The sequence below is a fragment of the Lagenorhynchus albirostris genome, chromosome 19 (assembly GCF_949774975.1).
Source record: "Lagenorhynchus albirostris chromosome 19, mLagAlb1.1, whole genome shotgun sequence".
NCBI lineage: Eukaryota > Metazoa > Chordata > Mammalia > Artiodactyla > Delphinidae > Lagenorhynchus > Lagenorhynchus albirostris.
The window spans coordinates 40,783,770-40,854,601 of record NC_083113.1 but is presented as its reverse complement, the minus strand read 5'-3'; the positions used below and the strand labels follow the sequence as shown (position 1 = coordinate 40,854,601).

General features: G+C 50.5%; 1 protein-coding gene across 1 annotated transcript; it reads right to left on the bottom strand.

The window, feature by feature from the left end:
* Positions 1 to 10,850: 10,850 nt before the first annotated feature.
* CDH5 (cadherin 5) lies at positions 10,851 to 47,574 on the bottom strand. The gene is made up of 12 exons (XM_060130304.1): positions 47,447 to 47,574; positions 35,834 to 36,047; positions 28,673 to 28,961; positions 27,507 to 27,623; positions 26,449 to 26,613; positions 25,422 to 25,609; positions 23,498 to 23,748; positions 20,267 to 20,409; positions 18,637 to 18,761; positions 18,171 to 18,279; positions 15,877 to 16,122; positions 10,851 to 12,972 (listed from the first exon to the last, which is right to left on the bottom strand). Exons 2-12 carry the CDS (start codon positions 36,026 to 36,028, stop codon positions 12,458 to 12,460), a joined length of 2,343 nt encoding a protein of 780 aa, XP_059986287.1. The 5' UTR covers positions 36,029 to 36,047; positions 47,447 to 47,574; the 3' UTR covers positions 10,851 to 12,457.
* Positions 47,575 to 70,832: the final 23,258 nt, after the last annotated feature.

Here is a 70,832-nt window from a genome sequence, read left to right as displayed (position 1 = left end):
ATAATGATAGAAATTGCATAAGATTTTTCTGTGTGTTTGTGCATACATGCCTCCCTATTTGTGAGCCTTTGGAGGGGAAGAACAGAATCTTATTCATCACTGTGGCCCCAGCTCAGGGTCTGGCACAGGGCTCCATAAACATTTGTTGCACCAGTGGAGTTAGATCATAAAGACACCAGCGACTGTGCTGGAACAGGGGGCTGCCTCTGGAGGGCCCCATCTGCCCTTGTGGTGTTCTAGTTCTTTCTCCCTCCCTGCCCCTTCTCAGTGTGTTACTTCTAGCTGTCCTCCTCCTTCCATTTGATACTTACAAGCTTCACAGAAGAACTGTAGGTTTCTTGAGAGAACAGTATCCATGGTTGCTAAATAAATAAGCTACATTCACTGACAATTCAGCAAAACCACGTTTGGTGAGAATGACTGACTGCATTCTTACCAGGACACTGCTGGCTGCATAGCAGTCCTTGAGAAGACAAAACACTCTTTTTATTTTAAAAGAATTTTAGAAGAATTGCAAAAATGGAGCTCACGTATATCCTTCACCCAGCTTCCCCTAATGATAGCGACTTATATAACTGTAGTACAATGATCAAAACCAGGAAATTAACAATTGGTACAATATTGTTATTGTATCCTATGTGAAGTTCACTAGTTTTTACCTAATGTTCCTTTTCTGTTTCAAGATCTGCTTTAGGATCCCACCTTGCTTATGGTTGTGTCTCCTCAGATTCTTCCAGTCTGTAACAGTTCCTGATTCTTTCCTTGCTTCCGTGAACTTGACATCTCTGATGAGTATTGCTCAGTTACACAGAAGTTTTTTATTTGCTTCTGGTTCCTGGTTGGTTTCCAGGTGATTGAGGTTCCTGGAGGTGTGTCTTTAGGGTTAGTTCTGGATAAGTGCTTCTTCTTCCTTTCCCTTCTCCTTCTGCTTGATTCCCTTGGGATTCTCTGGAGCAGGAGTCAGAGGAGGGCGGCATTCTGTGGAGGTGATTAGCGTCACAGTCAGCGCTCCCGATCACATCTGCAGTCAGTTATACAATTAGCCGAGCACAGTGACCTTGCGATGGTCCAGATTCCTTCTTGCTTCTCCTCCTTTTCTGCATATCTTACTTTGCTCCTCCCCTCTCCCAGTTGTCCCTTGTTGGTAATAGATTAGAGGATGCTTCAGGGCTGGCACCCCAGTGCACACACTTTCCTGGAGTTACACTCTCTGGGGCATCTCTGCCAGGTCTGCTGGGGGAACTGGGTGGTGTATTTGGGAAGTGGGACTGTGTGCTGGGTCTTATGGCCCCCCTGCACTCACCAGTGATGGGGTCACGTGGCCCTTGAGGTTAGGGACAGGAGCAGAGGCCTGGGAGAGGAGTCAGCTGTGGTAACAAAGTGTCAGTCAGCTCAGCCCCATTACATTCAGTCACTCATCCTCTGATGGGAAGCCTGGGCTTTCTGAGGGATGATGTAAGAACATGCTAGAACCCAGTTCCTTAATTCATTCACTCAGCTATTCATTCACCCATTTATTTGACCGGAGTAAGGCCTGGTTGGTTATTATTATTGTTTTTGTTGTTGCTGTCATTATTATTAAGTCCTAGGAATGAGACTTCCCTGGTGGTCCAGTGCTTAAGACTCTGCACTTCCACTACAGGGGGCACGGGTTCAATCCCTGGTTGGAGAACTAAGATCCTGTATGCTGCATGGCGCGGCCAAAAAGAAAAAAAAAGTCCTAGGTACGAGGACATAGGGATGAATGTGACTCAAGCCCAGCCCTCAGAGTGCTCAGAGAGAGAGAGAGAGTGAGAGAGAGAGCGAGCGAGCGAGCTTGGAAGACCTCAGCACCATGTGACAAGGGCTCTGTTGAAGGGATGTGTTAAGTCTGTGGGAGCAAGGGAGAGGGAGTGACTTAATTGTGACAGGGATGTGCAGGGGATGGGGCAGCTGATGCTGAAGGATTTGGAACAGTTAGGCCGGCAAACTGGGAAGGGGCTGATGTTCCAGGTAGGGAACTGTTTGCCAAAGGCCTGGAGTGCGGAAAGTCTGTGACTAGCTAAAGGGATAGAAAACTCTCCACACCTTTACTCCTTCATTTATTCGTCCACTCATTTGTTCTGGGCCAGGCTCTGCTGGGAACAGGGCCACCAAGGTGAGGCAGACCTGGCCCTGCCTAAGGGTCTCATGGTGGGGGGGAGTCATACAATTATTATGAGAGCAGAAATATACGTAGATGCCTTAGGGAGGATAGAGAGATGGGCAGGCAAGCTTTCTTTGAGGAGGATATCTCTGAGGTTTGATTTGAGGAGTAGCTGGGCAAGTGAAGAAGCAGAGGTGGTCATTTTTTACAGAGAGAGAGTAGCATGTGCAAAGGCCCAGGGGTCATCTGTTTTTTCATTCACTTATTTGTTCATTCTACAGATATGTATTGAGTGCCAGCCCTGTGTCTGTACTATGCATAGAGGTTACAAAGTGAACAATTATGAGGCTTACATGGAGAGTTTTAGTCACCTTAGGCTAAATTATGCTTTGGTGACAACCTGAAAATCTCAGTGGCTTACAACAGTGAAGGTTTATTTTTCACTCAAGTTATGTGTTCATCGCTGGTGGCAGGGAGAAGAGAGGTAGTGGAACCATGAGCTGGCTCTTAAGGTTTCGGCTCCAAAGTGGCAAGTGTCTCTTGCATTCGTATTTTATTTGAGAAAGTGCATCACCTGGCCAAGTTTGACATCAGTGGGTGAGGGAATGTGTAATCCTCCCACAGAGAAGGGCAGTGCATATTTTGACCAGTAAGACAACCTACCAAATGTCTGAGGAAAGGTAGCTTAATATGACTGGAGGCTGGAGACAGGAAGAGCAATTGGGAAATTTTGGAAATACCATAGTAGAGAGAATGAAGAGGGCCCCAACTAAGGTTGGAACAGTAAGAGGAGAGGAGGAGAGGGCTTCAAGAAATGGCAGGAGTAGAATGAAGGGAATTTGGCACATTGTTCAACAGATAACTTAGAGAGAAAGAAGGAACGAGTAAGTGTGTGTGCCTGGACCTTGCACACCAGTGAAGTAACCAATAAATCGATCACTTATAAAGTGAGACAGACCTTGATCAAATATCTCTCCATTAAAAAAATTGTTGATAATTAAAAAAATTTGGGGGGGGCTTCCCTGGTGGTGCAGTGGTTGGGAGTCTGCCTGCTGATGCAGGGGACACGGGTTCGTGCCCCGGTCTGGGAAGATCCCACATGCCACGGAGCAGCTGGGCCCGTGAGCCATGGCCGCTGAGCCTGCGCGTCCGGAGCCTGTGCTCCGCAACAGGAGAGGCCACAACAGTGAGAGGCCCGTGTACCGCAAAAAAAAAAAAAAAAAAAAAAAATAAAATAAAATAAAATATTTGCATACAGTAACATTCACTTTTTTGGAGTATAGTTCTATGATTTTGACAAATGCACATTGTGTAGCCGCTACCACAATTAAGATACTGAAAAGTCTCTCTCATGCAGCTTCTCTTTGTTAATCAAACCATCCCTCCTCCCCAACTCCTGGAAACCCTGATCTATTTTCTGCTGCTGTAGTTTTGCCTTTTTCAGAATGTTGTATAAATGGAATCATACAGTATGTAGTCTTTTAAATCTATTCTCTTCCACTTAGTGTAATGCATTTGAGATTCACTCAAGTTGTTGCATGTATCAGTGTTTCTATTACTCAGTAGTATTTAATTGTATGGCTGTACCATGTGCATGGTTTAAAAAAAAAGCCCCTGGTCACATTTTGTTATTCTCTACACTCTGCAAAATGGTGGCTGCTTTATGTGATGCCCCAGGCAGGGTTTTTTCTGTTTCTTGCCGAGCACCCTATGCCTGTAGGTCTCCCTCTGCTCAGTCAGGAAAAGCCTTCTCTGGTTCCCTGGGCTCAAAGGTAGAATTTCATTTTCTTCCTTTGATGTAAAGACTCACTTCCTGCTCAGAGTCCCATATGAAAACAAAACCCCTTTGCGCAGCTTCCTGTGTAACATCATCAAACATCCCACCAGCAGCCGTTACTCAGGAGCATCAGAGGTTAACAGCACTTCCTACACCTTATGCTACAAAAGCACATTGCAAAGTTCTGTGAAGTCCCTGAGAGTTGGTGGACACTCAGCTTTCCGAGACATCCCCAGATGGTCTCTGGATGGACTATGGGAAATTGGTCTCCACTTTTTCTCTTATATGTTTGAGTAATGTAGTATAAGAGTAATGTAGGATATTTCTCTTTTTAAAATTAATTAATTAATTTTGGCTGCATTAGGTCTTTGTTGCTGAGCACGGGCTTTTCTCTAGTCGTGGTGAGTGGGGGCTACTCTTCGTTGCGGTGCATGGGCCTCTCATTGCAGTGACTTCTCTTGTTGCAGAGCACAGGCTCTAGGCGTGTGGGCTTCAGTAGTTGTGGCACGTGGCCTCAGTAGTTGTGGCTCGTGGGCTCTAGAGCACAGGTTCAGTAGTTGTGATGTATGGGCGGGCTTAGTTGTTCCATGGCATGTGGGATCTTCCCTGACCAGGGCTCGAACTCGTGTCTGCTGCATTGGCAGGTGGATTCTTAACTACTGCGCCACCAGGGAAGTCCCTAGGATATTTCTGTGCATTGCAGAATCCTGTGGGGTCACTTGGCTGGAAAACCAGGTTTTCCTCATCCCATGGACTATAATAGTTCTGATCCAGAAAGTTGCTGGAAATCTGGGGTTAAAAAACTCCAAAGGCTAAGAGATGAAGATCCCACAGGACCAAGTTCAAAGGAATGATTTAAAAAAAAAATCAACAACTTGTTTTGCTGGGTTCAAAAGCAATTAGTTAATTTAAAAAAAGTATCTGTTGCATTAATAGATAGTAAACCAAAAACCTTTTTTTTTAAAAAACAAAAACTTTAAATGATATGTGGGGACAAATTTGGCTTATCAAATTTACTGTTTTTCAATGAGAAGGAAGTGTTTACAAGTTAACATTAAAATAACATTCTTTTCTGATTATAAACATAATGCATGCTGATTATTGAAAATTTGGGAAACACAGAATTAAAAAGAAAAATTATTCATAATTCCCAAGCCTGGAGATGGATATCTGCTAGAAAAAGTTGAGATCTGACTGTAAATAATGCATTGAGTTCAGCTTTTTTGTTTGACCTTGAGATCAACTCAAGGTCACCATGTCACAACTTAATGGCTGCCAGTGTTGTTTTATGGATCCTGCCGTATTTTACCTACGAGTCTTTTATTATTGGGCATTTCTGTTGTTTCCTATTTTTTGATTTGTATATACCTGAAATTAACACTGTGGCAGATACGTGCTGTACTTGTCTCTTAGGCTATGTCCTTAGAAGGGGAATTGCTGGGTGGTCTGGAGTTTTGGTTGTGAAGATCAGAGATTCAACCTGTCATTTCGAGGACAGTAGAATTTATGGTAAGGATTCTTGACCTGGGCGATGCCTGGAACCAGGGTGCTCAAGGATGGCTGCTCTTTCTGGCCCAGAGCCGATGCTCCAGGATTGGCTTGGCGAAAGCAGGCTGTAGCAGAGCAGGAGGGCTGAGTGTGGACACTGAGGCAGGGGACCCTGGTGCAGGAAAGGATAATGGGGTGCACATGCCCAGGTATCCCACAGCCAGGGCCAGCTGCTCCCTCTAGTTGAGATTCTGTTGTCATCAGTGCTGCTGGAGACCACAGGTACCTATGGGGAACTAGGTACCTGCCTTTCTTTTCCCCATCAGAGACTGGCAGGAGGGGAGGTGCAGAGTGAGTTGTGGGGCCAGACCCCATGGTTGCCTCTCTGATCTGGGTTCTGCCAAGGTCCAGGCCCCTTGGAACCTGAGGTCTGTGTCAGGATACTGTGGTGTTCCATCCCCGGGACGCTATCGAGTCCTGAGCACGTGTTGAGGCCGCGCACCCCCTAGTGGTCATTTTCTCCATGACTAGCACAATGGGCGTGGAAGATGTTTCTTGGTCCAGCCTCCAAGCCCCCAGGTCTGAGGAGGTCTCCCGCAGATCCACATTTTCCTGGGAGCCAGGAGGCGGGTGCTACTCCCAGCTCTCTCTTTAACTCGCTGTGTGGCTCTGGCCACTTTTTATTGTACAGAGCCTCAAGGTCAGCCAGAGAAGAGAGCTTAGGGCCTTCCCAGAAAGGCAGAGTTCCAGAAAGATCCCTTTCTGGGTCTCACTTTAGTCATCTGTGAAATGAGGAAGGTCATGCTGGCTTCATAGGTTTGAACTGGGGAAGGGCTCAGAGCCTTTGCGGCTCCTGCCCACTTTGGCCAGGTGGGGGGCCCATGGACCGAGCAGGTATGTGCAGTGTGGTAAGCAGATTCCAGGGAGCACTGGGTTTGTGCCCTTTCCTGGTGTCCACTAAAGGTTCCAAACTGAGAGGTGAGCCCTTAGCTGTCATGAGGATCACTCTTCCCACCTCAGGGTAAAAAGGAGTCAGAGAAGATGTGGCCAGGGTGGCAAAGTGCTCAGAGCTGGGCCCCTCTGGGAGGGTTGGAGGGAGAGGGACTGCCTGATTTGGGACTGCCTGGGAGGCTTCTTGGAGGAGGAAGTAGTGAAGAGATCCCATGGGCTCCAGGGATTGGAAAACTGTGAGTTCAGAGGGCAGGCACTTCAGACAAGTAGGAAAATAGAACACAAAAACCATCCTGAGGGGGTGACATCAGCAGAAATGGCAGAATAAGGAAATCCTCTCTTCCCTAAAAGCAATGAGAACACTGGAAAAAAATTATCAAAATCAACTTTTTCAGAACTCCGGAAATTAAGCAAAGGCTTGAAACAATCCAAGGAGTATTCATTAAAAACAATCAGCTAAATCTTGGTAAGAATAGTGAACTTTGTAGTGTTTTAACTTTCCATAGTCCCATTCCCCTCTCTCCAGTCCTGTAGTAGCCTTGAAACCCAGTAGCTCCACAATTAACAGTGAAAATCAGCAGCCTGGAAGCCATTGGAAGGGGCAGAACAGAATTGCAACTCCTCCAAAGCTCAGTTTCCCAGGTAACTGTCCTCATTTGACCCATCTGGTGGTTCCCTAGATGACCTCCCTTGAAAGGTTGTGTTTATTTGACCTGGCTTGAAGCTTGCTTAATGCAAGCAAGCCTTTTTTCCTGGGGGCATTTGTTGAAAATAATCAATGGCAATCATTTAACATCACAGTTGCCTGAGGCAATGATAACAACTAGGGCAAACAAGGAGCTAACCAAAAGTCTTAAAGGAAGAGTTAGGGCATGAGCTGTCCACAGAGGGCTTTGAAAAACTTTGGCATATTCCTGGGAATCTAAAAGGCCACTCACATGTGCAGGGATGTGCACATTCTCAGAGAAGACCTGGGAAGGCCCTAAGCTCTCACCTCTGACTGACCTGGAGGCTCTGTGCAACAAAAAGTTAAGGCTAAGGCAGATTTGTAGACTGCCTGCCTGAGTATCAGAGGAGTTCCCCAAAATACAGAACTCCTTGGCAAATGCTGAGAGACTTATTCATTCCAGGCATTTAAGGGACTCTGTCCAATTGCTAACTGACCACTACCAAACAGAGACTTCAATGACCGCACACAACAAAGAGTACAAACTTTACAGCATTAGTTTAGGAAAGTCACTAAACAAACTGCAGAAGCAACAAAACCCAGCCACAACAGACTCTGGGGGTCAGGGATCTGGTTTCTGCAGTTGCCATATTGTATTATTTAAATATCCAATTTTCTATAGAAATTACGAGACATGCCAAGAAATAAGAAAGAATGGCCCATTCACAAGAAAACAAGCATTCAATAGAAATTATCCCTAAAGAAACCCAAAGGTTGGACTTACTAGACAAATACTTTAAGCCAGTTATTCAAAATCTTTTCAAAGAACTAAAGGAAACCATGTCTAAAGAATGAAAGAGAAGTATGAGAGTGGTGTGTCAACAAATAGAGAATATCAATAAAGAGGTATAAAAAAGAACCAAATAGAAATTCTGGAGTTGAAAGTACAATAAGTGAAAGGAAAATACACTAGAAGACCTCAACAGCAAATGTGAGTTAGCTGAAGAAAGGGCCAGCAAACTTGAAGATAGGTTAATTGAGATAATCTAGTCTGAGGAGCAGAAAAAAGAAAATTAATAGAGCCTTAGATACCCATTGGACATTAGCAAGCATCCTAATACATGCATAATGAGAGTCCCAGAGGAAAGGAGAGAGAGAAAGAGACAGACTATTTGAAGAAATAATGGTCCCAAACTTCCCAAATTTGATAAAAATATTAATCTACACATCTAAAAAGTTCAATGAACTCCTAAGATCAACTCTAGACTCATCATAATGAGACTGTTGAAAATCACAGACAGAGGGAATATTGAAAGCAGCAAGAGAGAAACAGCTTATCACATAAAACGTTTCCTCAATAAGATTAACACTGAGTTTCTCATCAGAAGCCAGGGAGGCTAGAAGGCAGTGGGATGACATGCAAAGGGCTGAAAGAAAAAGCCTATCAACCAGTAATTCCATACCTAGCAAAACTATCCTGCAAAAAATAAAGGTGAAATCAAGACTTCCCAGATAAAATAGATTCCTCACTAGCAGACCTTCCCTACAAAATATACTAAAGGGATCATTCAGGCTGAAATGAAAGAAAATAGACAGTAACTTGAATCCACATGAAGAAATAAAGATCAGCGATAAAGGTAACTGTATAAGTAAATATAAAAGACAGTATAGGGCTCCCCTGGTGGTGCAGTGGTTAAGAATCTGCCTGCCAATGCAGGGGACATGGGTTTGTTTGAGCCCTGGTCCAGGAAGATCCCACATGCCGTGGAGCAACTAAGCCCGTGCACCACAACTACTGAGCCCGTGCTCTAGAGCCCGCGAGCCACAACTACTGAAGCTCGCGCGCCTAGAGCCCGTGCTCCGCAACAAGAGAAGCCACTGCAGTGAGAAGCCCGCGCGCTGCAATGAAGAAGAGCCCCTACTTGCCGCAACTAGAGAAAGCACACACGCAGCAACGAAGACCCAATGCAGCCAAAAATAAATAAAATAAATACATTTATAGAAAAAAAGGCAGTATATATATAGTTTGTAACTCTTTTTTCCCTCCTATATGATTTAAAAGACAACTGCATAAAGCAATAATTATAAATCTATGTTGATGGGCATACGATGTATAAAAATGTAGTATGTACAACAGCGATAGCACAAAGGAGCGGGGAGGGAGTGGATCTATTAGGGGCAAAGTTTTGTACACTACTTAAATTAAGTTGGTACAAATTCTAACTGGATTGTTATAAGTTAAGATTTTAAGTATAATCCTTAGGAGAACCACTAAGAAAAAAACATAAAATATAGTCAAAGAAACGTCAAGAGAAGTAAAATGGTACACTATAAAATATCTATTTAACATAAACACGGCAATAATGGGGTAATAGAGGAACAAAAAAGACATAAGCCAAAGAATACAAATAGGAAAATGACAGGCATAAACCCTACCTTGTTGGTAATTACATTAAATGTAAAAGGATTAAACATTGCAATCAAAGAGAGATTGGTAGAATGGATAAACTGCCCTGATCCAACTATATTTTGTTCACAGAAGACACACTTTCTATTAAAAGACACAAATAGGTTGAAAAGAAAAGGATAGAAAAAGATATACCATGTAAACAGTAACCAAAAGAGAGCTGGAGTGACTATACTAATATCAGACAAAATAGACTTTAAGATAAAAATTGTGACTAGATGTAAAGAGGTACATGTGATAATGCTCAGAGGGTCAATCCATCAGGAAGATACAACAATTATAAGATTATATGCCCGTAACAACAGAGACTCAAACTATATGAAGCAAAATCTGATGAGAGTTGAAGGGAGGAACATACAATTCAACAGTAATAGCTGGAGATTTTAGCATTAGACTTTCAATAATTGATAGACTAACTAGACAGAAAATCAGTGTGGAAATAAAAGTCTTGAACAACACTAACATACCACTATAGAACACTCCATCACAACAGTAGGATACATATTCCTCTCTAGTGCACATGGAACATTCTTCAGGATAAAACATATGTTAGGGTATAAAGCTAGTATCAGTAAAGTTACAAGGATTTAAATCATAAAACTTATGTTCTCTGACCACAGTGGAATGAAATTAGAAATCAATAATGGAAGGAAATTGGGAAAGTTCACAGATGTTTGGAAATTAAACAATACATTTCAAAAACAAATAACCAATGGATCAAAAAAGAAATCCCAATGAAATTAGAGCAAAATTGGAATTAAGACAAATTGCCCCCTGAGAGCTCCAGGAAAGTGCATCCAGAGCACAGTTTGCAAAATCTCATCCCTGGGAGACACACAGCCCAGGAAATCCTGCAGGACATGAAGGCGCGGGGGCCTTGCTGCAGTGAGCTTCATCTCCCACCTACCCAATTCAAGTCCCAAGTCTGGCAAAGAGACTTCCTGTTCTCATTTTCGATTGTGAGGTTTTCCAGGCAGGACCCCAATGTTGGGGTCCACACACCCCACTAAATGCCAGCCGCTCCATCACTGTTGTCAACCAGCTAATTAGATTTCCTCCCTCACTGCTGATGTATATCACTCGTCTGGTTCATTTCTCAGTTGGAAAAGGTGTGGCAGCTCCAGCTTCCAGAGGCCCTGCCTGCTGTGTAGAGTCGGGGTGGGATTGGGGGCCACGTACAGAGGCTGAGGGAAGGCATGGGGCTCTGAGAGGAGACCGGGATGGACTAGGTGTCCCTCTGCTGCAATCACTTTCCTGCAGTGTGTTTCTGAAATCCTGACTGCAAATGTCGCCTTGCACCCTGGGTTCCTCTGATGGTGGTGGTGGTGTATGTGCTTGTGTTTCACATGAGCTCGCTCAGCTCTGGAAAGAGAAGTATTTCAAGATTTTTCTTTATTTAGTTATAAAAAAATACAGTATGTCCCATGCACCAGTGTAGCCAATATATATATAGTCATTATCACTAGAGCAATTACTACAATGATAGGAAATAGAAGGTTACAGGAATTTGTTTATCCAACTAAAAAACCTGAATTAAAATTGTTAACCTAAATAGCAACCTGCTTATTATGCATAAACCCTTATTCTATATGTTTGTGAGAGCTAGAAATGTATAAGTATTATTAGTAAAAAAAAAAAAATATGAAAAACTCGTTATTGGTTAAAAATAAAAAGTCAGTGTTATCTACAGTCCCCTGAATTGAGGGGCCTTGCCCAGAGCAGGAACCTTGGTCCATGACAAATGGTGAGTCAGAGAGTTTGCCTCCTTCTCCGCACCCCCGTTGAGTGATGCCACTTCCCTAAGGTGTGTTTGCAGTGGAAAGTTCCGTATGTGGCTGAAAGTGGAAGAGGAACAGGTGGCCACTGGGCCTGAGCAGGGGCCTTGCCTTCTGTAGGGATGGGGCCCTGCTGGGGTTCCCTGAGATGTGGCAACAACGAGGTGTAAAGGCAAATGGCACAGCTGTGTTGCGCAGTCATGTTTGGGTTTGGACTTTGGCCCGAGTTGATGTGGGTCACACCTTAAGTGCCTCTAAGTCAAGAGATCAAGAGCAGATGGAGAGAAAGAAAAAAGAAAGGGCATGAATGAGTGACCGGGCGAGGCAGGGAGAGGTCTTCTGCTCCGGGAACATCTGCCCTGCTTCCCAGGCAAAACTGGAGGGGTGTCGTGAGTGTCAAATTGGGGTCACAGCGACTCCTGGCCCTCTCTGGAGAGAGTGGGTGTGGAGGTGGCCCTCACCCTATGATCTGTGGTCTCGTTTGGTCTGCACTGTCCCTCCAGGATGAATTCACAGTTGCTTTAAAGTTCAACGAGCCATTTCCCTGACCTTGGATGAATTTTCAGTACCCAGTACAGCATAGTTACAGGCATGGCAGGCCAGCGAGGTCACCTCAAGACCCAAGGTCAGGAGATGTCAAGAGGCCCTTCCTTCCTTTTGACAGGCCTGGAGAGAGGCTGCAGAATGCTGGGGGTCTTGGGAGGGTGTGAGGAAGCTAAAGCAGGGCAGGCCTGGGGGGCGGGCCCAGTCTCCTGGGGGACCGGGCTACAGAGAGTCTCGCCCCACAGTCATGCCATCCAGCCCCTTGCCTCCAGGTGACAGGCACCAGGACCCCCACCCCCAGCCGCCCCCCCCTAGGGGTTCAGGGACCTCAGGGGAAGACCTCCCCCTGGCAGTTGAGCATAATCTGCTTTGAGAAGACTGAGAAAGTCTTTGAGTTGAACCCGTAGTCGCAGGTGACAGGGTTATGTGGATGTCTCAGCCCAGACAGAACACCAGCCTGGTGTTTTCCAGCGTTTTGGGAGTACCCATCACTGAAATACGTTCCTGGACATTTCAGGGACTTGGATTTTGCCATCCAAGGTGGTGAGGTCTCTGGGACCCATGAGGAAGGGCTGTTAGGCTGGGACATGAGTGCTGTGATTGGAGGGCTCAGTGCCCGTGTCCGACTAGCCTGAGCTACCCAGGCCCAGAGGCCCACGGTCCCCTAATACACCAGCTCCTCCCGGGGGTCCGAGCCATACAGCTCGGCCAGCATCTTGAACCTGGGCCCCCAGTCATTGAGAAAGTCATAATCGATGTCTGAGTCAGATGAATCGGTGCCGAGGGAGCTGAGGGACTCGGCGATGGACTCGGCGCCCTCGTAGCCGTAGATGTGCAGCGTGTCGTAGGGGGGGCCGCCGCCGTCGTGGTCCGCCTCGTCCTTCTTCACCTCGATCATTGCGGCCATCTCCCCGGGCCCGTGCGCCCCGGGCGCGTGCCGCGGCGGCTTCTGCACCTGTGCGTAGAGGGACGGCCGCGTGTCCAGCGCCGGCCGCGGGGGCTTGGTCCCCCCGTGGCGCACCGAGTTGAGCACCGACACGTCGTAGCTGGTGGTGTCCATCTCGCCGCCGCCCTCCTCGTCGTAGGTGACCAGCTGCTCGTGGATCTCCGGCACGCTCTTGCCGTGGGCGCGGGCCTGCTTCCGGAGCCGCCGCCGCAGGATGATGAGGAGGGTGATCACTGCGAACAAGCGAGCCAGAGCTGGTCAGCCATGGCCCAGCGGACTGGGGGACTCCACTCCAACCCCCACCCCCCACCCCCCCACCCCCACACACACCCCCGCCTTGAGGTTTACCTGCACCTTCCCCTCCTCCCTGGGAATCCCTGGGCCAGCCCAGCTCCCAGTGACAGCTGGGCCAACGCAGAAGTTTTGGTTTGGTCCAGATACCTGGTGGGTCCACCCTCACTCCCACTCCAGAGTCATCTCCACCCCACCCCCACCCAGGATCCATCCTTGCTGGTGTCCTGGCCACAGTAGGGTGGGGGGGAGAGCAACAGAGCGGGCCTCCCTCAAGTTCATTCTCTCCTGCCACTCTCCTCCCCATCTACCCGCATCCTCAATTCCTCCCTCCTCTTAACCACTGTGGCAAATCCTTCTGTGTCTTGTCGAAAGGCCAGGAGGCCAGAGGTTGGGGCAGAGATGGGGAAAGGGATGGAGTTGGAATTTGGAGTGCAAAGATTCTAAGCCATGATGATGATGATGATGACGATGATGATGATGATGACGATGATGATGATGGTGATGATGATGGTGATGATGATGACAATGATGATGATGATGACAATGATGATGATGATGGTGAAGATGATGATGGTGATGGTGATGATGATGATGGTGATGATGGTGATGGTGATGATGGTGATGATGATGATGACGATGATGATGACGGTGAAGATGATGATGACGGTGAAGATGATGATGATGGTGATGATGGTGATGATGGTGATGATGATGATGGTGATGATGATGATGGTGATGATGATGATGATGGTGATGGTGATGATGATGATGATGGTGATGATGATGGTGATGATGGTGATGATGATGATGGTGATGATGGTGATGATGATGATGGTGATGGTGATGATGGTGATGATGACGATGATGATGACGGTGAAGATGATGATGATGATGATGATGATGGTGATGATGATGATGATGGTGATGATGATGATGGTGGTGATGGTGATGATGGTGATGATGATGGTGATGATGATGACGATGATGACGATGACGACGATGACGATGGTGAAGATGATGATGATGGTGATGATGATGATTATGATGATGATGATGATGGTGATGATGATAATGGTGATGATGGTGATGATGGTGATGGTGATGATGGTGATGATGATGATGGTGATGATGGTGATGATGATGATGGTGATGGTGATGATGATGACGATGATGACAATGATGATGATGATGATGATGGTGAAGATGATGGTGATGATGGTGATGATGATGATGATGATGGGTCATGGTGGTGCTGGTAGACATGGCACCCGTTGCAGTAGCAGCAGCTACTCTTGAGCACCTACTGTGTACATGCTGGCATGGTATTGGCACATTTTCATGTTCTTTTACTCAAAGTAGGTATTAATATCCCATTTTACATGAGCAAACCGAGCTCAGAGCAGCTGAGTGACATGCCCAGAGTCCCATGATCAGGCAGCGGTCTGGTGTTGGCCCTGCCCAAAGCTCTGAGGTGTGTGACTGCATGACGGTTGCCAACCCCTAGGAGGGGTGGACCACGTGGGGCAGAGAGCTCCTAGAAGTAGGCTCAGAGCATCCCTAGACTGTCGTTCTAGCCTCGAGTGACTTAACGAACTGTTCCGTACATAAGAAAAGCCAGGATGCCCTCTCTGAGCCTCTGTTTCCTTGCCTATAAAATGGAAGTGATGACTCCTCTGCTCTGTTTATATTTGATAAGGTGGCTATGAGGTTAAGTGCAATTCTGTGTGTGGTGGTGATGCCAGTATATCATTATTACTAATTTTTATTGAGAGGAAAATCTGGGTCTGGACTCTTTGCCACGGAAGCCCCAGAAGTGGGGGCACTGCCAGGGGGCCTCTCAGGGAAGCCACTGGCAGGAAAGGCCTGGAGCAGATGATGTGGGTCCCTCACTGCGTCCCCCGGTCAGTCCTGTCATTGTAGTGCACAGGGTGACCTCTAACCACCCAAGGGCTTCCTCTGGAGGGCCAGCCCCTGCCCCAGGTGAAACGCAGAACTTACACCTCTGGGAGGAGCCCCACCATCAGCTGGTGGGCATCGTTGGAAAAACATGGGCTGTGAGTGCCGCCACCCAGTCTCCAGTGAGAAGAAGCTCCAGTGTCCCATGGTGGCAGCTTGTGTGACAACTTGCCCTTGATTGGCTGCCTACCTTTCCAGTCTCACTCCCCCTCTTCCTTCTGGGGCTTCTTGGGAGTGCCTCTCAAATAAACCATGTGCACCCCAATCCTGGTCCCAGGGTCTGCTAACTGGGGAGCCCAAAGTAAGGCAAGGCCTAAAATGCTCCTAAAATTTCTGAGGCCCAAACAAGAGGAAAAGAGATGTCAAGTCTGGAGAAATCCTAAAAATAGAAAGAAAACCACTGGCGATAATCTAAACTAGAAATTTTAAACTTTCCGTTTCTCTCCAAAAGAAGAACTGGATCCTCTTTTTTCAAAGCAGGTGCGACTTGTGGGATCTTAGTTCCCTGACCAGGGATTGAACCCGGCCCCTTTGCAGTGAGAGCGAAGAGTCCTAACCATTGGACCGCCAGCGAATTCCCTCGGAAGAGGTTTTATATAAATAAATGCCTAGAACAGTGCCTGGCACACAATAAGTGCTCAAAATATGTCAGTTGAATGAGCGAATGTTATATATAAAGTATTTTAAACTGGGGAAGGAGACTTGAGTCCCCCCTTTCTTCCCCCCCTCCCCCGCCATCCCCACAGTTAGGCACTCAAGGAGGTGAAGCTTACACCTAGCACAGGCCTGCACTAGGGCCTGGAGGCAGGGCTGGGCCTGGATCCCTGGCCTCTTCCTTCTCCTGTGTAGCCCCCTCAATGTCCCCTCCCATCCTCCTGGGCACTGACCTGTGATGGTGAGGATGCAGAGGAAGATAGCTACCAGCGCCTGGATGCTGACGCCCACCTGGGCGGCCACCTCCTCACACAAGGTGAACTCGCCGCGTTCGTTGCACTTGCACACGGTCACATCCAGCATGCTGGTGCCTGTGAGGCTTGGCCTCCCGTTGTCTGAGATGAGCACGGGCAGGTGGTGGACCTTGGCGCGCTCTCGGTCAAAATACCCGTACTTGACTGTGATGTTGGCCGTGTTATCTGGAAACACCAAGTCCTCGGAGTCAGGCTCTGCTGCCTGGAGTGCCCATCCTCTCATCCACACTGCCTGCCACCTCCAGGAAGCCCTTGGTAACTGCACCAGCCCACGTGCTGCCTGGGCTGTGTCTCTGCCCTTGGCACCCCCTGCCTCAGGTTTTAGCCATTTGAGCGCAGGTCTGTTCCTCCAGAGAGGGGATGTTTTGGGCAGCTGCTTCGACCTAGCCTCTAAGAAGGACTTGGCCAGAATGTAAAACCCTTGCTTTCTGTTTCTGTGGGCGAATGATATGCCTGACCCCTAACTCTACTTCAATAAAAGGTGACTGTCAGCTAATTAACGCATTGTTTCAAGCTTTGATGAGCAATCAGGGGGAAATAAAGTCTTAAAAAGTCTTTTAGCATCGGGCTAACTTCTAAGGCTGTTTTTGCTATCCCTGAAAATCCATTAGAAAGTAAAAACAATGCACAGTTCCCTGGGGCACTGAGGGAATGATTGCATATGTAATTGAGGATTCCCCTGTCAGGCTGGAATTGAGAATGCGCTTTGGCCCAAACATAGGCTCTCCCTCTCAGCTCCAATCAATCCTTGTACAGAATTCCCCAGGGAGATTTTTTAACATGCTGGTTTTTCAGAACCACCCCCCTCCACTCCTCCTTCCTTTTCCCCCTCCCCTCTCCCGCCTTTCTGATTCAGTGGCTGGATAATCCGCCCTTTGTTGGCTCCTAGGAGATGATGATGGTTAGAGGGTCCAGGGACTCCCTGTTCCAGGGTTTACCTAGCCGTGCGGGGTTGGCACACTCAGAAAGCCAAAGGCAAAGGAGGCCATCTTTTAGATTTCAAATGGAAGCCAATTACATTTCATTATTAAGTAGCCATGTCTATTATAATTGAAAATAATAACAATATGGCCACTGACACTGTATGAGGGAAATTAGAGATTTCTCACTATACTCATTTAATATTGTAGCAGGACATTCATGTTCTAAGTGAACCTGAGATCAACAAGCTAGTCTCCTGGTCACATATGGGGTGTCTTTGGGTTGGTGTTTAAGCTTTCTTCTCCATTGCAGCCCTCCTCTGAGGCAGGATTGAGGTGGGCACTGGGGATGGGGTGACACGTATTTTTTCCATATTATTTACTACTAAAGACAGCGGAATGTTGAATGGTCTGTCATTGACTGTCCGCGCATCGTAGCCACCATCCCCATCCCATAGGAGGCTCCTTAAGGACGAGTCTGTGGCTGATCCCCTGGGTCTGCCTCTCACTCTCAGGGACCCCACTCCCTGACCTTCCTCAAAGGTGGCAATGGCTGTTTCTATACAGGAGTCCTCACCAACCACAGTGTTGCCAGTTAGGGATGGGCAGGGATTCCACCCCATTCTGGGTGAAGGATTGTTCTGTTTAGACCCAAGGGGGATCTTTTTGTGTTTTTCTCAGGAAGGTGCAGAAGCCATGGAAGCCTGTCTGCTTTTGGCTGGAATTCAGTCAACTCAGCACTGACACTCTGGGAAGCACATACTCATGAGAAACTCTGATTGGCCGCTACTGACATCACAGGGCTCTCTAGGCTGTGATTGGTGGACCGGATCCTGTCCCGAGGACACCCGCTGGTAAGTAGTCATTGTAGCCAAATTAAAACACTGTATCCTTGGCATTTTGGGTTTCAAATGTCCAGTTTTGCCTCTTTGGAAGCAACCTCAAAGTTCTATGTCATAGAGCAATTTGCAGTTGTGCTGAGCGCAGGAAGGAGTCTTTGGCTAGTTTGTGAACCAAGCTGTCTGCGCCGCATATCTGTTCTGTGCTCCTCAGTAACTGAGCGTCGTATGGGGAAGGGCAGGCCATGTGGGCTTAGCAGTGTGCCACGGTGGCTCTGACCATTGCACACACCAGTTAGGTATGTGGTGGGAATTGTACGAAACCTCCTGTAACTTGAAAGCCCCACTGAGGGCCTGCCCCCAGTTCACTGGCTTGGTCCTTGACCCTGGCTTTTCAAGACTCAACCCCGTCCCTGAGCCCCCCAAGAGCCAGCCTGACTGCCTTGAGGCGCACCGTGATTATCCGTGAGGGTGAAGTTGCTGTCCTCAGCGCTCAGGGAAAACTTGAACTTCACATCTCGTGGTGTTATATCCTTGTCTATTGCCGAGATTTGCACGACCAGCTAGAGGGTGGAAGATGGGGGCCGGTCATTAGCGGTGTTGGGTTGGCCGGGGTTTCAGTGATGGGGAGGGACTTTGGGTTTAGACCTGACCGTGGCTGCCTCTCACCTGTAACACTAACCTAAATGGTCTCCACAGAGCCACTCTTTCTACCACCACCTCCCCGCCAATCTACTCACTACACGTTCTCTCTGAGCCTCAGTTTCACCCTCTGTGGGGATAATGTCACCTTTCCTCAAGGCTGTTGTACAAGTTACATTAAGCTTGGTGAAATGCCGGCTGACCGTGGCTGGGAGGTGCTGCCCCTCGGCCTGCCCCAGGCGGACGCTGCCTTGCCCTCCCACCTGAGTTAGACTCACCTTGCCCTGGGCAGCGTTCTCACACACTTTGGGCTCGTAGGGCTTGGCAAACTCTGGGGCATTGTCGTTCTCATCCAAAACTTCGATGTGGACCTGCACAATGGATTCTTTGCCCGTGGGGGTCCCTGCAGGGGAAAGGACTCATCACTACAGTGGGTTCAGCAGGTACCAGCCCTGGGATTAGAATGTATATGGATGGGAGTCCTGGAGGGGTGCTCTTTTTGCAGGAAGAGGGGGTTATGGACATCTGGAAGGGAGGCCAGGGATGGCCTTCTGGTCAAAGGGAGTGGAAGAGGAAGGGGGTAAAGCTTCAAGCACAGGGATATTTGCTAAAGAATTAGTTGTAAGAATTGAAAAGGTGAACAACAGAAGTGTATTTTTAAAGGTTTTAATTAAATCAATTAAGTAATTATTAAATCAATTCAGCAATTTAAGCAATCAAACTAATTTAAATAAATTAATTATGAAATAATTGAAAAGGTAAACCATCTAAGTGAGATTGCATTAATAAATGACGTCAGTTTAAAAGAATGGACTATGTGGCTGTTTGCAATGCCCAGGTAAATTACATTTTAAAAATTACAGTCTTTTTAAAAAAGATATTTTAGTACCATGAGAAAATGATTCTGGAATAAGGTTAAGTAAAAATGCAGGATATGATATTTATACAAGTATTATGATCTCACTTGTATAAAAATACATATCGTAAAAAGACCAGAGGAAATACACTACAGTGCTAACAGTAATTATCTGTGTACGGTGGGAATATGAGGGTATAATTTTCTTCTCCTTTTTTGTATTTTCCGTATTTTAAAATGGGCAGCAAACTATTACTATAAGATTTAAAAATTGTATGAGTGAGATTAGATGGGGAAGAAAGGGGCAAAGACTGATCTGGACAGTACGCAGGAGTCCATTGAAGCTGACCTGGCTGCCAGGTGGGGGACGTGCTGCCAGCAGGAAGCAGGGGCCCTTCAGGGTAGCACCGGTGGGGCCCTGGCCAAGTCACCCCCTTTCTGGGCCCTTGTGGCCTCTGTGTGAGGTGGGAATATTGATCCTTCTCCCAGAGGACAGTTGTGATTTTCTCATAGAGGCTAAGGGTAAATTCTGGAGAATCTCACAGTCTTGGAGTTGGAAACTGCTTCAGATTTTGAATTCAGCCCACTGACTGGCCCATAAACACCCTCCAAAGCAGCCTTTTCCAAACGACCACTATAATAAGAATCACACGGCACTCGTTCAGTGCACGTTCCTTGGCCCCATTTCTGACGCACTGGACCAAAACCTCCAGGGAGGCATCTGAGAAGCTCTGTGGTTAAGAGGTGCCTCAGGTGATTCTCATCACAGGGACATCTGGCAGCCTGTTTTGGAACAGTGCTGCTTAAACTGTAGTGTGCATGAGATTCCGATTCAGTCTGGGGTTGGGGCCTGATGTTTTGCTCGTCTAACAAAGTCTCAGATGACGTGGATGCAGCTGGTCCATCCATGCTTGGGGATGGAGGCGCTATAGCATCCCAACCAAGTGGTGCATCAGCAGGTGCTTATAGGACCTCTGGAGACCCTAAATGATAGATTTTGACGATTGGAAAAGGAGAGGAGCCCAGGTCCCCTGGCAAATGGGGCCACTCACCACTAGAATCCAACTCTTTGGCCTCCACTGTCAGGTTACACCAGGGGTAGACTTCTCTGTCCAGCTCCTTCTCATTGTAAATATTCCCCTGCTTGGTTATTCCGAAGAACTGGCCCTTGTCACTTGTCCTGCGGATGGAGTATCTGCCCACGGGAGAGAGTTTCAAGGTTTTCCGTTGTTCTTTGCTGAGTCCAAACTCCCCAGCGGGACAGAGGAGACCCTTCAGGATCTGTCCCTTGCATCCATCCCCCATCTTCCTCTCACTGCTCATTGCACTTGACCACCCAGAGGGAGTCAGAGTAGTGAGATAATCCCTTTGAGGTTGGCAGTGTTGCCATCACTGGGCTGAGGGTGGTACCTGAGACTCCATCAACAGCACTTACACAGTTGAGGCAGGTGGCACTGTAATCAACTGTACCACAGCTTGGATCGGATTTTGTGATTAATGAAAAGATAGTTGGGCAAGAGCCAGGAAGAAATAAAAAAAGGGGCTGGAAGAGGTACGAAGTGATTGAAAGGAAATTAAATTTGTGAAGTAAAAATTGGAAAAGTTCTTAAGGAAAAAGGCATGAAGAGAAGAAAAGAGAGATGAAAATATATAACGTTCCAAATATATATTTTTCTAATACTGAGGAAAATTCCAGAACAAAGAGAACAGAAGAAATAACAAAAGATATAATAGAAGAAAACTTCCTGATCTGAAGCAAGGCCCAAGTTTATAGAAGAGTCATTGATATCAGGCGTAATTTTAAAAAGAGATCAATATTTAGCTATATCCTGATGACACTTTTGAATTTCAGAGCTATATAAAGAAACCAAAAAGAGTCCAGACAGAAAAGATACGTCCTTATAAAGAAAGAGAAATCAGACTCACCCCAGACATTCTCACAAAGTTAAATGCTAGGACACATTGATAATATTTTTGATTTGTAAATATGCAAGGATTCAGGAAGTTTATCATCCACAAGATGGGTCCTGAAAAAATTTTTTTTGAAAACTCACTTCATCTAACAAGTGTCTCAAAATAAAGTAAAAAAAAAATCTGGTTTGGGAGGAATTAAAATTAAACTATTGATATCTTTATCATATATAGGAAGGCAGTGGTGTGCGTGTGTGTGTGTGTGTGTGTGTGTGTGTGTGTGAGAGAGAGAGAGAGAGAGACAGAGACAGAGACAGAGACAGAGAGACAGAGATTTTTAACTAGAAAATATTGGTCCAGGAAAACATTTAAAATTTTACAGATAGAAGTAAATCTCACTGGTAGAAGTAAAAATGCATGTACTCCATCCAAATATCTACGAGAAAATAACATGAAAAAATAGACTCTACAACAAAGATGGAGGAAGAGAAAAAAGTAATTAAGTTTGAGAAATAGCAAATGTAAAACAAGATAAAAGAAGTAAGATCAAACATATCATTTACAATGAAAAATGTAAATAGGTTAAACACAAAGCATCTCAGTTTGGATTAAAAAGCAAAGCCATGAGGACACGGGGGAGAAGGGGAAGCTGGGATGAAGAGAGAGTAGCATGGACATGTATACACTACCAAATGTAAAATGGATGGCTAGTGGGAAGCTGCTGCATAGCACAGGGAGATCAGCTCGATGCTTTGTGACCACCTAGAGGCGTGGGATAGGCGGGAGGCTCAAGAGGGAGGGGATATAAGGATATATGTATACGTATAGCTGATTCACTTTGTTGTACAGCAGAAACTAACACAACATTGTAAAGCAATTATACTCCAGTAAAGATGGACCAAAAAAAAGCAAAGCCAATTACATTCCAGTTTCAAAGACAACTTACTGCCCATGACCTAGAAAAAATTAAAAGTAAAGGTTGGAAAATTTATTTCAGGCAAACATGAGTAACATGAAAACAGGACAAACTTTACATCAGGCAACATGGAATTGAGGACAAAATGTCATAAGGATGAAAGTGACAAGTCATAATGAAGGTAAAATAGTTATAAACCTTTGTTAACTGAATAGAAAAATTAAAATACATAAAGCAAAAGCTTAGATATTCCAGAAAAAAATGGACAGAAAGACACACAAAGACAATTACATTACATCACAGAACAAGTTAAAGCAAAGCCAAAAAATGCCCTACCAATTGTAAATGAAAAAAAAGTCTCTTAAATAAACCATTGGATCAATGAAGAAATAAAAATTATCATTATAGACCATTTAGAATAGAATGGCCATGAAAACAGTTGTCCTAAAACTTATGAGATGTGATCAAAATGGAGGTACACATTTGTCTTTAACAGGAAGACCTGATAACAGAGAAACATTAACTCTCCCCAAATTGATATATAAACACAATTCTCATTAGAATTCTGATGCTTTTTTAAAAACGGAAGAATTTTATGGTTCACATGGAAGAATGAATGTTTGAGAATGCATTAAAGATATATAAAGTGGAAAAACACTTGAGGGAGGGACTTGCCGTATACATACCAAGTTTTAGTATCAAGCTGCTACAGTAAAACAGAATGGCTTTGCCACAGAACATAGGATTCAGAAGTAGATTCAGGGATATACGGGAGCTTGGAACTACATCTTTTGTCACAGAGGGTAGAGGAGAGGAGTCTAGTTCAGATAGAAGAACAAGTAGTGATGAAATGGGTATAGTATGATCCAGAAAAATTTTAAAACAATCAAATCCCCCAAACAAACAAAGGACAAATCCACCATAAATGTATGTAGATGTTTTGTGTGGTCACGAAGAAAGGCATGATAGGACCACAGCACACCATGAACGTGAGTTGTCTGGAAATCAGGGTTATGATGTTTTCTTTATAGATCCTTGTGTTGTTTGATTGTGTGAAATAAACACTTTTTCCTTTTGTGGTTTTGGGAAGACAAATGTAATAAATCGTGTTTAGCGAAGGGGTTTCATGGATGTCAAGTTGGCTGCTCTCTTGACTGTCACATCTCCCCAGACGGGACCTGTGGGAGCCCGCACCTCCCCTTCAAGGTAGAGCAGACAACGGGAAGCTCTGATGGCCAGGACCATGCTGGCCTGGGCAGAGCAAGATTCCACCTGGCCACATGGGTTAGTGGAAGAGCTTGGGCTTCTTGTCGTGCCTCTGTGCATGTCCCATGTACCTTCCGGGAGAAGCCAGTTTCCCCCTCTGAGTCCTGGGCTCAGTCCAGCAGGCCTAAGAGCCTCAGTGCCTGGGTGGTGTCGTGATCACCACCATCGTCATGCCTTCCACCCGCCTTACCTGATGCTCCGCTTAGCGGCATCGGGGTCCACGGCCAGCACTGAGCCGATCAGAGGTTTCTTCTGGTTCTCCCGCAGTTGGAAGTGGTAAAAGGGCTGCTGGAAGGTGGGGGGCTCGTCCACATCTGTGACGTTGATGATGACACGGGCGATGTTCTTGGTGGAGGTGCTGCTCAGGTAGCGGAGGTCGATGGTGGGGTCCGTGGCCTCGATGGTGAAGCTGTATTGCCGGATACGTTCATAGTCCAGGGGCTGCGAAGGGAAAACTATGGTGAGCACTTGCTCTGAGCCAAGCACGGGGTTGTGATTTTCACAGCAACCCTGCGAGGTCATACTGGGATGACCCCTTTTTACAGATGAGGGGCCTGTGGCCTGGCTGTCTTCAGCTGTCTCCCGTGTATCCTGACCGTGGCTCAATTCCAGGTATTGAGGACAACCAGTGGGTCAGCCACAGTCTCGCTCTCAAGGGGACGACAGACTAGTGGTTCTACCCCCAGCTCCTTAAAGACATTGCTTTTCTTTGTGCCTTTGCTCAAGTCTCTTCTCCTGCCCTTGCCCGCTTGGCATACTCCTATCCACCCCTCAGGAAGCCAACCTGAAGGTAATCAGATGCCCTCTCAGAACCCATTCCTGCCCCTCCCAACACAGGTAATTGCTCCCTGCCTGGGTACCCTTTATGTCTGTGTGTCTGTCCTCCCTACTGGCTGAGAGCTTTGGTACCGTGGAGGCCGTCCCCAGCACAGGGCTGGACCAGAGAAGGACTCGGGAGAGGTCTGCTGGAGGAATGGCCTGGCTCAGGCAGAGGGGTTCTGGAGTGCCCCCTTTGAGGCAGGTCATCACTGGCCTTGCCTCCCAGTCCTCTGCATGGCCGTTCTGAAGCAGTTTGTGCCCCTGGCAGACCTTCCCTCCTCTTCTAAATTCAGCCAGTCCAACTGCTTTCCCAGCAGCAGCCATGGCCAGTGGCCACCCCGTCCCCACGGCATTCACTATTTCCTTACATGCTGATGGCTTTCAGCTGCAAGCACTTGTAATCTTCCAGGGCTTTCCTGGCCCGTGCCCAGGGCAGATCAGAAAGTGCCAGGGAGGGGACTTCCCTGCTGGTCCAGTGGTTACGAATCCGCCTTCCAATGCAGGGGACGCAGGTTCGATCCCCGGTCAGGGAACTAAGCTCCCACATGCCACGGGGCAACTAAGCCCACGTGCCACAACTACTGATCTCCCGCTCTTCAACTAGGGAGCCTGTGTGCCGCAAACTACAGAGCCCACGCACTTAGGAACCCTTGTGCCACAGCTACAGAGCCCACGCGCCCTGGAGCCTGCACGCCACAACTAGAGAAGAGAAAACCCACACACCACAACTAGAGAGAAGCCCGCGGGCCACAATGAAGAGTCTGCATGCTGCAACTAAGACCTGATGTGGCCAAAAATAAATAAATAAATAAATCTTTTAAAAAAAAAAAAGAAAGTGCTGGGGAGTGGGCCCCCAGGAGCCCTCAGTCAGCCCACAGCGGCTGTGACTCTGAGGCATGTTCCATACTGTCCCCCAGATGTCCCCAGCGGGACTGCACCCCACTCGCCCATGGTGGTCACCTGCTCATTGAGGAGCCTGTATTAGCTTTCCTCCTTTTCACATCTCACTGCTCCTGGGGCTTCCTGAGATCACTTCCCATTTAAACTATTTACACCCAAATCCTTGCCTCAAGGTCTGCTTCCGGGGTAGCCCAGCCTAAGGCACTGACCCTTCTGTCCTGGCTCCCCTTCCCAGCGCCAGGGTCACAGTGTCCACGAGCACACGGCCAGCTCCAAACCGACCCAGAACGTGCACCTTTGGTGGCCTCTGATCCGGGAGCAACCCCTGGCTGAGTCCTGAGGAAGCCAGGAGCCCCCAACCCCGCATCTGATGTCACTGCCACGGGTCTGCGAACCTTCATGGGCTTGATGATGCCCTCGTTGCGGCTGGGGTCAGGCTCGATGGTGAAGGTGTCCCTGTACTCGCCCTGCACGATGCTGTACTTTGTCTTCCGGTTCTGGGGCTCGTCTGGGTCCTCCACAAACAGAGAGCCCAGGGGGCTGCCCACACGGATGTCTTCGGGCACAGAAAATATGTACCTGGCTGATGCAAAGAGGCGCCCCAAAGGGCACTGGGTTAATGAGGTAGATGAGGCGATCGTCCCCATACTATCCCAATACATTTTGTTACAGGAAACGGGCACAATAAAATAGTAGTAGTAGTAGTAGTAGTAGTAATTCCTCTGGAACTTTGTGTCCCAAGGCAGAGAGGTTGTGCTCTGTCCTTCCATCCACCTGACAGGTAGTTATTAAGCATCTGCTGTATGTCAGGCACCTTGCTAGGGGACCTGTTCATTGACAGTTGAGAGGGTCTCTGCCTTCAGGGGGCTTGTGCCGTACCAAGGAGGCCACCAGGAAAACCCCCTGTCCTTGGGGTGGCTGAGCCTCTGCGTGAGCCGTCAGCATTGGAGTTGCAAGTGATGAGTCAGCTGACTTTCCTCCCCAGCCCACCCAGGGCGTGTCAAAAGGGGAGAATCGGTCTGTGGATGGGTCAGAGCCCAGCCCTGGCTCTGGCTCTGGAGCTTTGCCGAACCCCTGTTCCCCAGCTCATGGGGATTTTCTAGCTGGGGTCTGGGTTTTCCTGAGCCCATGGGATCTGGGTGAAAGTGGTCCTATCTGGTAGTGGGACTCTGGGCACACGGTGGCACACAGCAGGGAGTGTGACTCCCTGCTGGCCTGTGAGGGCTCTGGCAGGGGCAGTTGGACAGCCTTGGGAACGTGTTCATAGATGGGGAACACCGGAAAGACGCCCCTGACGTAGGCCCGCCCTGGGTTGGAGAGAGAGGTAGACAGATGCCAGGATCCTCTCTGAGAGCTCCCGGGTCACCGAGCCTGGAGTATCCCAACCCTCGCCCTGCCCAGGGCCCTAGGGGAGGGGCTCACACTGTGTGAAGATGGGGAAGTTGTCGTTGACGTCCTGCAGAGAGATCAGCACGGTGGCCGTGCCCGATTCCCCCCGGAGGCCCTGGGCATCTCGTGCTTCCACCACGATCTCGTACTTGGCCTGCTTCTCTCGGTCCAGGTTTTTGTTCGCTGTGACAATTAGTCCTGCAAAAAGTGTCACATCAGGAGCCGTGTTACTTGGGGAGCTTTTAAAAAATAGTGATGCCCGGCCGCTACCCATACGGCACCTGGCTTCAGAGCTCCCCAGGTGATTTCACTGTGCAGCCAGGACTGAGAGCCAGGGGTGAACCACCTTCCACCTCCATGCCCTGCACTGCTAGGCCAAACGCTTTGGTCCAGTATCGGTCCCGGCCACCTGGAGCACTGGGTTGAGCAAGAACCTGAGGCCACATCTAGGCTCAGAGTGGGAAGAGTGCTATGATGGGCTAGCGATGGCTACCTTGGGGCAGCGTAGGTTGTGCTGTGTGTTTGCCATCACTCTGAAAGATGGCTTGCCTCAGGCCTGACCACCTGGACTTCTGTCTTGCTCGCAAGACTCAGTCCTTACAGTTTTTTTGGGTCACCTGGAGTGGATAATGACGATGGGCCACGTGCTCATTAGACGTTACCTAATTCAGACTTCACACCTACCGTACAAGGTGAATATAAGCTTCCTCAGTTTTGAGATTAGGGCCCTAGCTCTCACAGAGGTCAGTTGACTTGCCCAAGGTCTTTAGAAGCAGTGAGGAGCAGAAATGGGTTCTGAAACCAGATCCATTTGATTCCATAGCTGGAGCTGCTAACCGGCATTCTCTTCCACCTCTCGTGTCAGTGCTTGGGTCCTGACTTTGTCCCCTGGACTTGAGTTCACGTCTCGGGCACCTGTCTGCCTTCTTCTGCCCTCACCAGCCACCTTGTCTTGACGTAGGGTACCGACTGCCTCCAAAGGGTGGTGTAGGTCAGTGGTCAGTGACACCTGGCAGACTGGGCTTCCCTCCGTGCCTGCACCTCCACCCCCTCCAAGCCAGTGCCGCCCCCGGGGGGTTAGTCACACAGACCGGAACCACGGATGCTGAAATGTTCTTCTCCCTTCAGGAGTTGGTACACGACAGAGGCGTGGTCTGCCACGGTGGGGTCATCTGCATCCATTGCTGTCAGCTGGATGACCGAGGTCCCTGTGGGGAGAGAACCCAGGGTTGCTGCTTTGCGATGGCCAGCCCCTCGCCCCATTCCCAGATGAGGGCCGATGGGGCTCAGGCTGTTCCCTGAACCCCCCTCCCCCAGGTCCTGAGGGAGAAAAGGCTGCTTTGTTTTCTGAGGAGCCTGCCTGGGGGCAAAGTGCTGGCAGTGGTGGAGGCCCAGCTCGGTCAAACATGAAGGGCAAAGAGAACAGGTGGTTTTCATTTATGGGGGAAATGAGGGAAGAGGTGAGTGGCTGAGGTCATGGGGAGAAGCAGTAAGGGCTGCTTCTTCCTTCTGGAAGCATGAGAACAAGAGAATAGGAAGGGCCCCCGAAGGGCTGGGTTCACATCTCTTTCCCCTTGAACTCCAGGCTCCCCATATTTGACAGGAAGGTCTGGTCCTGAGACCTGGCGAGAGAGCCTGGACTAAGGGCTGGGGAAGGGAGCCCTTTTCTGGCACCCCCTGGAGGCTGGGGGTAGAATTGAGGAAGGAATAGTCTCCTCTGGAGGCCTGGGGTCCAGGCTGCTGACACACCTTGGGATGAGGTGTGTCCCTCTCCCGCCCCCCTCCACTCCTGTATGGACCCCAAAGGTGACTCCTTGTCTTGGTGGAAGAGTTGGCCTCCTTCATGTGCAAAGGCTACGCTCTTGGCATGCCAGCCCTGAGAGTCAGAGCAGTGGGTGGCGTCGGCTCCAAAGAGTAACAAGACGTGTGTGTGTGTGTGTGTGTGTGTGTGTGTGTGTGTGTGTGTGTGTGTGTGTGTGTGTGTGTGTGTGTGTGTGTGTGTGTGTGTGTGTGTGTGTGTGTGTGTGTGTGTGTGTGTGTGTGTGTGACGGTCAGGACTCCGTCTGGGGCCAGGTCAGAGCTTAGTCTTTAGGGACCAGATTTCCTTTCGAGTCATATACAGTGGCAATATGGGCATCCCCATAGCTGCCCGGAACTCGCTGAATCCTGCCCCAGGCAGTGAAGCTGCCGATGGGAGAGGGGCCTCCATGCCAGGGATGAGCGAGGGGAGAGGGAGACAGACAGACTGGGTGCGCACCTATCCCTGACATCTCGGGCACGGAGGCATTGAACACCCGGTGCGTGAACACAGGCCAGTTGTCATTGATATCGTGAACTTTGATGGTGAAGCTGGAAGGAGACTCCAGGTTCTTCTCAGTGTTCTTGTCCACCACGAGGGCGATGAGGTGGTACTCAGAGATCTTCTCCCTGTCCAGCCTCTCAAAGGCATACACGTCCCCTGTGCTCTCATCAACCTGGAAGACCTTGCCGGCAGACTCTCCTTTGAGCTGGTACTTGGTGTTCTTGCGGTTCACGCTTGATTTAATCTAGGAAAGGAGAGGCACCGTGAACTGGAAATAGCAGTGGTGGCTGTGTGCATGTGAGTGTGTGCCCGTGTGAGTGTGCCGGGGCATGGCATTATTTAAAAAAATCAATTATATAAACTTACAATTAAATGAATCATATTAAAAACAGAGGTAGGGGCTTCCCTGGTGGCGCAGTGGTTGAGAGTCCGCCTGCCGATGCAGGGGACACGGGTTCGTGCCCCGGTCTGGGAAGATCCCACATGCCGCAGAGCGGCTGGGCCCGTGAGCCATGGCCGCTGAGCCTGCGCGTCCGGAGCCTGTGCTCCGCAACGGGAGAGGCCACAACAAGTGAGAGGCCCGTGTATCGCAAAAACAAACAAACAGACAAAGGTAACGTACTATAAATCTATTGCTTCCTAATACTGTAATTTTACTACATTTTACTATGTTCTCTTGAGTTTTTTAAAAAACTTTTTTATTTTTTACATCTTTATTGGAGTACAATTGCTTTACAGTGATGTGTTAGTTTCTGCTTTATATCGAACTGAATCAGCTATACATATACATATATCCCCATATCTCCTCCCTCTTGTGTCTCCCTCCCACCCTCCGTATCCCACCCCTGTTCTTGAGTTTTTATGTTGATCGTATTGAATGATGGAAATATTGGATAATGCTGTGTTAATGCAATCTGTTCCCAACTCTGCCTTCAGTGGCATCGAGTTGGTAGCTTGCAACAGACATGGTGAAAGTGTTTATACCAAGGAAATTGGCAAATGCTACAAACAGGATCTTTTCCCCTCAAAAGCCAGTTGTCAACTATTTATCAGCACATCACTGGTCTCAGTCATTTAGTTTTGGAATGGTGCATAAAATGTTCTCTTTTTGGAGATTTACAACATATAGTTCTGCAGGAAAGAACTCTACTGAGCTTTGTTTAACTCAGGATTTCCTATACTTGTTAGACCACTGAATCCTTTTCCTTTGTTACACATACTATTAGTGTCCTTAGGAATAAGACTTGGAAAATAATGTGTGTAAAGCAATTTGCACAGGCTCTCAATAAATGCTAGTTGTTATTCACACTAGATGCCTACATTAAAGGATATTAGAAGTTTAGAATTGCTGAACATCTCATTTATGGAATCTTGGAAACAGAGGCTGTTAGGAACATAAGCTAATCATATTTCATACATGTCTAATGGTCCTCCCATAGGTGGTTAGGATGTTCAAAAAATAGAGTTCAATAAAGTAAAAGAAAAAAATCAGATGCCTACAAGGTGCCAGCCTGGGAGCATAAAGATAGTCCAGACCCCGTTCTTTCTCTCAGGGCCTGGTTTGAAGCAGCAGAGGCTGAGATTTTGAGGAGGGGCAGCATTTAAGGGTCAGTTGGAACAAGAGCCTTGAGTGAAGGTGTTGCATCAGAAAGGCTGGAGGAGAACCCGAGAGAGAGTGGGGTCTCAGGACAGAAGAGGGAGCATCAAGATGGGTGTGGTCAGATCCCACGAGGTCTGGAAGGCATCCCTAGGCCTAGCAGCGGTGCAGTCATCGGAGCCCTTGGTGAGAGCAGCGTTAGGGGTGGTGGATCGAGAAGCCGGATGATAGGGCTTTATTATTATTATTATTATTTTCTTTTTTTGCGGTACGCGGGCCTCTCACCGCTGTGGCCTCTCCCGTTGCGGAGCACAGGCTCCGGACGCGCAGGCTCAGCGGCCATGGCTCACGGGCCCAGCCGCTCCGCGGCATGTGGGATCTTGCCGGACCGGGGCACGAACCCGCGTCCCCTGCATCGGCAGGCGGACTCTCAACCACTGCGCCACCAGGGAAGCTCCCGGGTGACAGGGCTTTAGAGAAGAGTCTGGGAGGTGAGGAAGTGGGGACAGGGAGTGAGGCTCCTCCCCCTTGGTGGGCGGGGCGGGAGAGAGGTGAGGCTGTAGCTGGAGGTAGTGAAGAAGCATCCTGGAGCAGGGCTGCGGGTGTGCAGGGGCAGATGGTTCGTGGGGAGGTCCCGAAGCCCAGTGGCCGGGACATACGATGAACAGATGGGCCGGAGGCAAGAAGTGATGCGCCAGCGCCGGAACCTGTGACTTGGGCGGGAGGACAGTGGGGGTCAAGAAGGAGGGACAGTCTGGGGCCCTGTATGAGTTACTCAGGGTTAGGGTAGGATGGTCATTCCAAACCTGGTTCTGGTGGGTGCATTAGGATTCATGTGGGCAGGGGTAGCAAGGGGGCGTGAGTCAGCTTTGATCTGTTACTGGAATTCTGTCTGAGATTGCATTTGACTCACACCTAAACATCTTTGATAATTTCTCAGTATCATCAAATAAATAGTGTTAAGAAGACTTCATTTGGATATGAGTTTCTGTTTTCCTTCCCTCCAACTTTTCTCAAATAGACTTTATATTTTAGAACTGTTCCAGATTTATAGAAAAATTGAGGTGATAGTACAGAGAGTTCCCATACATCCTGTGCCCAATTTCCCTGTTATTAACATCTTACATTAGTATGGTACATTTGTTGTAATTAATGCACCAATACTGATATATTATTATTAACTAAAGTTCATATTTTGTGCAGATTTCCGTAGTTTTTACCTAATGTCCTTTTTCTGTTTGAGGATCCCACCCAGGATACCACATTACCTCTAGTTGTCATGTTCCTTTAAGTTACTCTTGGCTGGGACAGTTTCTCAGATTCTCCATGGTTTTTTTTTTTTTTTTTTAATTGAAATATACTTTATTTACAATGTTGTGTTAGTTTCAAGTGTACAGCAAAGTGATTCAGTTATATATATATATATATATATGTATATATATATACAAATATACATATATATTCTTTTTCAGATTCTTTTCCATTATAAATTATTACAAGATACTGAGTATGGTTCTCTGTGATGTATGGTAGGTCCTTGTTGTTTGCCTAGTTTATATACAGTAGTGTGTAGATGTTAATCCCACTCCCCCCACTATCCTCTTTGGTAACCATAAGTTTGTTTTCTTTGTCCATGAGGCTCTGCTTGTTTTCTACGACCGGGAGAGTTTTGAGGAGTGCTGGTTGGGTGTTTTGTAGGATGCCCCCTATTGGAATTTGTCCGATGTTTTCCTCACGATCAGACAGACTGAGGTTATAGGTTTGGGGGGGCCTCCCCTTTTTTAACTTATCTCTATATTTGGATATAACATCTTAATGCCAGAAGCTCTGCTGACCCCTGTCTGTGGATTCAGAAGGCCACTCAGCTCCCATTGTCCAGCAAACAGCTCTGTAAACAAAGGCTCCTGGCTCTGATCTTGGTAAACAGGGACTTCCTTCCCTCCGATGACGTCTTTGGAGCCAGGAGTGATCCTTGGAGCCCTGTCCTGGCCTCTCCCAGACACCGTGCTTCTTCCCAGGGTGGGGACTGCACGGGACCCTCTGTCCCCACGCCAGGTGCCAAGTGCACACTGTTGGCAGGGGACGGCAGGCCCGAGGCTCTTCCTGCTGCGCAGAGGCCTTCGGGCGAGCCGTCCGAGGCCTGCCGTGTCCGGGCTGGGCGGCACGCCGGCGGCCCTGCTTGCCGACTGTCCCTGACTCAGCCCGTGGGTATTCGTTGGGGGGCAGCCATTCTCTCTGGAGGCTGATTCACGGCACACTCACCCCCTTGGGAAGGAGCAGATGGGCCGATGGCATTTTCCTCTAGGGCACAGAGTTCACATTGGTGTTGGGAGTCAGGAACCCTGTGCTTTCCTAGGGCTCTATCCTGGTTTCACTGTGTGACCCTGGGCAAGCGCCTTCCCCTCTGAGTGGCCAGACTGAAGGATCTGAATTTCCCAGCCGTTCTTGGTGGCCAGAGGAGGCCTGGGCACAGTGAGCAGTGGAGAGGGCCGTGGGCAGGGCTGTGAGTGTAGATTCCCCAGCTGGCTCCACCGCCAGCTGCCATGGCATTTCTGGTGCTGAGGCCAGACTTGACCCTTCCCCATCTAGGGGTCCTTTCTGGCCTGATTCTCTGTAACCATAGGGCTCCCCCATCTCCAGCATGTGTGGGGTTCTTTGTCTGATACATGCTGCCCTTCTAGACCAGGGTGGGCAAACTGTTTCTGTAAAGGGCCAGATAGTAAAAATTTTTGACTTTGTGGATCATGTGGTCTTTGGGACAATTACTCAAATCTGCTATTGTAGCATGAAAGCAACCACGACCATTTGTTAAGTGCACGGCGTGGCTCTGTTCCAATAAAACTTTATTTACGAAACCGCATGGCGGGGCAGTTCTACCAGCCCCTATTTATGTATTTATTTATTTAATTGAAGTATAGTTGATTTACAGTGTTGTGTTAGTTTCTTGTGTACAGCAAAGTGATGTGTATGTGTGTGTGTGTATATACATCTTTTCCATTATAGGTTATTACAACCTACGGAATATAGATCCCTGTGCTATGCAGTAGGTCCTTGTTGATTATCTGTTTTATATATAATAGTATGTATATGTTAATCCCAAACTCCTAATTTATCCCTCCCCTGCTTTCCCCTTTGATAATCGTAAGTTTGTTTTCTATGTCTGTGAGTCTGTTTCTGTTTTGTAAATAAGTTCATTTGTATCATGTTTTTAGATTTGACATATAAGAGGTATCATATGATATTTGTCTTTCTCTTTCTGACTTACTTCACTTAGTATGATAACCTCTGGGTCCATCCATGTTGCTCTAAATGGCAAGATTTCATTCTTTTTTATGGCTGAGTAATATTCCATTATTTATAGGTACCACACCTTCTTTATGCATTCATCTGTTGGTGGACACTTAGGTTGCTTCCACGTCTTGGCTATTGTAAATAGTGCTGCTATGAACATTGGGGTTCGTGTATCTTTTTGAATTAGAATTTTCATATTTTCTGGATATATGCCCAGGAGTGGGATTGCTGGCTCATATTGTAACTCTATTTTTAGTTTTTTTAAGGAACCTTCATACTGTTTTCCATAGTGGCTGCACAAATTTACATTCCCACCAACAGTGTAGGAGGGTTCCCTTTTTTCCACTCCCTCTCCAGCATTTATTATTTGTAGACTTTTTGATGACAGCCATTCTGACTGCTGTGAGGTGATACCTCATTGTGGTTTTGATCTGCATTTCTCTAATAGCGGTGTGGAGCATCTTTTCATGTGCTTGTTGGCCATCTGTATGGCTTCTTCGGAGAAATGTTTGTTTAGGTCTTCTGCCCATTTTTGATTGGGTTGTTTGTTTTCTTGATACTGAGCTATATGAGCTGTTCATATATTTTGGAAATTAAGCCCTTGTCAGTCACATCATCTGCAGATATTTTCTCCCAGTCTATAGGTTGTCTTTTTATTTGGTTTATGGTTTCCTTTGCTGTGCAAAAGCTTATAAGTTTGATTAGGTCCCGTTTGTTTATTTTTGCTTTTATTTCTTTTGCCTTGGGAGACTGACCTAAGAAAACATTGCTGTGATTAATGTCAGAGAATGTTTTGCCTATGTTCTCTTCTAGGAGTTTTATGGTATCATGTCTTATATTTAAGTCTTTAAACCATTTTGAGTTTGTTTTTGTGTATGGTGTGAGGGAGTGTTCTAACTTCACTGATTTACATGTGGCCAGCCCCTGTTTTAGACCACAAGCTCCGTGAGGGTGTGGACCATGTCTGTCTTTGCCCCCTGACCATGTCCCAGAGCCCAGCCTTGTGCTTGGGACCATAATTCCTCTCACCGGTACACTGATCTTTCTTTAGCTGACCCTGCTTAGCTTCCAAGAAACTGACGTGGTGAGATTTTAAAGCACTGGAAAGGAATTTTTCTCCTCACTGAAAACTCTTGAAATACCTAATCCCCTAATCCGTCTCCCTGTCGTTGTGTGTGAAATTCCACCACTAGAGCCATTCCTTTCTTTCTTTTTTTTTTTTTGTGGTACGCAGGCCTCTCACTCTTGTGGCCTCTCCCGTTGCAGAGCACAGGCTCCGGACGCGCAGGCTCAGCGGCCATGGCTCACGGGCCCAGCAGCTCCGCGGCATGTGGGATCTTCCCGGACCGGGGCACGAACCTGTGTCCCCTGCCTGCATTGGCAGGCGGACTCTCAACCACTGCGTCACCAGGGAAGCCCCTAGAGCCATTTCTTTCAATTAGGGTGTACGGTTTTGACCTCAGCGACCTTCTGACACAGGAAGATAGTTCATTAGTCCCTCAGATTAGCTCCAAGCTCTAGGAAGGTGACTGAGGATGGACACGTTTTAAATGGGATGAAATGAGGGTTTAGAGTCGTAGGCACCGCCCTGGAGGGCAGGCTTGGGTCAAGTGCCTTGTTATGGGTGTCCTAGGATCTGGAGCTCATAACGCCCTAGATGCTAGGGCAAAACACCCTGAGAGACAGGGCTTTCTGAGGAGGTTCAAAGGTCTCGACTAGAGACGGCAAACCGTGGCCTGGATGATGAGCCGTGTCGCCAGCACAGTTCTATAGAAGTCTGCTCAGGTCTTCCAGACCTCTCAGGTGCGCAAAGTTAATGGCAGCCTTGGCTGGTCCTGCCCTGAGCCCTGAGCCCCCACGCTAGGCTGCCTCCTTAGCTTGTGCATGGGGTGGCCCTTCTGCCAGTGATACTCACTCCATAGGCCAAAGTCTGCGAGAAAGATGAACCATTGTGCTCACCATTACTTCCACCACCACCACCACCACCTCCACCTCCACGATCATCATCGTCATCACCACCACCACCGCTGTTACCACCACCACCTTCTCCTTGGCTATCACCATAGTCACCACCACCATGACATCTGCCACCTCCACCATCTCTCCCACTATTACCATCACCCTCGCAACGATCATCCCCATCCCTGCAACCACCACAGCACCTGTCACTGTCTTTATCATCACCACCACCACGGCACGCCTCTCCCGCTCTGGGGCCTGAGCCTTACCTTGCCCACATAGTGGGGCAGTGAGCCATTTTTCTCTTCATCGATGTGCATCTGGTTCCAGATCCAGTCTCTCTTCTGGCGCCGGTGAATGGGCAGCGAGCTGGGGGGGTTGGGTCGGTCAGGGTTGACGGCCGCCGCAGCTAGCAGGCCCAGGCAGGTGCCCCCTGCAGCCAGCAGCATCACGAACACCTGCATCTTCCCGGGACGGACGGCTCTGAGGGACGAGGAGAGAGACCATCAGGGAATGTGGGGTGCGAGCATCTCCCGGGGAGCACTGAACTGTTTAACCCTTCATCCTTCACTCTCTGCTCAGACTAGCAGAACTACACCCTCTTCCTGCCCCCGTGGAGCTCCTAGTCTGGGAGGGGAAGCCAGACACAGAAACAATTCCTACTTAAGGGTCACATGTGCTATTGGGCAAGCAAGCATGGACGACAGGGGAGGCTAGAGGAGAGCTGTAGGGAAGGTTTCCTGGAGGAGAGAGCAATGCTGATGTGGATGGTAGCTCCCAAAGCCTTGTGCGGTGGACACCCAGCTTGGATTTTACAGACGGGGAAACTGAGGCACAGAGAAGTTAAGTTCATGGTGGAGTAAATGGTGAGGCTGAGAATACAGCCCAGGTGTCTGACCTCAGCAGCTGACATTTATCAATAAGTGTCATCAATAAGTATAATAGGTACCAAAAAATAAACATCAATAACTATTGAATGCCTGACACTCTTCCAAGCACTTTATCTGTGTTATCGCACTTAATCCTCCCAGTCAGCCAGAAGGTGGGTATAATTGGGGCCCTCACTTTATAGATGAGCAGAGGAAGAGAGAAGTTTAGTAACGTTTCTGAGATCACCCAGACGGGAAGCCTCAGAGTCAAACTCAAACCAAGTCGGCCTGGCCCCAAAGTTCCTGCTTCCTCCTACTGCCCTCTCTTGACCTAGCAGCTGCTGCGTGGTGGGATTTAAAGACTCCTCTGAACAAACATGCCCCCCGGCTAGTCCGAGAGCCCCTGGGGCAGTGTTGCTTTGATGTTGTCTTCAGAAGGCTCTTAAGAAACCCAAATGTGGTGACCGAGAGGGCCAGGCCCTCACCAGACGCAGCACTCACAGTTGGTGATTAGCTTAGGAGCTGTCACGAGAACAGGGGTGGGATGGGGTGCTGGGTAGAGAGGCTGGGCTCGCAGGACCAGCTTCGTAGTTTGTGGGGCGTAGTATAGAATGGAAACATGGGGTCCTTTTCTCAAAAGTTACTAAGAATTTCAGGACAGAGACGGAAGAACGTGAAACCCAGCATGGGGTCCTTTTAAGCACAAGACCCCATGTGATTGCCCCCATGAAGGCAGCCCTTGGGACATGGGATCAACCTGGATGGGGATCTGGGGTCACCCAGAGATCAGGGCCGGGCTTCATCCTGAATTCCAGAAGGAAGAGGGCTTGTCTCACTGCCCCAGGGTGGGTAGAGGCTGTGACCTCGGCTGTCACTATGCCCTCTCAGCCCTTGACCCCATCAATCTACCCTTGCTGGTCCCTGTGTCACTGACCTGTGGCTCCTGGGATGGTTCAGAGGAAGAAGGCTGGTGGGTGGGAGTGGGAGTCAGAATCAGGGCTCCTGCCTGGAGAGAGGCAAGGGCCCACTGGGTGCTGGGTGGGAGGCCACCTCCCTGGCTGTCGCCTGCCCTGGCCGCGGGGAGAAGCTGGATTCTGCACAGCACAGGAGGTTTCTAAACTCTAGTAACATTTCCTCTGAGACACTGGCGCCAGGCTGTCCTCAGTGAGGGCCGGGGGTGTGTGTGCAGACTGGCCTCTGGGCCTGCTGACCTTAGCATCCAGCATTCCTGCGGCCCCCGGCTGCTGGCCCAGGCAGAAGTGGGCTCGCAGGGTTTGGCTGGGACAGAGCATTAGCCAGGCCTGGAATGCAGGTGCCATGTGCCTGGGAAGGCTTCCGGTCCCAGTTCCCTCAGTCCTCAATGAGAATGAGGTGGTCAGACTGGAGGAGACCTGGTGCCCTTTGAGGTGGGCTGTGAAAAGGGCAGCTGCTCTGGGCCGGAGGAAGGCAGTGAACAAAGGCTCAGGGAGCTGAGAGTTCTGCCAGGAAGCTGGGCCTGGCTCAGGGGAGGTGGCAGCTGTGGCCCCTGGCCAGCCTCGCTGGGCTCAGGCCCGGTGGGTCATTTCCTTCTTTGCCTCGAAAGGAACTGCATGTCTTGCTCCCTTCTTCCTCCCTCAAGTGAGAAGTGACTCAAAAAATGAAAAAGTGAAACAAATAGAAGCGAAACTGAGAAATGGGGAGAGAGAAGTTCTCAAGCCCCTGGGCAGGACAAGATAGGAGGCCGCACCCTGAGCGGATGCGTATTGAGCATCTACTGTGTGCTAGGCTTTGGGGTGCAGCAGTGAGCGGGACAGACAGGATCTGTCCCGGGGGAGTGCACGCTGTCGTGGGAACCCCAGGAAAATAAGTACATGGGGAAAAGCATCAGCTGCTAATCAGAGGCTCTCAGGGAATTACACTGGGGGACACAGCAGAGGGCGAGGGGGCAGCTGGCTGAGACTTCAAGGCCAGGGGAGGCCTTTCAGAGAGATGATACTCATGCCAACCTCGGAGTGTCAGCCCTAGGAATGCCAGGGGAAGGGAGGGAATTCCAGGCAGAAGGATCGGCAAGTGCAAAGTCCCTGAGGTAGAAAAACGGTTCGTTTGTTTGAAGAGCCAAAAGAAGGCCCTTGGGTCAGATGAGCAACGGGGGCTCCAGAAGAGGGGACCGGGTCGGGCTGGTAGGCTGAGTGACAGCCCCCCAAAGGTGTCCACGTCTTCACCCCTGGAACCTGTGAATATTACCTTCCCTGGCAAAGGACTTTCAGCAGATAGGATTAAGTTAAGGATCTTGAAATAGGGAGATTATCCTGGACTATGTGGATAGACCCAGTACAATCACAGCGTCCTTAAAAGATGAAGGCAGGAGGGTCAGAATCAGGAGAAAGGAGACGTGATGATGGAAACAGAGGTTGGGGTGCTGCGGGGCCCCAGGCCAAGGAATGGGGGCGGCCTCTGGAAGTCAAAAAAGGCACGGAAATAGATTCTCCCCTAGAGGCTCTAGAAGGAAACAGTCGTGATTCTCACCCACCGAAATGCATTTCGGACTTCAGACCTCCAGAACTATAATAAATAAATAAATCGGTGTTGTTTCACGCCAGCCACCTTTGGGGTGGTTTGTTACAGCAGCTGGAGGAAACTAATGCAGTTGGGTTGTACAGGGCAGCCTAGAGAGAGCTTTTTCCTAAGCACGAGGGAAGGTGACATGATCTGATTTGGAGAGATCCCTGGCTGAGGTGAGGAGACGGGCTGGGAGAGAGGGGAGACCAGCAGGGGAGGTCACTGTCATCCAGGCGAGAGTTGATGGTGGCCCAGACCAGGTGTAGAGGTGCGTGGCCATGGGATGTGTTTTCCAGGTGGAGTTAACAGGACTTGCTGTGAATGGAATGTAGGGGGTGAGGGATGGAGAGGAATCTAGGATGGCTCTCAAGTCTTTGGCCTGAGCAGTTGGCGGGGGCAGGGCTTTGCTGAGGTTTGGAAGACGGGTAGTGGTACCAAAAGGTCTGTGTGGGCTGTGTCAGGTTGGAGTTGCTATGAAACGTCTCTGTGGCCATGGCCAGCAGTTACCGGAGACCTGGCCTGGAGTGCGGGAGAAGGTGGGGCTGGGGCAGCTTACAGATGGTCCCTTCCCAGGGCTGGTGCTCAAACTGTGAGGCTGGAGCATGAAGGAGGGCAGGTAGCGAGGGAGGAGAAGTGGCCCAGGACAGCCCCATAGGTCTTTCCTCTTTCTCTGTCTCATGAACTTGTCATCCAGGATTAAGCCCAAATGTCCTCCTCTGGGGAGCCATCCCTGGTCCTCACCTTGCATCTCATGCATCCCTGGGCATCTTCCACTGCAGCACTGCCTGGGGCTGGTCCCAGGGTTGACACCCAGGTCCCATTGCTGGGCTCAAATCACAGCTTCCTTCCCTTCCTGGAGAATGGCTTTCTCCCTGCCCTGTCTACATCTTCCCTTTTCCCCAAGGCCCAGCCACACCTGACACATGGCTCTCTCCTCTTTGGGTTCACACAGAGCAGGGTGACGGCTGTGATCGCAGGGTCTGTGGTTTAGAGAATGTCAGTTGTGCTGCTTTGCCGCTCTGTGACTGTGCGCGAGATGCTTTACCTCTCTGAGCCTCAGTCTCATCATCTGTACAATGGGAACACTAGTGTCTACCTCTCAGGGTTGTTTTCAGGCCTGAATTAAAAAAAACATTTGTAACATGGCCAAAAAAGTAGCTAAGAATAAAACCAAGCATGTATGAATCCTCGCCGACACTCTGTTTTGCTCTACTGAGTAGTTAGCCTACCATTCTTGTTCCTGAACACCCAACCATTTGGTTGGGGGATTTGCAGGTCCCCACCCTGCTGAATCTACTCCGCCTCCCCTCCCCTGACCTCTGCTCTGTATCAAGGGGACTGACCCTTGGCCTACAGGCGCGGGGTTCTGGTGTTTGGCCAATGAGGGCTCTAGCAGGCATCTGAGGATGGGAGGAGAAAAGTTGGGGTATGTCCTCCCTGCTGCTGTCTGCTCTGGTTCATTTGTACTGCTGTGGCTGCACCTCTCCATCCCGGTAGCTTCTGTGGCTCCCATCCGTCCCTCACTGGGTTCGGGAAACACCCTTCCCTCCTCTTTGTCCCTTTGGTCCTGCGGTGGTCTGCTGCTGGTTTCTGCAGGACTCAGCACCCCGTTTGTTCCCTTGACTGAGCTCACAGCTCTGTAAGTGTTTCCTTCATAAAGTCTCTTCTTTGAAACGCCTCCTCAGTGGCACACTGAAACCTTATCTCACTTAAATCTTGCAAACTGCCAGGTAGTTGTCAGTGATCCCATTTTGCAGATGAGGCTCAGAGAGGTGGAGTGAGCCCTGCTGGGTCACACAGCGGCGAGTGGTTGAGCCAGGATTTGAACTTAGGCTGCCTTTCACCCCGAATAGTGCCTTTCCATCATGCCACTCTCTCTCTATTTCTGCGGTGACATTAACATGTAATAATAATAATAATGGTAGTAATAATAGTAATAATAAGCAGCTGTTCTCCATGTTTGGCTTGCATAGATGAAATCTCATTTAGTTTTCACACTGTCCTCAGGATGTAGGAATTATCATCCCCATTTCACAGAGGAAGAAACTGAGGCTCAGACACAAACACCTCGTAAGTAGTAGATCTGGAACCCTCACCCAGGTTTATCTTTTTCTAAATCCTGGGCTCCTTCTACACCCAATCTCAGAGGGTCCTGAGGGACTTTTCCATCTGAAAAGCCACGTTTATTTGTGTCTTTTGCCTTTTGTGTTAGAAATTTGTCCACATAAATGGGGGCCAAGAGGAAGGGTTTTATCGAAAAATCGTTCCTCCTCCTCCTGCTGTTGGAGAGGAAGTCAGCCAGCAGGATTTGCTGGACCCACAGCTGGAAACAGAATTTCCCTTGGCCACACCTCTGGAGGTGTGGTCAGAGCACAGCTGGGGTCAGGTTTATTTTAGCTCTTTACTTTCCTATAAGTAGGAGTCACATCTCTTGGTTGCTCTCACCAAGTTTTTGGAGAGATCAGGCTGCTGCTGGGTGGGTTTGCGGTACCACAGGTGTGTAGTGGGCCTGAGGATCTTGGAATTGATTTCTGTGCTCAGAAATGCCCAGCTGAGTAGCCCCGGGGCCTTTCCTGACAGCAGACATGAGGGAGAGGGGATTCGCTCGGCAGCTCAGACGTGCCTGCGGGGCACCCGGAGGCCAGGTGCTGGCCCGTGTCCCTGTTACCCAGGATCTGTGATGATGCTCGGTTCCTGGAGCTGTGTTAGAGGCTTTCGGGGCAGCTCCAAAGGGACGGATGGATGAGGGTGGGCCCTCTGTGCCCTCGGTCAGTCTGGGAAGGTCCAGGGAGCCCAAAATGAGAGGACAGAGTGTGGCCCAGGCCCCTGGTAATGGGCATGGAGCCCAGGAGAAGGGGCAGAGGAACCTCGGAGCATCTGGGGGATGGCTGGGCTCAGTCATGCCCGGATCAGAGGGCAAGGCCTTGGAGAACTCCTGGGTTTGGGTCTGTGTCTACAGTGGGTGGGACCACTGAGCTCAGAACTAGATGCCTGGGTTGGGCCTGAGGACTGGCTCTGAAAGCTGAGCCAGGTTGGCGGGGGCTGGAGAGGTTGTGTGCCTCTGCTCCTCTCCAGTTCCCTGTCTGGGTCTCAAGGGTGCGGTCCAGTGGTTGGGACTCCACGCTTCCACTGCAGGGGGCGCCGGTTCAGTCCCTGGTTGGGGGAACTAGGATCTCACATGCTGCGCAGTCCAGCCAAAATAAATAAATACATTTAAAAATTGAAAAAAAAAGGGGGGCTGTTGCTTGGTGAGCCTCGAAGAGGAGCCCCAGCCTGTGGGATGGTAACACCCACCAGGCCTGGTCACAGCTTCTGGCCTTTGCACTTGCTGTTCTCTCACCTCTGCCTGGACTTAGGTCACATGTCACCACTTCTCTGAAGCCCTCTCTAGAGCCTGGAGGTTATACAGTCATTCAACAAACATTTATTGAGCACCTACTATGTGCCAGGTACTGAACTACAAGTGGGGAGCCTACACAGGCTGCACCTTTGTGTAGAGACATTAACCACTTCATAAAAAACAGTTTCAAATTGTGGTGCTTTGATGGAGGCGTAGAGGAAGATGTGAGAGGGCAGAGAGGGGAGGACCCTGATTTCTCGGAGGGTCTCAGCCCAGCAGTGAATCCTGCCTCTCTCTGATCTGCTGTGAGACAGTAGGCAAAACTCTCTTTGGTCTGTTTCTCAGGACCCCCTCTGTCACTGGTGTTTGGCCTTTTCAAAGGGGCTGTGAGGTCCGCTCAGCTCTGTGCTCTTTAAAAGAAGGAGCCAGGGGGACCCAGAGGGAGATGGAAGGGGGGCGGGTTGGGGCTCCTCCTTTTGTAGTTAAATAGACCCTCGGCAGCCTGGACCAGCTGGGAGCCGCTCAGCGGGCAGCGTGGCAAACGCCCCCGGCCGGGATGGTTCTGTCCCGACCCTGTCCAAGCCTTAGGTTTCAGGGGCTAAGTCTGGGCGTTTATTGAGCAGACTGGAGGGCCCTTGGGGGTGGGGTAGAGGAAGACTCCAGGTCAGGGATACACACATGACATCCTCAGGCCACACGGACACACAAACGTGCTGCCTACACAAGCACACACCCCTGTCCCCCGAAGAGTCTCCTCTCTGCGGGGCTGGCCCCTCTCCCGCTCAGCACGCCCGCCAGCAGCTAGGACAAGACCTGGCAGCAGAGCCCAGCCCCAGGCAAAGCCGCGGAGGGTGGACTGGACGCTCAGTCCCAGCCCAGCCTCCTGCAGGCTCTGGGCTGCAGCCCAGAGGCCCTGGGTCAGGGATGAGGGGCCAGGAGGTGGGAGGAGAGGCCCAGAACCTGCAGGGGTGGGGGTGAGGGCGTTAGAGCCCCTGCCCCCTGTGTGGCCCTGGGCGGCTCTCCCACCGCCCTCCCACTCCACACCTCAGCCTCAGTCTGGGGTCGAGGTTGGAGCCAGTGACCCCCAAACTCGTTCAGGAATCACCGGCATTGGGAGGATGAAGGGTGAGTCCCCAGGAGCTGTGGGGCCGGGCAGCTATGAGCTGGCCCCTTGGGGCTTTTTCCTGGTTTGGGGCTCAGTTCAGCCCTGTGACCTGCTCTTGCGGGTCCCAGACCCGATCCTCTCCCCTCGGGTTCTGCCAACAGCCTCCCTCCCTCGGCTCCCCTTAGAGCTGCCCACACTGCTCCCCTGCTGACCGCTCCTCCCTGGCTCCCCACACCCTGCAGGGTGAAGCCTAGCTCCTGAGCCAGCATTCAAGACCCAGCACGGAGTGTCCCTGCCCACCCCTCCGGCTCTACTCTCCCTCACCTCCCTGCCCCACCCAGCCTCGAGGAGAACTGGACGTTTATGGAATACACAGGCTGTTCCCTCTGCCCGAATGCCCTTCCTTGCTGTGGCCCCTGGGTGAATGCTCTGCTTCTCTTCAAGCCCCAGTCCGTACCCCCCACAAGGTCTTCTGATTGGCTCCCGCTCCAGCGCAGCCTCTGCCTGCTGGCGCGAGTGTCTCTGACCAGGCATCCACTTCATCCCGGCAACCAGCGGCGTGAACTCAAGGCCCAGAGGACCTTGAGGTGTCGGTGTCCCTACTGCTGTCTGTCAGCCTGCCTCGGTCTCCAGCTCTGATCTTGCACTCCTTCCCTCCTTCCTCAGAGGATTTAAAACAAATCTGCACAAATCTGCCTACAACACCTTGGGTGGTCAGAGCACATACAGTGGTTGATAGAACTCAGAGAAGCTCCTCCTGTCACCGCACAGCATCTCTAATGGCCCATCACTTTGTCAGGCACACCACCATTAGGATTTTGATCCTTTGAGGACAGTCAGATTATCCTTCTTATGGGTCCCTGATGAACATACACCCGTGTGCACGGGGCTTCCGAAGGTAGGGCTGACGAAACAGAGATCACGGGTTGCCATTCACATACTCACGGCAGACATCACTAATCAGTTACAGTGTTCGTTTCCCAGCGAACTTGAACTCAGCCCCTGAATCCTCAGTACAGTCTTTGAGCTAGATACAACCAATTCACCAGACCTAGTGTACGATTCGAAACAAATTTGTCCTGGGGGCTCTGGGTCATTCCCTTATCTCCTAATGGGGCAGCTCAAAGCTTGAAGGAGAGAAAACCCACCCTTGGGAGAGCCTTTTCCAGCCTCCTCTGGGCTTTCTGACTTGGCCTGGGGCTCTGAGGCAGTCATTGGCGGCCACAAGTCTCACACACTTGCCTGTTTGCTCATGAGCTGTGTGGCCTTAGGCCCATTCCTTGCCCTCTCTGAGCTCTAGCTTCCTCATCTCTAATGGAGGATTGAATGAGATCATGGGTACAAAGCCCAGCACACAGTAGGTGCTTAGTAAATGTGTGGGTGTCTCAACCCTCACCTACCCACTCAGCCTGGCCTGGCAGCTGTGGGCTTGACTGGCCGACTCACAGCTGACCTCATTTCCTGGTTCTGCCCTGGGCCCACCTCCTGCTCCTGTCTGTTCTCCTCTAGAAGGAAATCTCATTCACTGCCTTCCTGGCCCAGCCCCATGGGCCCTCCTTCCCCCTCCTCCCAGTGTCTGCACCTGCCAGAATCTGATCGTTATGCTGTGGCAGACAATCTGGAGGTCCCTGAATGAGTTTAGAGACTATGTGGTCCATCCCTTGCCCTAGAGAAATTAGAAGACTGAAGCTCAGAGAGCAGACCTAAGACCTCCCAGCATCCTCTGGGGCTCCTGCTCTTCCTCCAGGGAGTCTTCTGTGATTTCTCCATCCAACATCAGCTTGGATCTGGGTTACGATGGGCTTGTCAGTATCTCTCCAGCCAGAAGCCAAGCTACTGAGGGCAGCAGTTGTCTCCTAGAACATTCCTCCCCCAGGATCATTGGGCTCCTGGCTCATCCTGGTGCCTGCTTCTGTGGCTTGAACTGTCAGGTTCAATCCTCCCCGGCTTCTCCCCTCTCCAGGCTTCCCTATGGAGTGTGACAGGGCAGTGGGGTCAGAAGGGGCTGGCCTCATTCATATCCTGCTTTCACCTCATAGTAACTGTGTGACCTTGGACTGGCTGCTCAGCTTCTCTCAGACTCTGTGGTCGTGTCTGTCAAATGGGAATTCTTTTAGTAGCTTCAAGGATGCCGAGGGGGTGCAGAGAGGTGATGGAAGTAGTAAGGGATGGATCCCATGGGCAAGGGGCTCAAGATTTTTTTCCCTGAGCTAGTGGCCAGTGTGTCCACTGTGTATCCCCGAGGCAGCAGCAGAGCTGTGAGTCATCCAGCTATGGGAGAAAATAAGCATGGCCCCTCCAGCTTCCTGCTCCCATGTCCGGCCCTTGTTCAGCAGCACAATCGCTCAGGTCTAGACTGCAGGGTGGGCAGCTTAACCCCTGCAAGGCCAGTGGGCCCCTCGCCTACCCCCTCACCACTGGAAGCCAGAATTAGCAGGGCTGCCTGGGGGCGCAGAAGCTCCTGGGCCCCTCGATCACCTCCAGGCTGGCACCTACACATGGCTGGACTCAGGCCAGATGGGAGGGTCCCGCTCTTCCCCATCACCTGAAGATGAACCAAAATTCTCGGTCCTGCTACTTACTCATGGCCTTCTGCATCACTGGCCCTCCTGCCACTCCCTGCTCTGAAAACCTTCTGGCTGCACTGGCCTCTCCAGGTCCAATGAGCTGCCCAGGCTCCCTGCCTCCCCTGGAATGCCCTTCGTCTCCTGTCAGGATCCTGTCTGCCCACCACCCATGGCAGAAATGTCCATGGGGTGGGGATGAGGAACAAGCACAGTGCTTGGCGTGGAGTAGTTGCCCAGAGCGCTCGCTGGAGGATGAGCTGATGCATCTCTCACCTACTGGGGACGGACCGACCTCAGGGGTCAAAACCTTTGTGACCCTCAAGCCATGGTCAGCTCTGGGTGGCAGGTAAATTCAGCTGTGATTTCTTAAAGCTCCCCTCCTACGATCCGTTCCCGGTACCAAGTGTGTATATCGCTTCCTTTAATTGCCTCATGAAAAGACCCTTTCTTCCAGTTTACAGATGAGGAGGCTGGCACGTGAGAAGCCGCATGGTTCTGGAAAGAGCCTGGGCTTTGGGGTACGAGTTCTTGCTCCAAATCTCAGTTGCCTCAACTGGGAAATGGAGAAAGGCTGTATCTAATTCATCGGCTTGCTGGTAATATAAAGTACTGAGCTCCAGTGCTTCAGCGCCTTCTGTAGACATCATTTCCAGCTCTCATGATGAACCGCAAAAAGAATCGCTATCTCCATTGTTCAGAGAAGCAAACTGAGTTTGGGAGACACTGAGTAATTTTCCCAAAGTCACGCGGGAAGCGAGTGGTAGAGCTGGGATTTGTATCCAGGACGGCTCTCACCCTAGACCGCCTGCCTCCAAGTCTTTGGGGGGAACTTCTCTAAAATTATGAGGGCTGCTGGGTCCCTTGGGCCCCAATCTACGGGTACCTCGGTTTTGGGGGAGGAAAACTACAGCTTCCGCAGCTCGTTACCGGCCCCTACGGTGTCTGGGGAAGGAGGGGAGGGGATTCCACAGGTAGGGCCTCAGGTGCCCAGAGTCAAGCCTCAGCTTGCCTGTACTGAAAATGGGGGCAGTGGCTGACAGGGAGGGGCGAGGCTCCAAGCTCCCCTTCCAGGGCTCCTCTCCCAATCCCAGCACAGAGCCTTCGAGGGGGTGGGATGATGTCATCCGTGGTAAAGCCTCTCTCGTGGGGGAAGGGGCACCACTCGGGTGCCAGTCCTCTGCCCCTGGCATGCTGGGCGACTCAGGCGGAATCCTGCCCTCTTAGCATCTGAGCCCAGCACCCACAGAAGCCAGTGGGCCCTTGAGTCTGGGAGTCTACCTGTGGGAGAGCCGAGCTTGCCTCTTCCCCGAGAACATCCCTTCGTGTCCGCGGCACCAGCCCTGGGCGCACCTTTCCCAGCTCTGTTGTGAGCCAGGAGACCCAGTCTACCCCAAGGAGTGGCGCTTCCCTGGGAGCCGATGATGACCATTCTACGCATGGGGAAGTCAGGGACCCTCACTCACCTTGCCTGTGGGCTGAGAGGTGTGTCCGTTCCGTCTGGCTGTCCGGCCGGGGCTGAGCGTGCCGTGGAACTGTGCAGAGCTCGGCCAACAGCCTCTGGAGGGGAGCCCCACCCGGCGGTGAGGGAGGCCTGGCCGCCGCCCCTTCAGGTTTTCCAGCTGGCCCTGGCCCATGTGCACCCCCCCACCCCCACCAAGGATGGTTTCCTGTTATTGTTCGTTTGTGAGGGCTGGGCTGGCTGCAGAGAGGCAGGCCCCGTGGTGGGCGGCCTCCTCGGCCCAGCTGGGCTGTCCCCATGGAGGCCTAGCCCTGGACTTGGCCGGGACGCTTAACTCGGGCCCCAACCCCAGGCCTCATCTCTGGGGCTTTGAGCCCAACACCTGCCGAGGGGCTTCGTTCATCTTCCTTGTGACCCTGAGGGCAGGTGCCGTCACCCCCGCTTTATAGCTCATGACACTGAAACTCAGCAAGTTTAAGGTGCTTGTCTACTCAGCTGGGGCGTAGCACAGCCAGAAATCCAGCCTGGGTCACCCCGGGCCCAGAGCCAGATTTTCCCAGGCGACTCCATGACATGCTGGGGGAGGGGCAGACTTTGCAGTGGCTGGGGAGGCCTCAGGGGCCCCTGCGGTGGGGTGGGTAGGAGATGGGAACAGGCTGCAGCTCCTGGGTCTGTGAACTGGATTGACTTCCGGTGGGCGTGGGCCTGGGTTCCAGCTGTAAGGTGCCAGCCTGGGTGTTGGGGGTTAGGGGTGCGCCGTCTGGGTTTAGGAATGTCAGGCGGAGCCAGGTGCCTGATGGGCCAGTCATGCACCTCCACCCCAGCCTCAGTTTCCTCTTCTGTAAAATGGGGATCATATAACCTCAGCCTCACATGGCTGTTGAGATAGACAAGAGTCCAAGAGGGGCGTGGAAGATGGGGAAGCTGAAGGCAGGACCAGGGACCGTTAGAGCCAAGAAGCTGTGGGCAGAAGGCGCTCAGATTCTGTGAATCACGAGAGTTACGAGAGGAGGTTTTACAAACTGCAGATACCGGGGCCCCACCCCAGTCCAGCTGATTGGGAATCTCCCAGGGCAGGTAGTGGAAATCTTTGACTAGTTGCCCCTGTTTTTCCATGGATGGATGAATGGCTGGGAAGTCCCGAACTGATTCTCTTATACAGCTGGGCAAACAGAGACCTGAGAGGGAGAGAGCCTTGCCCAGGGGCACTAAGTCAGTGGACACTGGTGTGGAGATGGGGAATGGAGTGGGAGGGTATTTTTGGGGGAGGGGAAGATAAAGATTTCCCTGTTCCAGGCATGTTGAGTTTGAGATGGCTTTTAGACACCCAAGTGGCCATGTCAGATTGGCAGCTGGAGATGGAGGTAGATAGTTGGATATAGGTGGATACAGTTGGGGACGGGGGTGGATTTAGTGGATACAGTTGGAGACAGTGGGAGGCAGGGTGGATACAGGTGGAGACACTCAGCCTGGAGGTGAGCTTTGGAAGCCCTGAGCGTATGGCTGGCACCTGCGGCCTTAGCAGCGGACGAGCTTACAGGGAGGGAGGCCCCGGGCCTCTGAGATTTGTAGCTTCCTTAGGAGAGAGCCCAGGGAGCAAGGAGGGAAGCCAGGGGTGTTGGCTGGGTCAGCCTGGGAAAGGTGAGCACCGAGACTTGACCACTGGATCTGGAAGTCGGAGGTCATTGATGGCTGTGACCAGAGCACGTTAAAGGGAAAGGAGTAGACATGAGGGACTGAGCGGGGCGGCGGCTGGTGCAGGGGGATCAGGAAATAGAGGCGTGTGATCCCGGCTCCTTCCCCCAGACTTGCAGTGAATGGAGCAGAGAGATGGGCGGCTTTTAGGTTTTGTTTTAAAGCAGTGCTGGCATGTTTGTGTGCTGAGGGGACTCCAGCAGCAGGGAAGGCAGACGACGCTGGAGGGAGGATGGTCCTGAGGCGGGCCTCTGCGCGGGAAGCCGCACATCACTGGCTGTTCGTGGAATGAACAAACAAAAGCTCAGCACTTTTTTCTCCAACAGGATTAACTCTGCCTTCTCCTGCCAGGGGGTGGGGTGGCCACAGAGAAGCCAGGACCAGCTCAGGGCTCCGTCCCTCGTGCCTCAGCCTGACTTCTCACACCCGCCTGTGCCGACTGCCTGCCCCTGTGGTCTGTGTGCCCGTGAGGTTGGGTCCAGGCCCGGGCATCACTTCCTGCTGGGTCTCAGACTCAGTCCTGGTGGCAGACAGGGATGGGGTTTGTCCTGGCACCATCCCTTTGTGATCTCAGTCTGGGAGGAAGTTGACTCTGCCCTGAAACCCCGCTGTTCCTGTCATTAGTAAACAAGGGGCTGGTCATCCGGGCGTGTGCCCCGGGGGTGGGGATGGGGCCTCTACAGAGAGGTAGTCCAGGCCACAGAGGGAAGCTCGTGCCCCTGAGGGTCCCCTCAGGGTCTCCTGCCCGATTTCTGCCACTGCCCAGCCCCGATTCCAAACCCTCTGGAGGCAGAGGAGGTGACGGGAGGACACAAGGCCAGGAAGGTACCATCAGGGGCAAAGGAGGCAGCCCGAGGGCCGGCAGGAAACGGGATGGTCTGCGGGACCTGATTAGTAGCTGGAGGGGGAAGTGACAATGGAGGCGGTGTGGGTGCGCTGGGGAGTGTGATAACAAGGCCTCTGCCAGGACATAAGTTGACCAGGGAGGGGGCCCTACGACATCTTGCTGGGAGGGGTTCAGGCTTGGGGGTGGACAGACCCGGTGCAGGTTCTATGCCGGCTTATCACTGGCTGTGTGACCTGGAGCCTGCCGCGCTGAGCCCCTTTCCTCACCTGTGAAATGAGTCACCAGTTCAGACTTTGCAGGGCTGTTGGAGCAGCAGATGAGACAATGAAAATAAATGATCGTAACAGCACACATGCGTTGAACAGGTATTTCTCAAAGTGTGGTCCTCTGGCCGCCTGTCTCAGAATCATCTGGGGAGCGTGTGTTGAAAATGCAGATTCCTAGGCCCCAGCAGGGCGGCAGAGGCAGAATGGCTGGCAGTGGAACCCTGAGACCTACACGTATGTAGCTCCTAGGCCATGTGTTTGCACGCTCACATTGGAGGACCCTGGCCTGGGAGCTCTCCCTCCGTGGGACACCCCTTTCAATCCTCAGGACAGCCCTGGGGGAGGGTTCTGTTGTTATTCCCATTATACAGATGGGGAAACATAGCCTGGGAACTAAGTGCTCCCAAGATCACAGAGCTTGTCAGTGGTGGACTGGAAATTCCCAGCCAGGCCTCTGTGTCCAGAGGCCACCTCCTCACCCACCAAGCTTTCCTGTCTGGCGCACAGCAGCGGCTTCTCAGCAAGCGATCCCGTTCCTTCTTCCCCACAGTGTGGGAGGCCTGAGGATGGCACAGGGAAGCCGGGCCGCCGGGTCTTTGCCCACACTCTTCCGCTCACTGGGCTGCTTCCTCTGCCCCCCTCACCTGCCTGCAGGGCCCCTATCCCCTGCTCCCCCCAGAGCTTGTCTCCTCTGCCCTCTCCTCTGCCATTCCGCTCCCTCCTCCGGGCCCCTGAAGCCTTTTACACAGACCCCCTTCACGGCCCACCACCTCGCTCATCTGCTTGTCTCTCTTCCCTGCACCTGGATTGTGTCTTCTTTGCGTGTCTGTTCCTGGTGGGCGCACAGCACGGGGGGAGCGCTCCATAAACGTGGACTTGAAACCGTGGGCTCCTAGAAGGGCAGCCAGCCCACTGTGGATCCGATCTGCAACTTCTGCAGGGGGTGTGTGGGTGTGCAGGGCTCTTCACCCCTGCGCGGAGTGGCCCCGCACCTGTAGGCAAAGCCCTGGCAGAGAGCGTGAGCACAGCACGTAGTGTCCCAGAACACGCAGGGAGGGATGAAGTGAGGATGCTGCTGTGAAAGTGCCTGGGATATACTCCATGGTTCTGTCCATAGCTTGATTTGGTGGCTGAAATATTTTTCATCTCCTTCCTCTTTTCTCCAGATAATTGGTCGAAACCTGCAGTTGATGAGGAGTGTGGGTACCTGAGGCTCAGACTTTCCCTGGGCTGGGGGGACAGAGGGGACAGTTGAGTGCCCTGGGCTCCCAGGCTGCCCGCTGGGGGTGGGCGTGGGGTGGGCAGGAGAGGGCTGTGTTACCCGTGAGCCTGAGTGCAGGGCGCTGTGTGAGTGCCTGCTGAGTTTTAGACGAAAGGAAAGCGCTTTGGCCTTTGGTGCAGCGGGGATTTGGGGAAGGCCCCCTGGCTGTGGAGAGGGCAGTGAACACAACCTCCTGAGGAAACAGAAGGGGGGGGTCGGTGTAGGGTAGCCTGCAGGGGCTCAGGAGGGAGGAGGGGCAGGGGAGGAGTCTCACCTTCAGCTGTGGCTCCGCAAGGAGCAGGGAGCGCTGCTCCAAGCAGGGGCTGGGCTGGGCTCACCTCTGGGCACTCACAGCTGAGCTCAGGGTGGGCCCAGAGCCGTGGTCATTGAACGAATGAATGAGCGAATGAGAGCATGGGTGAGTGGGTGCATGAGTCGCCGGCACGTTGAGACAGACCCGGGCGTGGGGCGAGTGTAGCTGTGGTCGGTGGTATATTCCAGCACATAGTGGGTCCTTTTCTCAGAGGCTTCAAGGAGGCACTGAATCGGTCAGTCAGCCTCTCAGCCCTGCTGGGGGCCCAACTCTGTGCCGGCTGGGGGTGGGGACCCAGGGAGGTGAAAGAGGCTGTCCCTTGATAAACTCTGAGACTAGGGTGGACTTAATTACAGTCACCAACCTATTATGTGTCTTTCCTGGCCCAGGCTCTGAGCCTTATTTTTTTATTTTTATTTTTTTTGCGGTACGCGGGCCTCTCACTGTTGTGGCCTCTCCCGCTGCGGAGCACAGGCTCCGGACGCGCAGGCTCCGCGGCCATGGCTCACGGGCCCGGCCGCTCCGCGGCATGTGGGATCTTCACGGACCGGGGCACGAACCCGCATCCCCAGCATCGGCAGGCGGACTCTCAACCACTGCGCTACCAGGGAAGCCCTGAGCCTTATTTTTAATACGCAGGGCGACCTTGAGGGGGCGTATGGCTCTGCCCCTTTTACAGCACTGAGTAGCTAGCCCAGGGCGGCACTGCCCACCTCAAGCCAGGGCTCCCGCGAACGTGCTGAGCCCTGCTGAACACCCCAGGCCCACCTTAGGCCGAGCTGCTGCAGCCGCCTGCCTCCGGGCCTTTGCCTGTGCTGTCCTTGTGAAACAGGAGGGAAGGGGCCAGGGCACAACCTTTGAAAGGATGACATAGCCCAAGGACACGACATAAACTGTTTAGAACCAAATAGGTCCAAGGTGGCGGACAAGTTGACTTCCACTGACCTTGAGCCCTCAGTATATGCTCATTGTAACACACCCACAGGCGCCATGACAGTTCCGTCCAAGGCTGACCATAAAGGTCAAAAAGTGGGCAGTGACCTAATTCCTGGAAATCCCCAACCCTTCCCCAAAATAGCTGCAATACTCCTCCCACACCTTAACCTATGAAAGTGCCCACCCCTATAAAAACTGAGATGGCCCACAGTCTGTCTGTGGAGTGTGTTTCTCTCTAAAGAAATCCACTTCTTACCTACCACTTTGTCTCTCACTGAATTCTTTCTGCAATGAGACATCAAGAACCTGAGCTTCATTAAGTCCTGAGACCAGGTGGTGTGTGATCTCAGTTCAAAGAACATGGGTTCAAGTCCTAGTCTGGGTTTTGGCTGGGTTCGAGTCCCGGCCCTTGGGGCTCAAGTCCCAACCTGAGTTGCACGATTTCCCTTGCACCCAGGATGCTCTTCCTTCCTACCTCTGTTAGCCCAACCCAGCACCACCCCTCCATCCAGCCCTGCTAAACTCCCATTCTGGAAAGCATCTTGCCCCATCTCACCTGTACCCCACTCATTCAGTTCCAAAGCCTACTGGGCTCCTCCTCTCTTATATAACGATTCCTCACTACAGCCCTGAGAAGTGTAGGTACTATTCATATTCCCATTTCCCTGATGAGGGAGCTGAGGCTCAGAGAAGCTGAGTAACTTGCCCAAGGTCACACAGCTCCTGAGCAGCGGAGCCAGGATTCCAACCCTTGTCTTCCAGTTCCCAGTTGAGTGCTTACTCTACCTCATCATCCTACTCCAGGCAACATGTCATTGTTTGATAGTGTTTTGTGCTTGTTTATTATTTTAAAAAAATACATTTCATGATGTGCAGGCTTTGTCTAGCTCTGAGGTGGGCATGGGGGACGCAGAGGTGACCGGGCTGGGTCCCCGCTTTCGATGTGTCAGACCAGTGTCAGCAGCACTGGTGGAGCCAGGTTGGCGCCAGAGGTGTGTGCCTTGTGCGGGGGGTGCTTGGAGGAGGTAGCCTGGGGAGCTGCCAGAAGATGGGCAGGGCAAGAGGAAGGACTGGCCAGGAAGAGAGAACAGCAAGGTCAGAGGCACAGAGGCCTGTTTGGGAAGGAGAGGCCATTCCCTGGGTGGAAGCGTTGAGCTCCTGGGAGGGGGAAATCAGGGACTGGCTGGAGTGAAGCCAGGCGGCCGGGGCCTTTCAAGCCACACTGGGGACCCCGGGGGACCTCTCACCGGGCGGGCCCCGAGGAGCCCTGAATTTTAGGTGATTCGCCCCGTCCAGTCTGGTGGTCTGTGGCCAGGCTGGGGAGCCACAAGCTGTGGCTGTTGAGTGTACAGTTGCTGGAGCTGGACTAAGTGAGGCCTTTCCTTGGCCAGGAAGGGACCGATTGAACAGGGATTGAATTCCCGACAGTGAGAACAATACCTTATCTGCACAGCACTTTCCCAGATGTTTCTCACTTTTCTCCCACCACATCCGGGCAGGCTGTTAGGAAGCGGTGTTGGAGCTCGGGGCCGAGGGGTACCCAGGAGCAGCCTGACGTGAGGGTGGAGATCCCGGGCACGCCTGCTGCTTACTGTCCCGCTGATCCTGGATGCACCTTTGGTGCCTCAGTTTCCCGTTCTGTAAAATGGGAGTGGTTGCATGCCTTCCTCGTGGGGTTGCTGGAAGGAGTCATTGAGAAGGTTCAAGTAAAGTGCACAGAGCTGTCTCTGTCATATAGTAGCCACTCGATAAACGTTAGTCATGACAGTGACGCCACAGAGAGGTTGATGGTGGGGGGCGCACGTGTGAGGGTGTGAGCGCGGCCTCTGCACGTGCGCGGCGTTTGTTTGGCAGCCGTGTGGCGACACGTGCACGTGCCAGAGCTTGCGTGGACCATGTAAGACGCCCACATTGATGTGACCATGTATGTTTGTGGGTGCACAAGTGGGCTGAGGGGTACAGCTGGGCCAGAGGAGGGCCAGGCCTGGGGGCAGCCCCTTTCTCCTCCATGATCTGGAATCATCTGTCTCTGTTACCCTGTTGACCAAGCCTGTGCACCCTCATCTCCTGCAGAAGCCCAGAGAGGTCAAGGCCTTGCTCCAGGGTGGCCCAGCGAGCCGGGAGTGGCAGGATGGGACCAAGGGCCCTTCCTCCCTGATTGGAGGGCAAGCCTGAGTCTGGCAGAGAGCTTGCTGCACGGAAGCCAGGACTTCCTACCTCTGGGCCCCGCGTTGCTTGCGTCCTGCCTCGAGTGTCCCAGAGAACAATGGATCGGAGGCTTTGCCATCTGTGGGGCAGGAAGGTGGGTCAGGAGCCGCTTGATCCTGCCTCTTGATGGGGCAAACAGGGCTCTGGCCCTTCTCCAGGCCCCTCAGCTGTCTCCAGACCCTGCCCCCTGTGGCCTGTGAGGCAGATCTTCTGGGCACAGTCCAGCTCGGGGGTGGGGGTCTCAGCTGGTCTTGGGGAAGGAAGCTGCCAGGGAGAACTCAGGGCAGACTGGGGGGAACTGATCACAGCTGGTGGAGGTCTTGGGGGTCCCCCAGCTTCATCCACCTGCCATGCCACTGAGAACCAGGAGGGAAACGAGAGACTCTACCTGGCCCAAGTCAACCCTCCCTAGCCCCGGGGCTCACGCTCATAGGCACGGGGCTGTCTCTGAGCCTGTTAACTCAAGTTTACGTACAGTTCTAACAAGCCTGCGGGCAGGGAGGGCAGGGTGGTGCTGTGGCAATCCTGCCAGCGGAGAGGAGGAAACTGGGGGTCTATCTGTCTGTATGGACGGCTCTTCAAAGGCTTGGGCTGTTTCTGTACCCCCTTGTGTCTGAGAATCTGGCCAGCATCAGGGATTCCCCTGCCTTGGGCTGAAGGACCACTTCTGAGAGCAGGTCCTCCCACTCTGTTTGTACTTCTGGGAAAGTTTCCTTCTGCTTTTGAGTCCTGGCTGTGGTCACTCGCAGGAAACACATGGTGGTCGTTGGCTGGAGTGAGGGAAGACTGGGGTTAGGGTGGTGGGGTTTGGAGGGTTTAGACTCCTGGTGACAAGGGAGGCTGGATGGGGATGGGTTGCCACCCTTTCCCACCCTGTAGGCCGGCGCTGCAGGGCCTCAGCTCTGGGACTCTCACTGTGGCCCTCCCTCACTCTGGGAGGATCATGCATAGTCTCACCCCCCCAACCCCCCGTGTTTTCACTAGTCTGCTGTTTGGTGCCAGTTCCTGCCTGATGACCAGCATCTCTTGCTCTTTGGGACAAGGTCCAAGTTCCTCAGCTGGGTATTCAAGGCCCTACTGCCCGCTGCAGTCCTGCTTCTCACCCTTCAGCTCCAGCTGTGCTGGGGGAGTGAGTTGCCTACACGCACAGGGCTCTGTCGGGCCACAGGGCCTTTGCATGTGCCATCCTACTGCCTGGAATTCCACCTCCCAAAGAAACTCTAGTCCTTCCAGCTTCCTGAAGTTCAATCCAAATATCATCTTCTCCGTGACAAACAACAACAATAGAGTTACCTCTCTTAAAAAAAAAAAAAAAGCTTTTTGAGCTTTATTTATTTTTAAAAAGTTTTATCGAGGCATAATTGGTATACAATAAATTGCATATGTTTAAGGTATACAGTTTGACAGCATTTGACATATATATACATTTGTGAAAACATCACCACAATCAAAATATTGAACATATTTATCACCCCCCAAACTTGTCTTATGCCCCTTTGTATCCGCTGCCTATCTCCCCTCCCCAGGCAACTGACGATCTGGATTCTGTCAGTATAGATTTGTTGGGATTTTTCTAGAATTTTATATATGTAAGAACCTTTATTTAGTTTCTTTTTTTTTTTTAGTATATTCACAAAGTTGTGCATCAATCACCGTTATCTAATCCCAGAACATTTGCATCACCGCAAAAGAAACCCAGTACCCCATGAGCAGTCACTCCCGTTCTCTTCCACCCCCAGCCCCTGGCAACCAGGAATCTTCTTTCTGTCTCTATGGATTTGCCTTTTCTGGACATCTTCTGTAAATGGAGTCAAACAATATTTGGTCTTTTGTGACTGGATTCTGTCACTTAGCATAATGTTTTCAAGGTTCATCCATGCTGTGTATCTATCAGTACTTCATTATTCTTTTATGGCTGAGTAATATTCTGATGTGTAGATATTCCACATTTGTTTATCCTTTCATCAGTTGATGGACATGTGGGTTGTTTCTGCTCTTTGGATATTATGAATAAGACTGCTTGAACACTTGTTACAAGCTTTTGTGTAAAGATTAAAAAAAATTGAAGTACAGTTGATTTGCAATATTGTGTTAGTTTCAGGTGTACAGCAAAGTGATTTGGAGATATATATATATATATATATATATATATATACACACACACACACACACCCCTTCTTTTTTTGATCTGTTAATCCCATACTCCTACTTTATCCTCCCCCCCTTCCCCTTTGGTAACATAAATTTGTTTCCTATGTCTGTGAGTCTGTTTCTGTTTTGTAAATACGTTCATTTGTACCATTTTTTAGATTCCACATATAAGTGATATCCTATAATATTTGTCTTTCTCTGTCTGACTTACTTTACTTAGTGTGATAATCTCTAGGTCCATCCATGTCACTGCAAATGGCATTTCATTCTTTTTTATGGCTGAGTAATATTCCACTGTATATATGTACCACATCTTCTTTATCCATCTATTGATGGACACTTAGGTTGCTTCCACGTCTTGGCTATTGTAAATAGTGCTGCTATGAACATTGGGGTGCATGTATCTTTTCAAGTTAGAGTTTTCGTCTTTTCTGGATAAAGGAGTGGGATTGCTGGCTTATGTTGTAACTTTATTTTTAGTTTTTTAAGGAACCTCCATACTGTTTTCCATAGTGGCTGTACCAATTTACATTCCCACCAACAGTGTAGGAGGGTTCCCTTTTCTCCACACCCTCTCCAGCCTTTAGTACATGTAGACTTTTTGATGACGGCCATTCTGACAGGTGTGAGGTGATACCTCATTGTAGTTTTGATTTGCACTTCTCTAATAATTAGCAATGTTGAGCATTTTTTCATATGCCTGTTGGCCATCTGTATGGCTTCTTTGGAGAAATGTCTATTTAGATCTTCTGCTCATTTTTTGATTGGGTTGTTTGTATTTTTGATATTGAACTGTATGAGCTGTTTGTATATTTTGGAAATTAAGCCCTTGTCAGTTGCATTTTTTGCAGATATTTTCTCCCAGTCTGTGGGCTGTCTCTTCCTTTTGTTTATAGTTTCCTTTGCTGTGCAGAAGCTTATAAGTTTGATTAGGTCCTTGTGTGAAGATGTTTTTAATTCTCTTGGGGTATGTATTTGGGAGTAGGATTGTTGGGTCATATGGTAACTCTAGATTTAATCTTTGAGGAATTGTCAAACTGTTTTCCGGAGGCACTCTACCATTCTACCCTTCTACATTTCCACCAGCCGTATACAAGGGCTCTAATTTCTCCACATTCTCACCAACACTTGTCAATGTTTGTCCTTTTGATTCTAGCTATTACCGTGAGTGTGAAGTGGTATCTTGTTCTGGTTTTGATTTGCATTTCCCAAATGACTAATGTTTATTTATTTATTTTATTATTATTATTTTTTTGCGGTACGCGGGCCTCTCACTTGTTGTGGCCTCTCCCGTTGCGGAGCACAGGCTCCGGACGCGCAGGCTCAGCGGCCATGGCTCACGGGCCCAGCCGCTCTGCGGCATGTGGGATCTTCCCGGACCGGGGCACGAACCCGTGTCCCCTGCATCGGCAGGCAGACTCTCAACCACTGCGCCACCAGGGAAGCCCCCAAATGACTAATATTGTTGAGCATCTTTTCACTGGCTATTTGTATATCTTCTTTGGACAAGTGTCTATTCAAATCTTTTGCCCATTTTTATTTGGGTTATTTGTCCTTTTTTTGCTTGTGTTGCAAGTTTTTTATATGTCTAGATATAAGTCCCTTATCAAATATGTGGTTTACAAATGTTCTATCCCATTCTCTGGGTTGTTTTTTTTACTTTCTTAATAGTGTCCTCTGAAATATAAAAGCTTTTAGTTATAATGAAGTCCAATTTATATATATATATATATATATTTTTTTTTTTTCCATTTGTCTGTTGTGCTTTTGGTATCAAACCTCAGAAACCATTGCCTAATTCAAGGTCATGAAGATGAGCTGCCAGTTCTTGAGACTTACCCTGTGCCGTGTATACATTACCTTCCCTCATCACATCCTGGCAAGGCAGGAATTTTCACTCCTATTGTACAGACGTGAAATTGAGGCTCAATTCATTCCTGGGCATATAGCGAGTAGATGGCAGGGTGTCTGACTTCAAAACTGGGCCCAGATTGGTGCCAGGGTGACCCACAGATAGCCTGGAAGCATGGCAGTGGGTTAAGGAAAAGAGTAACCAACATTCACTGAAGGTTTCCTTTGTGCCAGGCGCGGTACTTGGCGCTTTATATGCGTTAGCTGACTTCCTCTTTCTCTCCATGGCAGAGGCTCTCAAAAGTATGTGACAAAGTGAAAGAGTGGCATGGACATATATACACTACCAAACGTAAGGTAGATAGCTAGTGGGAAGCAGCTGCGTAGCACAGGGAGATCAGCTCGGTGGTTTGTGACCACCTGGAGGGGTGGGATAGGGAAGGGGAGGGGGGGGAGACGCAAGAGGGAAGAGATATGGGAACATATGTATAACTGATTCACTTCGTTACAAAGCAGAAACTAACACACCATTGTAAAGCAATTATCCTACAGTAAAGATGTTAAAAAAAAAAAAGTATGGCTCTGACCTGCAACATCAGCCGATTCGTGGGCCCCACTCCAAACTTGCTAAATTAGGAACTCTGGGGGTAGGGCCCAGCAATCTGTGTTATTTAAGAGCATCGAGTGATTCTGATGCACGCAAGCGTGAGAACTGCCGCCCTAGAGCAGTGCTTCTCTCCAGGCTGCACACTGCAATTACCTGGGGAGCTTTTGTTTGGTTTTGCTTCTTTCCTAAGTGCTAGGTTGAGGAGAGGCACACATGGAGATTCTGATTTAACTGGTCTGCGTGGGGGCTAGACTTCGCTGGGTTTTAAAGCGCTCCAGGAGATCCGAATGTGCACCCGGGACTCTAATGACTGCCTCAGGAGCGGCTCCCACCACTAGCTCCATGTTATAGGTGCAGAAGCTCTGGGAGATTAATGGGCGTGTTCAAGGTTATATAGCCACGTAGCAGGAGGGGGAGCTGGAATTCAAAGCCCCTGCCTTTCCACTTCCTCTCCTTCCTCCCATTCTTTACTTTTTGCTTAATATAGATCCTGGGTGTTGTTTCCTCAAGCTGCTCTCTTTCGGAAAGTAACTGAGGCGCGATATTGCCATCTAGTGGCCATTGATGAGAACTGACGAGCAGCTTCAGGACTTCCAATGACTCTGTTCTCAGGGGACACAGGTGGGAGGAGAGAAGGTGACCATTCACGTCGCTTAGACAGACGTTTTTGGGAAACGTGGGCCCATATTTCCAAAAGATGTCTTTTGAGAGAAGGAGAGTGGCATGATGGCAGGTTTCATGTTTAAGCTCTGCTGATTAGAGGTCATTCACAAACCCCAGGAGGGGCTGGAGAGAGAGTCTCTTCTTGATCAAACTTGACTCAGGGTCTGTAACTTTCTCCTGGACCCATCTGTGTACTTCCTTGAAAAATCTAGTTTTAGCAAGAATGCTGCTAAGTCAGTTTAACCAGAGCTTGAAATCCGATATGGTTTCTCACCCTCCAGCATCCTCCAGGTGATGTCTGAGCTCCCTGGCCTGTCTTCAGCAAGAATCCTATTAGGTCAATTTAGCCAGAATTCCCCTTACCCCTGATGTTTCCTCTTAGTAATTTTCCATCCACTGACCCCCCCACTCACCCTGATCCTTGGCTATAAATTCCCACTTGCTAATGCTGTTCTCAGGGTTGGGCCCAATCCCCCTACCCCCCACCCCAAATCTTATTGCAGTGGTCCCTGTACCTATGGCAGTGGTCCTGAATACAGTCTGCCCTACCATCTTTAACAAGTACCATAAATATATTTTTCCTTTAACACTGGGGAGGCTGGGTCCTAGGCAGGGCTGGAAGGGGAGGCAGAAAGGAATCTGAAATGATGGATACTCATTTGGGCAGGAAAGCTCGGCTCACCTCCACGTGGGCATTGATTCATTCCACAGAGAGCCACTGTGGGTCAGGTCTGAGGTGGTGCTGGCTCTCAGACATCGGGGTGGGGGAAGCATAGAATATTTGGGGTACTCAATCCCCTGTGGTCCCATCAGGTCTGTTCTTGGCCCTGGGGGGGGGCTCCAGTGGAGGCAGGTGGGGTGGGGCACCTGAGGTGGCTGTGCTGGGGGGCAGCCCCTTGAAGCTGGTGCCTGGGGTCTAAACAGGAGCCCACAGAGATGAGTCAGACTTGATGGCAGCTGCGCGCTCTGCTCGCTCCTGTGGGCTCAAACAAAGGGCCCCTAGGAAGTGCCTCAGAACCTCTTAGTTTCTGGCATGGCTGGGGTTCTCACCAGGGGCAGGGACGCTGAAAGAAATAAAGCATCCGAGGAAGGAGGGAGTGATTGGCTGTGGGGAGGGCACTCCTAGGAGGTACACATAACAGAAGATTTACCACCTTAACCGTTTTAAACCGTACAGTTCAGTGGCATTCAGTACATTCACACTGCTGTGCACATTCACCACCACCCATCCACAGAACTCTATCCATCTTGCAAAACCAAGCTCTGTACCCATTAAACAGTAGCTCCCCATTGTCCCCTCACCCAGCCCCTGGCAGCCACCATTCTACTGTCTGTCCTTTTGATTTTGACCTACTCCAGGACCTCATGTGAGTGGAATCAAACAGTATTTGTCTCTTCGTGACCAGCTTATTTCACCTAGCATAGTGTCCTCCAGGCTCATCCATGTTGCAGCATGTGTCAGAATGTCCTTCCTCTTTAGGCTGAAAAATATCCCATTGTACGCACGTCCCACATTTTCTTACCTGTTCATCTGTCGATAGACACTTGGGTTGAGTCTACCTTTTGGCTATTGTGCGTAGTACTGCTGTGAGCATGAGGGTACAAATATGTGTTTGAGTTTCTACTTTTAATTCCTTTGGGTATAAACTCAGAAGTGGAATTTCTGGATCATGTGGTAATTATAGTTTTAATTTTTTAGGGACCACCATACTGTTTCCCATACTGGCAGCACCATTTTACGTTCCTTCCAATAATACACAAGTCTTCCAATTTCTCCACGTTCTCAAAAATTTGTTACTTTCTGTTTTTTTTTATAGTAGCCATCTTAATGGGTATGCAGTGAGATATTTCATTGTGGTTTTGATGTACATATCTGAAATGACTAGTGACATTGCACATCTTTACATGTAGCTTGGAATTCTTTTATTTATGTATTTATTTTTTAAAAGCAGCTGCCATTTTCTTTTTCTTTAAGTTTATTTATTTAATTTTTGGCTGTGTCGTGTCTTCATTGCTGCGCGTGGGCTTTCTCTAGTGGTGGCGAGCGGGGGCTACTCTTCGTTGCGGTGCGTGGGCTTCTCACTGCAGTGGCTTCTCTTGTTGCAGAGCACGGGCTCTAGGCGCGCGGGCTTCAGTAGTTGTGGCACGCGGGCTCTAGAGCACAGGCTCAGTAGTTGTGGCGCACGGGCTTAGTTGCTCCGCGGCACGTGGGATCTTCCTGGACCAGGGCTCGAACCTGTGTCCCCTGCATTGGCAGGCGGACTCTTAACCACTGCGCTACCAGGGAATTCCTGGAGTTCTTTTATAAAATTAAATCTTAGTGGACAAAATGGATTTAAATACTACCTCCCATACTATTGGAAGGTAAACCATCTAGCCTGGAAGCTTACCATTAGATGTTATATATTTGCTTTTTCATGCAAATGCTGTTTTATTATCTGTGTGTATCAACTTCATCTGATAAAAGGCTCCTTTATTCCTAAACACACATTTGTATCTCATGGAAAATAAAGGTTCGGTGGAACACGATTTGGGAAACACCGACCTAGAGGAAGGTCTACAGTGGTATGTCACAGGGCTCCATCCCAGGCCCATCTGGGTCAGCATTTTTTGTCAGTGACTTAGAAGAAGACATTGATTGTCTACTAATCAAAGCAGTGAGCTATTCAAACCCTGATGGGATGGAGAACGTGTTGGGTGATAGGGTCGGGAGCCAAAGACGTCTTCACAGGGTAAAGAAATGGTTCAAAATAACAATATGTGACGTTACAAAGATGAGTTCAAGGCCTCGCACCTGGGCTTAAAAAACAAATCAAGGGACTTCCCTCGTGGTCCGTTGGCTAAGACTCCACCCTCCCAATGCAGGGGCCCCAGGTTCGATCCCTGGTCAGGGAACTAGATCCCACATGCCGCAACAAAGATCCTGCACGCGGCAGTGAAGATCCCATGTGCTGCAGCTAAGACCTGGTGCAGCCAAATAAATAAATAATAAGTAAATAAATATTAAAAAACAGAAAAACAAATCAAGAGCAGCTGCCCAAAGACAAGGGAGACACATATGGGAGAAACTGAGGACGCTCAGTCAGTAGGATAATAATATTAAAAGTAATGCTAGCATAAATTACCTTATGTGGGCTTTATAACAATGTATGATGTAGATACTATTAAATCATTCAGTGGGGAAACTGAGGCTCACAGAAGTGAAGTAGCTTACCTAGGGTCACACAGCTTGCTGGTGACGGAACATTAATCAAGGACAAGACCCTTGCTAGATACACCCTGCTTGGAGTGCTGTTCTTATTCCTTTCGAGCAACCATAGGATGCTGGGGAACAGCAAGGGAAATGTAACCTACAGTAGATTAGGGGGCCATAGAGGTAGTGAGCTCCCCGTCCCTGGGGGTGTTCAAGTGGAGGCTGGAAGACTCTGGCAATGCTGTTGTGATGGGGATCCCAGCATCAGATGGTAACTAGGATAAATAAAATTTAAGGTCCCTCCTTTCCCTGCTATAGCAACTCATTACTTTAAAGTCAAGTTTATGATATGAGAGAACTCTATTTTTTTATGCACCAAATGCGTGCATTATTTATAATACTTTAGGGTTTCTCCTGTGACAAATACGCATGCTGTATTTATTCCCAAGTTCTAGACTTGTGACAGATTTTACATGACCATTTAGGGTTTACATCTTGGCTGATTATTAAGACATTTACGGTTATTGTACGTTTATATTTATGATGCGGGGCTAGTCATATTTATGATGTACTGGATGCCCAGCCATTGATCAGGATCCCAAGCTGAATACCTTACATCATTCCTGCGGGGAAACGTGTCCTGCTTTATGACAATTCATTTTATGATGTGGTTTCAGAAACTCAGTGAATTTACTTTGGGGAAAAACCTCCCATCATCACTAGGTTCAGAGAAGACTCATATACTTAGAGGTAGACAAACCTAGTTTGCCATGTGGCTTGGGTGAGTTTCTCAACATTTCTGTGCCTCAGTGGCCTCGTTTAGGAGTTGGAGGGGAGGAGACACGCCTTTCCCAGCATGACTGAGGCAGTATGTGTGGCAGTGCCCTGGTCAGTGACACATCTTCCCCTCTTTTGTCTTCCTTGGCGTTGGTGGCGCTGCCTTGGGAACCATGAGCCTTGAAGGCCGGCAGCTTGCCCATAGGGGCTCCAGCTTTCGGGATTCTTCCCAGGAATCCCCTTGCCAAGCAGCATCTTTTCAGCAAACATGAGGATTTTGCTCAGGGCCTCCAAACTAAACTAGTTTCATCTTAAATAAAAGAAATCAATCCTTTCAGCTGAGCTGTTGTTACGACGTTGATATGGCATAAATTTTGAGGCAGCCTGGCTAATAAATAAGCGGAAAGGCAATAAACATTAGGGAGAATTATCTGTGAGGCGATCTGGGCAGGCAGCTGGGGAGAGGGGTGATTCTCGCCTCCCTCGCCTGCCTCCCTTTCTGTTCCTGGCCTGAGACCCTTGTCAGTGGTAGGGTGGCCTGATGTGTATGGTGGATTTGCGGAGGTGAGGGAGGGTCTGGGGGACTCCCTGAGACTCTTGGTCTCCCAGCAAGTAAGGAGGGGCTGGTCCTCTTGCCCTTGGTGCCCAGCCACTTAAATATGCATCTGGTCCCCAAGCTGTGTGACCATGGGCAGGTGAATTAACCTCTCTGTGCCTTGGTTATTTCACCTGGAAAACTGGGAACACTTTGGCAGGCATTGTGTGAGATGCAGGGACAGTGCCGCCCACAGTCAGCACGCCAGCATGTGTTAGCCATGGTTATCACAGAGGGTTCAAGGAGCTATCTGCCAGGGGCTCAGCGCACAGTAGGCGCTTTGTGAATGGCAGGAATTACTATTCTGGAGGGTGCACTAATGAACTTTTGGGCCCCCACCCTTAAGTCCTGGACCCGTCCTTCTCCTACCATGCTTGTGTCCTGCTGTGAGCCCCACTGCGGCCCCAGCATGACCCATCATCACCTTCCTCGGGGCCTCTCGAATCACCGGATTCCCAGAATCAGAGTTGAGTGTCCTTGACCTCTGCTGGACGTACCTCCGGCCTCCCCCGCCTTCCCCTTCTGACCTCTCTGGGTTCTCTGGGTCACAGTCCCCACATCGCGGGGGCGTAGCGGGGTCTCCAGCCAGCTCTGCAGCCTGGTTTGCCCGTCTGGAAGAGGATGCCCTCACCCAGATAATTGCATTTTTCATAGTGTGTTAGCAACTTAATTACCGGTTAATAGGAACCTCAAATAAATAACTCTTACCTACGTCTGCTGACTGGTAGGTGATGAGGAAGAAGCAAATGTGCATTTGAAAAGTAGTACATTTCCCCCAACATGATTTCTGTCTCCGGTCATAAATGTCAGAGATAAATGAATCTGTTTTATTAAGATTCAGCACGTTGGTGCAGGGAGGCATCTGCTCGGCCGTGAATCATGGAGCCCCCGGCCCCCCGGCTCCGTATTGTCGGCACCTGCCAGCATCGCCTTCCTGCAGAGTGCTGGGAGCTTTGAGGGGCTGGGCCAGCCCCCACCAACCAGGCCCCCCCACCAAACCCAGGCCCTTCCAAGTGTCCTACCTGTTGGTGCAGACGGCTTTGATGCCCCCGCATGACCTTCCCCAGGACCCCGACCATAGCTGCCCACCCCATCCCCGACTTCAGAGGGTGGCAATCTCAACTCCAAGCTGTGCAGCCTCTAGTGAATTGCTTGCACTCTCTGAGCCTCAGCTTTCTCAGCTATGAAGTGAGAACACTAAGGTTCAGGGCCAGTTTATTCATTCGACACAGTAACCTAGGGCCCAAGGTACTAATTGATGGGCTTTGGTGGACAAAATAATGGCCTCCCAAAGATGTCTACTTCTTAATCCCTGGAAACCGTGAAGATGATATGCTGCTACATGGCAAAGGGGAATTAAGGTTGCAGATGAATTAGTGTTGCTAATCAGCTGACCTTGAAATGGAGAGATTAGTCTGGATTACCCTGGTAGGCCCACCGTGATGATAGAGGTCCTTCAATGAGGCAGAGGGAGGCAGAGAGGGGGCACCAGAGGGATGCTACGCGAGAAGGACTCGAGCAGCTTTGAAGATGGAGGAAGGACCACAAGCCAAGGAATGTGGGTGGCCTCCAGGGGCTGGAAAAGGCAGGGAAATGAGTCTCCCCGGAGCCTCCTGTAAAGGCAGGCAACCCTGCCGACACCTTGAATTTAGCTCAGCGACACCTGTTTCAGATTTCTGACCTCCAGAACTGTAAGATAATAAATATATGGTTTTATTTATTTATTTATTTTTTGCGGTACGTGGGCCTCTCACTGTTGTGGCCTCTCCCGATGCGGAGCACAGGCTCGGGACGCGCAGGCTCAGCGGCCGTGGCTCACGGGCCCAGCCGCTCCGTGGCATGTGGGATCTTCCTGGACCGGGGCACGAACCCGTGTCCCCTGCATCGGCAGGCGGACTCTCAACCACTGCGCCACCAGGGAAGCCCCAAATGTATGTTATTTTAAGCCACTATATTGATGGTAGCTTGTTACAGCAGCAGTAGGAAAGAAATACAGGGGCCCACAACAACCTTCTAACTCCTTTAAAATCAGAAGAAGAATGTAATCCGGGCTGGGCTATAATCCTCTTTATACCAATGCAGGCATAACATATAACTTCTAATGATTTTTTTGATGGAGGAAGGTGCCCACGAAGGCGGAAGTGCTGCGGACCCGTGGAAGTCGAGTGCAGCCCTCATACTTCTTGCCTCTTTGCCTTGATGGGCTTAAATGAAAGAATGTTGGCAAAGCACCTCCTAGGCTGTGCTCCCACACAGTGGGACCCAGAAAAGGTGGTGGTAGTTGTTTTCGTGTTTGTGGTCAGCTTCTCTTCTGAGCCCTGAGGCTCCCGGTTGGGGGGCCGCGCTGTCCTGAGGCTTGAAGCCCCCTGCTGGGCCCCCCTCGTCTCCCGTCTGGGACCTCCCTGACTTTAGGGGCCTGTGAGGGCCCAGCCTTGGCTTGCTGTTTTGGCCTTTCCTCCTGGTCCCCCTGTGCCTGGATCCATTGCTGAGTCTCCTATAGTAATACAATAATCTGAGCACCTACTCTGTGCTTGGATTTGAGGGTGGGGGTCTGAAGGCAGCACACCCACACGCATACCCCACCCGCTGCCGAATAGTAACATCTTGGAGGTTTTGCAACCACCAGATGAGGCAGGTACCAGCATCTCGCCTGGAGTCTGCATGCCCCCATCCTTCCCGGCAGAATTTCCCTGATGTCCCCGATGTGAGAGTCACTGGGGGACTTGTGAAAAACACAGTGCCCAGTCCCACCCAGCCCCACTGCACCCCAACCTCCTGGGAGGGCCTGGGAGGCCACTGTATGGTTTCTAGGGGCCCAGGTGATTCTGTCCTCAGCCCAGAGACCCTGAGGTCACACTGATCACAGAGCTCAATTTGCAACAGCAAGGGAAGGGGGCAAACTGAAGGGGATGGACATGTGGACTGGGGTCCTTTCTGTGTGTCAGGGCTGGGCTAGGCACGGCCACATTTTGTCCCCATGGCCATCTTTCAAGTTGATAACAACCCCATTTTAGAGATGGGAGAAGCTGAGGCCCAAGGAGGCAGCAGGAGAACTCAGGAGTCATGGTGATTGAAGCAGGTGGGAGCAGACTGCAACATCCTGGGGCTGATGGAGCTGCACCAGGACATGGGGCCACACTGCAGGGGCCCTGCCTGGAGGTGGGGGTGGGAGGCTTCTCCTCCTGACACAGTCACAGCGATGCTTAGCGTGACAGAGCCCACTTTCTCCCTCCTCCAGACCACGGTCCCCTAACGGGCTCTACCCAGGCTCTGCAGTTCAGCCCCAGCAGGGCTGTGTGTGTGTGTGAGTGTGTGTGTGTGTGTGTGTGAGAGAGAGAGGGAGAGAGAGAGAAGGAGAGAGAGATGAAGGGAGGGGGAGTGAGCCCCCTTCCAGCTGGGGTGGGGTCCATCCTGATTTGGAATGGTTCCTCACAAAGACCCCCTTTGTGAGGCCTGCTGGGGCTCAGGTTCACGGGCCCCTGGGAGGAGGGCATGGCAGGACCAGGTGGGCAGGAAGAGCGCCCCCTGCAGGGGCCAGCCCAGCAGGTGCAACACCAGCCCACGCCTACAGGGAGCCCTCTGGGCCTTGGCTCCCACAAACTCACCTGCTCCCCAGCCTGTTCCCTCCCTCTTAAAAAAATTATTGAAGCATAACCTGCATACGGTAAAGGCCGCACATCTTAAATGTACAGCTCAATGAAAAAAAGATAATTCCAGTAGCTCAGAAATTCCCTCAGGTCCCTTCTAAGTCTGCATCCAACTCCGTCCCCACCAGAGGGAACCACTCTCCTGACTTCTCACTGCACAGAATAGTGTTGCCAGTGGCTGAATTTTATAGAGTCCTGCAGTACGTTCCCTTCTGTGCCGAGATTCTCTCACTCTGGATCATGCTTCTGACGTTTGTCCACATCGTTGTGTGTCAGTGGTTTATTTAATTGCTGAGTGATCTTCCATTGAATTCTACATGCAATATGCCCCCTCTAGTCCTTCATGGGTGGATATTCGGGTCCTTTCCTGTTTGGGGCTATTGTGGAAAGTCAGGGCATTGCCTTGGCCTGAGTATTTTCGCAAATATTCGTGAGCTTCGGAAATTCCCCATCTCACACCCATCCTGACAGTCTCCTTCCTTCTCTTCTCCCTGCGACACCTGCTCAGCCACTGATGTTTTAGGAGGCTTTGACGGGCTCTCGGCTGTGCTGTGGGGACTTGCAGCTCACTGCAGGGGGGGTCCAGAGATGGCTCTGACATTTTCTTGGTCTGGCCAGGGTGCTGGACAGTTTCCTTTTGTCCCATCATTGCTGTCCTCTCCCGAGACTGTCTCCTACAGGCCACCTTTTAGCACCCGGGTGATGCCACCCCATCCTCTGCTGTCCCCTGCGCTGACTGGCTTTCAGCCAATCTGTAAGGCTGTTTGTGTGCTTCTCACCAGCCTTCGTGGGTGCTTGTCTTTGGAACTTGGAGGTTTGTCAGAGATAAAACAGGAAGGCCACTGCCTTCAGAGAAGGAGCTCTGCGTGAAGTCGGGGCACACTCTCCTGGCCGTCTTTCTGGAATGTTTTGGGTGTCGGCACTGCCGTCTGTGTTAACAAGCTTGTGTAGCCTTGAACGTTCTCCTCTGTGCATGTGTGTGTGTCCATGCTAGTCAGCTTGTGGGTGTGTTTGTGACTGTGTGTGTGCCAGCCAGTGTGTGTGTGTGTGTGTGTGTGTGTGTGTGTGTGTCAGTCTGCAGGTGTGCTGATGTGCGTGAGTGTGTGCCAGGCAATGTATGCATTCCTATGTGTGAACGTGTGTTTACAGGTATTGTCATGAAGAAGTTTCTTTGGAGGAGTTCCCTAGTGGTCTAGTGGTTAGGATTCGGGGCTTTCACTGCTGTGGCCCGGGTTCAATCCCTGGTCGGGGAACTGAGATCCCGCAAGCTGCACAGCACAGCCAAAAAATAGAGAAAGAAATTTCTTCGAATCCGTTTTCTTGTTTTAAAAGGATCCTTCCTGCCTCCGCTCTGTCTACTCTGGGCTCTTGGCCAGTACGAGCCAGCAGCCCGGGGACATGCTCCTTCTGCTGATGGAAGAGAAGGGCTGGGCTATGCCCTGGATATTCTGCCTTTGACCTTGGCATGGTCATGGGCGGAAGGGCACCTCAGCTCTGCTGTCTGAGAGGCTGTCAGGGCGGGAGCCTGAAGGGGTGGAGCTGGGCTTGGGAACAGCGGGATGAAGGCCTCTTCCTTAATGTCATGGGGCAATAAAGAACTTCAAAGAGATGGTGAAGGCTTATGGCCAGACATAGGTTTGAGCCTAAGTCTCAACATTTACTGGCTGTGCTGATTTTGCACCTCGCTGCGCCTCAGTTTCTCATCTGCTGAATGGGGTAATGGGTTCCAGGTCAGAAAGAGGCAGAGAGTACCCCGAGAGGAGGCTGGAGAGAAGGTGGGGCTGGCTCACTGGGGCCTGCTGGCCCCCGTGGGAGCCGGACTTTCATCCCAACGGCAATGGGAAGCTGCCAGAGCAGCAGATCCCAGCAGGACTTTCTCTGATGGCGGAAATGTTCTGTATCCCAGTTGTCCATATATATGGTAGCCACGACCCATATGTGCCCGCCGAGTGCTTGGAGTGTGGCTGGTGCAGATGAGGAGCTGGAATTCTTGTTTTATTTAGTTTTATTTACTTTATTATTTTAAAATTTTATTTATTTATTATGTTTGGCTGCATTGGGTCTTTGTTGCTGCGTGCAGGCTTTCTCTAGTTGTGGAGAGCAGGGGCTACTGTTCGTTGCTGTGTACGGGCTTCTCATTGCGGTGTCTTCTCCTTTTGCAGGGCACGGGCTCTAGGCACTCCGACTTCAGTAGTCCCAGCACGCGGACTCTAGAGCATAGGCTCAGTAGTTGTGGCGTACGGGCTTAGTTACTCCTCAGCATGTGGGATCTTCCCGAGCCAGGGCTCGAACCGCTGTCCCGTGCACTGGCAGGTGGATTCTTAACCACTGCACCACCAGGGAAGTCTGATTTTAGTTACTTTAAATTTAAATTCCAACA

Coding starts and splice junctions, on each gene's coding strand:
- CDH5 (XM_060130304.1), bottom strand. CDS start 36,028: ATGCAGGTGTTCGTGATGCTGCTGGCTGCAGGGGGCACCTGCCTGGGC. Junction 26,614..27,506: donor TTTCAGCATCCGTGGTTCCG/GTCTGTGTGACT, acceptor CACTTTTTGCAG/GACTAATTGTCACAGCGAAC. Junction 23,749..25,421: donor GCATCATCAAGCCCATGAAG/GTTCGCAGACCC, acceptor TTCCCTTCGCAG/CCCCTGGACTATGAACGTAT.